At 46.6% G+C, this 72,089-nt stretch overlaps 1 protein-coding gene across 1 annotated transcript; it reads left to right on the top strand.

Annotated features, from left to right (window-relative positions):
* The first annotated feature begins 23,806 nt into the window (after window positions 1-23,806).
* RNF222 (ring finger protein 222) lies at window positions 23,807-57,082 on the top strand. The gene is made up of 2 exons (XM_078650850.1): window positions 23,807-23,901; window positions 55,648-57,082. The coding sequence occupies exon 2, from the start codon at window positions 55,689-55,691 to the stop codon at window positions 56,328-56,330; it is 642 nt and encodes a 213-aa protein (XP_078506976.1). The 5' UTR covers window positions 23,807-23,901; window positions 55,648-55,688; the 3' UTR covers window positions 56,331-57,082.
* Window positions 57,083-72,089: the final 15,007 nt, after the last annotated feature.

Here is a 72,089-nt window from a genome sequence, read left to right as displayed (position 1 = left end):
ATATTTTGCTCAAGTCAATAGGTCTGGGAAATTAATCAATGTACTAAAAATCGCAAAAATATGTAAGCTGATAGTCAAATGGCCGGAATTAAACCATGAAAAGTTATTAGGACAAGACCGTATAAGCAAAATATGCAGCAACAGCCTCCAGCATGAAATCACCGTCTTCATCCGAAAACAGTTCAGCCATCCAATTCAAAAGTGGAAAAGAACATACGTGTTCCTCAAGTATTGGAGCCTCTATTACCATCAGAGGACAACTCGGTGGGTTCTCAAGAAAGCTCAGTTCCAAGAAATCCTGCGCTGCTGCGAATAAGTCCCAGGGACCCATTAGTCCATGCACCGCTGCCAAGGCCATAATCCTTTCGTCAGAACAAACCAACTCGTGAGCAGTGATAGGACTCATCAGCTGATTAAAATCGACGTCAGGAGAAACCGGTCCGCAGAGACACAAATCAATGGCCCAATCAAAATCACAACTCAGGCAGTGAAACACAGGCTGGACACAGGTGAAGTAGGAAAATCGAAACGATAATCCATATGCCGTGCTCAAAATCGCAAGCGGCAGTGTGCCAAAATATTCAAGCATCCGGTTGCGAAACAGCGGCAGCAGGGGCTGGGCGGCTTCTTCCACATGTGGGGCATCCATATTTAAGGAAGCAAAGTACAATTAGGACGCCTGCCGCTAGTGCCAGTAAAACCGGGAATCCACCAAACAGATTCGAAAAAATGGAATGAAAGAAACTAGGGATCACTCCAAATATCTTTTCAAATGAAGTCACAAGGCCGCTGCTAACTGTTGTAACAAAATGTGCTAGCCCAGATGTCGAGGACGCGTTAAAGATAGAATGTATCATTTCACCAAAATGCAACGGTAAATCAGTATTTAATAGGGCCTGTACCTCAGTCCGGGTGTTAGCTATGTGAAGCACGAAAGTTTCCCGAGCCGAACTCAAGGCCACTTCTTTCTGGGACAATAGAGCCCTCAGTCTAGTCATGCCGTTGAACTCTGCCTTCAAGGTTGGTATGCGTGGCCAAATGGAAACCTCCCTATTTTCATGTGTGGGTGGGTACAGGACATTTCTGCAGCAAACGACACGTTCACTTACTGTTACCACATAAGCTACACCTTTAATTAACCCGCAACAATCTTCATTATTTAAAAGTAAATAACTTCCGTTCCCTAGCAAGGTAAAAGTCGGGGAGATTGCAGGAACTGGAGTCCCTTTTAAAACACAGGCCAAGTTTGGCCGGTCCTGGCTACAGGAACCGTGCAATTGTATATGCCTACACATCAGCGAATGATCCGGTGTCTCTGCACACTCCTCCCCATTCAGACAAACTTCCTGGCCGTCTTTCAAACATCTATAAGTTAAAGGAAGGGACCAGACTTCATGGAGAAATGCACTACCTAAGGGCTCATAGCGACCTACGGCAACATATCGCATACAGTTTGTAAATTTATACAGAGCAAAAGGCAAAGTTATTAAACCGTGGATAAGCCACGTTGCATCGTTGGCCTCTGCCACAGAGAAAGGCAAGGACTCCAATTTCTCAATATGTAACATAGAAAATGAAGCATCTCGCATGGAAAGCAAGCGCTGCTTGTCAGTCAAATTAAAGGGGGCAAAGAGAGAGGAAACATTCATGTAGCTCCATGGCACCTTGCCAGATTTAAGCGTTTGCAGGGTCCATGCAAATTGCATGATAGAACGTAATTGATTCTGACCATGGTACAACACAGATACTTCATCATGCACAATATCCACTACAGAAGACACAATGTTATCTAAAGTGTAAATGCGGGAAGAAAGCATGGTAATACTATTGTCTACCACTGCAAGCACTTTCTCTAGATTTGCTTGATCAATAGCCCTAAGTCGTGTTGCTGCCTCAATCTGTGATGTTTTCCAGATTTCATTGTAGACAGCATATATCCATCTTCTCGACCTACCACTAGCCGGGCCTTTTATGAAATCATTTAAATCCACATCATCATTTAGTTTTGCAAGATGTAATTTAACTGCAGATAATTTAGAATGTTTCAGCCACGTTTGACACAATTTACCCACAGAGTAAGTTGTGACAGAATGCTCAGTTTCAAAACGTGAATCCGGTTTAACCTGAGCAAAGCCGTCAGACAAACCCAGAAAACGGCGCTGGCAAGAATCAGCACTCTTGTGCCACACTAGCCAACCTTTAGGGTCTATACTGGATATGTTAAAGGAAGAATTCAGCAATAGGGTCTGTAAGTCCCTAATCGAAAATTGAGTATAATTACTCCAGCCTGAATATTCCTCTAACTCGGGGATCGAAGGAAAATTTAGTTTTTTAGCAGTAGCCAATCCAAAGCATGTCGTTTGTGAAATAGTAGAATTCAAAAACAAAATTTGATTCGGGATGAGACATGCACGGTGCAAAGCCTCAGCGCCTTGTACCTGCCAGTATTTAGAACCCCAAACTGATTTTAGGTCAATTGTTTCCTTCCATAATTCATAACCGCCAACAGCCAGCTGATCAAGAAAGGACTTCGAATACAATAATTTGGTATCGGTAAGTCTAACCTTGGACATAGGCTTCTGTGTCATTTTAAAATAAAAGGACTCGGGATTAGACTGATTGAAGTCAGTAAAATAAGTGTACTTTTTCAAAAATGTACTCGAACTGCCTTGTTTAGGAGCTGGGCAATGCTCCCATTGTGTATAATTTACAGTATTTCTTCTGGATGTTGTTTTATGCAAGAAGTGATTGCCAAAATGTTGAAAGCAAAACAAATCACCATAATTAGCAGATTCTAAATATAAATCTTCAGCATCAAAGGCAGCATAGTATTTCAAATCAGAAAACAAAGACTCTACGGCCTGAACATCCCAATCATCAAAACGTATGTTTTGTTTCACCACATCCCCCATATTAACTCTAAGGACGTTAGGGACATTAACAACCTCCGTAGGGCCATGAATTTGAAATCGAACGGCATCCCACACGATCCCATCAAGGACAGGCCAAGCAGTGATGTTAACAAATGTCAAGTCTCTTCTCAGTCTATGTGCAGAACGCGATGAGGAAAGGGGGGCCAAAGTTCCATTGAGATGGCGAATGCATGTTCTTTCCTCGACATAGTGTCCATTTACCAATCGGAAAAAATAAAATACAAAACCAATTGACATAAAAAGATATATCGAAAAAAGCACCAGAAAATATATGTCCAAGGGGGAATTAAAAAATGTTTTTTAAATAAGGTAGCATAAACTGCAAAACGTGAAGGAGTCTTCGAGGCATTGGAAACAGAGTCAAAGGAAAATCTGGATTCTGTGGCCAAACGTGCTTGCAGGTCAGACATGGACAAGTCAGTGGGGTAAGTATAGTCAATTTCATCATGGACTGTACCGGGCAAAGTACTTAATAAAGGACTGGAAATCGCAGGTAAGTCAATGGCTACTTCAGTTTCATGATTAGAAGCAGTGGGCAAAACTGAATTTCTCACAATGGAAGGACAGGAAACAGCCGGTGTCATGCTAAGAAGAATCGGCCACTCTGTGTATCTTGACATTGTCAATTGAAATAAACCTGTTTTCCTTACGACCAGGAAGCGGTGGTAATACGACTGTTCTTGTGCCCTTCACTCCAAGCACTGGAACCGGAGCCCGATAGGAAGGACCAAATTCTTTCTTGTTATCGATCTTCTCACGAACCAGTTCTCCAACTTGGGGTAGCCAGCCGACTACTGGGATCTGCAACGCAACATCCGACGTGGAGGGCAAATGTTCCTTTGCAAGACTGTCTCTGGTCTTTTGTAGATTCTGTAAAACATTGCAATGTTCATCTGCGTCAAAGGAAGTGGCGCGAACCACACAGTCTAGACCGTCAAGGTCAGGGACGTACATCTTGATGCCAAAGAGCATTTCGTATGGGGTCCGCCCACCCAGAGACCTTCTAGGGAGAATATTAAGCGCACGCTGCACGCCTGAGAGGTGGGTCAGCCAGTTTCTGCCAGTGCCTATAACTCGAGCTGTCAAAGATTGCTTTAAATCACGGTTCATTCGCTCCACTACACTGTTACCCTCAGGTCTGTAGGGAGACGAAAACTTGACTTGGACCCCCAATGAAGTCATGGAATCCTTATACGCCTTAGAGGCGAAAGCCGGACCCTGATCCGAATGGAAGGTACCACAGGCAAAAATCCCTACAAAGACACGCAAATCTCTAATGACAGTCCGTGAATCAGCGCTGCGATGGGGCCATACCCACACAAAGCGTGTGCATGAATCAACTGCTACTAAGATGTACTTATACGCAGTATCAGATGGAAAAGGACCGCAGTGATCTAAATAAACACAACCTAGTGGTTTATTAGAAATGTACAACTGTGTCTGTGGCGGACGCGTGGCAGTTGAAGGTTTAATCTGCTGGCAAATGTCACAAAGAAGGACATAATCACGCGTCTGTTTGTACAGTCCCCGCCACCAGAAGCGTTGTTGTAATTGAGTTACAGTGGCCGAGACGCCCGCATACGCAGACGCCACACCATCATGTGCCGCTGTAATCAAGTCAGCCCTGCGATCCGAGTTGGGAATCAAACGTTCTCCAACATCAGGAATTTTTACAAAAGGAACCTTTTCGGGACTTAAGTGGTATGTGTACTTTGAAGGGAATCCCGTAGGATGTTTACCTCCCTTCTCAGTGGCAGCAACAGCCGCCAAGATGTCACTATCAATCTTACTTTTGGACCGTGTAACTGCTGCAACTAAGTACGTAGACACCGCTGATTTTGCTGCTTCATCAGCAAGCGAGTTATCGACAGCGTGGACTCCCACACGCTGGTGGCCAAGAGTATGAATTACAAAAACGAGCGACAACGTAGCCTTAAGCTCCGCCACTCGATCCCAGATCATCTTATGTTTTATTGTGCTACCCTTGGAATCACGAAAGTCATTCTGAATCCAAAAGAACAAGTTTTCATTGTAAGACTGGACACAGTAGAAAGAATCACTTACAATAAGAGTAGTAACACCAGGATCTGCGTACTCCAACGCTAGTAAGAGAGCACGAAGCTCTGCCAATTGTGCGGTGCAATCTCCCAGTGGCAACGTGTGCACTTCCCTGGAAATGAACTCATCGTTCAACATAGCACCGACCACAATGGCGCAAGCGGAAACGTAGGCGTGTTTAGAGCCATGCGCAACCTGCGCCGAGCCATCAGTGTAAATGATGCAATGGAAGTCCTCCAAAGGTCGCATAGCTAGAGGAGCAGGATGAACAAACTCATACTGCAAGTACTCTTGCGACCGTAATGAGGCGTCAAAAATAAACGTGACATCTGTGGACGTCAAGGACGCAGCCCATTGAATCCACCGAGGGTGTAAAGCTTTTGAATTTGGTACACTGGCTTTCGTGACTGCCTCCAAATGAGGACAGGGTGTTACAACCAACATGCGTTTCACCTGTGACAGAGCGCGTTCCTTAAGAATCGCCATCTGCACAGCTGTTAAAACCTTTTCCACAGTGGGAAACCGCATTTCAGCCGAAGTGTACAAGTGTGACTTGTAAGCAATAGGTACTGTGTCTCCTTCATTAAAAGTGAGGTACGTGAAACCCACTGTCCCAGGAACAATTCTTATCACCAGGTTTGTGTGGTTATCACGAGTCAGTAAGAATTTAGAAGCGAGCAGATCAGCCTGCAAGGACTGCAAGATGGCTGAATGCTCTGGCAGCCAGCATGATTTTGAAAAAGTAGGTTGTATCGGAGCATACAAAGGCTGGATACGCTGGGCATATTCCGGAATGTATGTCCTCCCGAAATTTAAAAAACCCAGTAAAGACTGTAACTTTTTCAGTGTTGTTGGAGCGCGCAACAGAGCGCATTTCTCCAAGAAGTGAGGAGCTAAACCTCTACCTTCATTGTTGAGCTCATAGCCCAGGAACAACACTGTGTACTCAGCAATGTGCGATTTTGCAAAGTTAAATTTGTAACCCATGTCTGCAAAGTTACAAATAATTGAATTTACTCGACATAGATGCATCCAAATTTCGTCGTCTGTGAGATAGATGTCATCCACATACGAGCAAGCATCTGTGTCGATACTCTCCAAAAGGGAGACTATGCGTGCGGTAAAAATACCTGGACTATTCTTATAGCCCATTGGGAGACGCCGGAATTGTTTTTGGACCCCAGCGCACGTAAAAATGGTCCATTGGGAGCTGAAGCTATCCAATCTATGGGCATAGAAACCGTTGGAAATGTCAAGCGTTGTTTTAAAACGCTTACGCACTAGACTATCCACTAGGGCAGAGCCGTGTGTATTCTGTACTGCACAGTTACGGCAATGCGAGTTTAAATGCCGGTAATCCAATACCAAACGATATGATCCGTCAGGCTTGGTCACAGTAAAAAGAGGGTTATTCATCGGTGACACACATGTTTCAATAACTCCCTGATATTCCAATTGTTCAAGGATTTCCGCGACGGAAGATTTTGCTTCACGCCGAAGGGGATATTGAGGTTGAGGCTGCGGCTGAGACCGCAACGGAATTTCGTGGCAAGGAGACAATTTATCCCAACCACATTGGTTACGGTACAGAGCCGGTGCGAGAGCCCGAGCCCACTCTTCTGCAAAATGCTGCGCATGCTCTTTCGAGACAGTGTTCGCGAAACTGGGGAGGATTACCTCCTCTCCTCGCGGCGCCGCGAGCACAAAAGGTGGGGGCCAGTCAGCCTCCGAAAGCAAAATATCATATGTAGACGAAACATTTTCCCAAAACACCCCTTTTACAGTACGCTGTATGTCACCTTCAATTAACAGGACAATTTCATAAAGTCGCTCAGGGGGAGCAAGTCTTATGTCTGCTGTTTCAATTACAACGTAGACATCAGTCGCTGTCACCCTCAGTAGTGGACGCAGCGCCTCTCTGACTATGGTAATCTCCGCCGCGCTGTCCAGCAAGGTCAGAGCCCACGTCAGATTCCGAAGCCGCGTTCTCACTATCTGTGGCATATCGATGCGCTGTTAAGGCTGCGACTTTCTTTTTCGCAAACTGCGGTCTCTTCGGCGTAGAATCCTCCTGCTTTGCTGCGCCGTCAGTCTGGCGGGGCTGGCCACGTCCCTGTTGGCCACCACGTCCCCTACCGCCTCCTCCTCCACCGGTCTTCGGGCCGATGAGTCCTGAAAGGAACGAGGAGAGCGTTGATCAGAAACCTGAAATCGATCGGTGATTTAATCATCGCGCGATCGCGCAAATCATAAACTTTTTCTGTCGGCGCAGGAACTTGTGGTGCAGGATAAGAATCCTGAGTCTGCTTTTGTTGCTTCCCCTGTGTCTGTTTTTTAGGCCAATTTTGTTTTTTGGACTTGGGTTGGACATCCGCCGCAGCAGACTGTCCTTGTGGTTGTTTTTTCTCCTTGACTGGAAAATATTTCAGACCTCTACTTGTGCGGCCAATAGTTTTATATGCAGCCACAACTATCTTCGCTAACTGTCGGGGTTTATCGGCATCGGGCAGAGCAGCCAAAGCATTCGACACCTAAAAGTTCACCGCATCTCCTTTAATATTGGAGAGTATGAGATCGCTAACAATCTCAAAAGAACCACACAGGCGCATACCCAATTTAACCGCTGCCTCCGGTCCGTGATCATCCTGAACACGCTTAACGATCTCAGGCAGTGCGGACATGGACGGGGTGCCGAAACACCTCGTATAAACGGCCGCAAAAGTTTTTCCCCAGCTTTCACAGTTAACGAGCTCAGGAGTTAAATCCTTTGGTAAAGTGATCGTCAACATTCTATGTTTATCAGCAGGAGTAGAATTCGGAACACAGCCTCCAGTTGGTCAAACTTCTCTGCAAGCCAGAAAGGGAAGTCATCGTTATCAACGGGACGCTGACCAAAAACCGAATTTACCATAACCGGATTCAGGCGTAAACCGCCACGGTCCGTTTGAACGGCCGCACCCCCCTGGGGACCTCCCGGGAGATGTAGACCTATGTATTGCACTAATGCACGAATCACAGCAATCGAGACATCGTGTAGTCTACGAATATCCACAAGGGGACAAGCGCCGTGATTCGGGTGCGGGGTGAATCCACCCAAAGCAGGCCAATTTGTACCTGGAATGGAAAGTGGACCTAACCTCGCAGCTGACAAAGAGTGGGGGAGGGCGCCATCAAACCAAACGCGATGCTGCCAATGATCAATAGGTATCTCCAGTGCCCTGTACGGTGTATATTCAGCCGGTACAGGGGAGGATGTGTAGGCGTGGAACAAACCAGAAGTTGCGTCCACTGCCGGAAACGTTACCCATGAGTAAAACAGTTCGAATGGGTACGCCGGATCTGCACACACCACTAAAATCACAGCCATGCCCTCCAACGGGACCTGGTATGTCTGTAGATGGGTGCGCACCGCAATGCGACTATGCTGCGCAATGGCCACAGCCACAGCCATGATTTCACCAGAACTACTGAAAAACAATGTTAACTTCGTAGCACAACTGGGTAGTAATTCAAGGAAACCGTTTAGAAAGATTCAAGCTTGAAAAAGACCTATTACAAAAAACAGGTAGGTTTCACCGACACCACCGTTTTCCGGAAACGACAGTGAAGGGGTTAAGGTTTGAATGATATACTACTCGAGTGCCATGATATAAGACCACCAACGGTTGGGCGCCATGTAGCAGGGTTTCTGTTCTCCCACAGAACTGTGCACAGAGGATTGGAACCTCAGCGAATTAGGGTGACCCAAAACTCACCTTAGTACCCAACAAACCCCTTACCGAGCTAGCTACAGTGTCTCATTGGTCATAACCAACTCCCAATGTTTAGACAAACCAGAACATGAACTTACAAACCTCAGGTTACGTGGAACACATGAGCACTCTTTCGTTATACAATCATTTCAAACCAGAACATGGAGTAAAGAAGAACACGTGAGCATTTGAAATGTTTATTTACTAATGCCGTCTTCTCAGGCGCAGTATCTTAGATAATACAAGTAAACATATTATCAGAAACAAGGTTACAAGCATAGTTACTAGTCCATAGAAAGCGAACGGTGACAACATGTTACCATGCTGTACATTAATAAGGGTTAACAACACTTATTTCTCACCCTCCCTAACTCGCATATTATATTAATAGCTAAGAAGGTCTCTTTGGGTTGAATTAGGGCGGGCCCATACCTCAGGATCCTAGATTGAAGAGATCACATCAGCATACACCAGCTCTCTCTGCATGCGAACAGCATTAAGTGTGTTTTTGTGCCTCAAGTAAAGCAATATATAAAACCCGCCTCAAACTCAAAGTTGGCAGAAGCTGCACTTATGTTATGTCTATGAAGGCGCAAAGATCAGACCTCATAACAATTCTGTATCGTGTTGTTCCTGAAGCTTCAGCACTCTCTGTACAGACATAGTTTATTAAGCAAAGCTGATATCAGAGTAATAACATATTATTCTCATGTAAACCACAACGAACTACTAGGTTGAAAGCTAAATCAACAATTAAGTGTCGTGTGCAGAAGCAGCAAAAGGAAAAATGGCGTTTAAACATTCAATAAGCCTATGCTAACTTAACACATTATAAAGATATACAGTAGCTATATGACAAGACCTGTTTTTTATTTATTTAAAAGTATGAGCCTATAATTCCCGTAATGCTAATTACGATTGGCTGAAAAACCAGGACTGAGTCAAAGTCACCCTTAAAGTATGGAGTCAGCTTACAGCCATGTAAATAGTTTTAAGTCGAGCCTAGGGCAGCGCACATGCACTGCCCTATGGAGGCTTCTTGTGAGCACTCCAAACTTCTCTGAAACTTCTCTGTGTCTGTTTGTCAACTCCCACACAATCTACTGGCCTTTGCGTCTGGCTTTCAATAATGAAAGCACGCAAATGGCCAAAGGCGGGTGCATGTCCCACCTTTTTTGGCAAATGTTCACTCCCACAGCGTCTTGCTTGCGGGAGCAATCAGCCATACGGTGCAAGAATGGATGGCTTTACTCCCCCTGCTCACATTGCTTGAAGGGGGAGGGATGCACAACAGACTTTGTGGGCACAGCGCTTCTTGCCTGCCTCTGCGGACAAAATAGCTCATCTGTGTACATTTCACACCAGAACATCACACACACACACTTGTGCACGGTTACAGCACACTTGTGTTACAACTTGACAACTTCACAACTTGACTTGTGTTCTGATGTACGCGCACAGCTGAAGAAGCAGATTTAGCAATACAGGAACCTCCCTCTCCCTTCGCCCCCAGCAGCATTCATCAGGATGGCGAACTTGCGCATACAACCCCTCCCCTCACCGTGGCCCCAATTCACACCTCCACAGCTGCTCACCATGACAATTTACCGTAATATTTGAAGGGCGAGTTGCATTCATTTAGATGGGTAGGGGGTGCTATCAGGTTACCAGGAGTAGGTTGTCTTGGCTTGTAATGCTTCTCACTTATACGAGAGACATGCTGTGTTTTTTTGTTTTCTTTGCTTGTATGCCACGCACAGGAGCGCTTCCCCTGCGGGCAGGCAATGTGCGGCGGGGGAGGGCGGGGGGCCGGGTCCCTATGGCGATACCGCGGAAGGGGGGGTGGAGGGCAAGTCCTCCCCCCCCCGGAAGGTCCAGGGTGGGGCGGGGCTTTGGGGAGCGGAGCGAGGGGGGGGCGGGGCCCACAGAGGGAGGGGTCGGTCATTGCTGGAGGGTCTTTGGGGGACAAGGCAGGCCAAAGCAGGTGGGAAAGGGGGCAAGGAAGGCACCATCGCGTCGGGGTGGAGGAAAGGGGAGGGACAGGTTGGGGGGCCTTGGCCAACAAGGAGGCCAGGTGGTAGGGGGTGGGGTGGGCTGCGGGGCCACTCATGGGTGGGGGGGGCTGTTGAGGGCGTGTATTTGTCCAGGGAGGGGGTGCAGGGGAGAGGGAGTGGGGAGAGGGGTCTGGGGGACAGAGGGGGCAGGAAGAGTGGGGGAGTGGTCCTCGTTGTTGATTTCAGAAGGGAGTGGGGGGACGGGGAGGGGCTGGATGTGTTCGAGTCCTGGGGGGAGGGGGTTGGGAGGCACAGGAGGGTGGGGGGGTCGGGTCCTTGGTGTCATGGGGGAGGGGAGGTCACGGGGGATTGTGGAGGGGGGTTCGATGCAGCGGGCTGGGGGAGGGGGAGAGGGGTTCCGCTGATGGGGGTGCGGGCTTTGGGGGTTTGGTGTGGAGTGATGGCCAGGAGGATGAGGGGGTGCGGGGGATGGCACCTCGGGTGGCTGGGGGCTTGGGGGCACGAGGGTTGGGGGGAAGCAAAGGGTGGTTGGAGGTCAGGTGGGGTCAGGGACCCAGCACACCAGTCCGGCCTTTTCTTTTGCAGGAGGACAGGCGGCGAGGGGCTCCTGACTTGGCAGGGCTGGGGACGGTCCACTGGCGCCAAGGTGAAGGGAGGGCGGAGCCTCCCGCGGTGAGCCCGGTACAGGAGGGGGAACCCGTCATGGCCGGCACAAGAAGGCCCGAGGCAGGCTCGCCGGCCCCACCACCCACGGGGCACCAGCGGACTGGGAAGCCTCGCCGATGGAGGAGCGACGCGCACATTGTCTTTAATCTTGCTGGCAGTCGGCGCAGCCGACAGGAAAGGGTGTGGAGCGGGTTCTGTGCAGGTGGTTGATGATGAGGACAGTTTGGAGGAAGGGGAGCTGAGGGATGGCGTGGGCGGCGGGGGGGACGAATAATGGTGTCTCTAGTATGTTGCAGATGTCACGGGGCCAGCGGGAGAGGACGGCCCGGACGTCGCATTGGGAGCCAAGGTCGGCGTCCCTGGATCGGCACGGTGGAGAGCGGAAAGTGGATTCCTTTGTGTCAGGTACGAGAACAGGGGCGGCCGCGGCGCGTTTGGTGTCAGTTGTGGTTGTGGAAAGGGAGGTACGTGACTGACAAAAGGGTGGGGCCTGACGTGGGTTGGTGGGGCCGGTGGGGAAGGAACCGGGAGTAGCAGGGAAAGTGAGGGCTCTAAGGAGGAGGAGTAGGAACTCCAGAAGAGGCCGAGGGTGCATCTTACGATCGAGAACTGGTCGGCGGCTTTCTTAAATTTTCGCTAGTGTTTATTGCGAAAATATCCAGAGCGCTCGGTGTCCTTGTTTGAATACATGGACGTCATATGGAAGGCCAAATAACGGGGGGGTGGGCTTCACTTGGGCTCAGGAGGATGAGGAGTTCAGGGAGCGGATGGCATGGGACACGGAGCAAACATGGGGTGAGTTGGACACTGACCTTTGGCAACAAACGATGGGGTTGGCAGGGTCGAGTACGACTATTTTTACTGCGAGAGGGCTGCCTATAATTTATCAGCCCTTCCGAGGGTGATCCACCCAGGCTGGGGTGGGGGCAGGGGCAAAAAACCAGTTCAGCGTTGCAGGTGCCTGTTGGGACTACGACAAAGCTGGGTGCACGCGGGAGCTCTGCCGCTTCCGCCATGAGTGTTCCGGCTGCGGGAAATATGGTCATCCCCTGGTCAGGTGCGGGGATGCGGCAGGCCCATCGAAAGAGGGTCTGCGGGATTCGACAGGTGGTCAGCAGGCGGGACCACAGCATGCGGCGGGGGCAGGCAAAAGTGATAATGGCCCTGGGCCGAGGGGCACATACGCCGGTTACCGTGGACGGCTTGGTGGCGGCTCTGTGCGATTAACCCGACGCGGGGGGGCGCCGAACGTTTGAGGTTGGGATTCACGGAGGGGTTCCGTCTGGGTTATGAGGGGCCCAGGCGGCGGAGATGGGCGGACAACTTGAGGTCCGACAGGGACCACCCGGAGGTGGTGCGGAGCAAGCTTGAGAAGGAGGTGTGCGAGGGCCGCATGGCGGGTCCTTTTGAGGAGTGGCCGTTGGCGGAGCTAATCGTCTCCCAGATGGGGGTCGTGCCAAAGAAGGAGAAAGGGCAGTTTCGACTCATCCAGCACCTGTCCTGGCCCGAAGGGGGCTCTGTACATGATTACAAGGACAAGCGGGAGACCAGGGTGTCTTATTCCTCCGTTGATGAGGCCATGGCCCTGATAGTGGCGGCGGGCGCAACGGCAAGGATGGCAAAGTGCGACATCAAGTCGGCTTTGCGGATGTTTCCAGTCCATCCAGACGATTGGAGCCTACTGGGGATTCAGTTTGACGACCGCTGGTACGTGGACGAAGCATTGTCGATGGGCTGCTCGATGTCATGCGCACTTTTTGAGTGTTTTAGTACGTTCCTACAATGGTTGTTCACGGAACGGACGGGTCACCAAGGTGTCACGCACTACCTGGATGACTTATTTTTGGTCGGCTCTCCCAGTTCCGCGGACTGCCAGGAGGCACTGGACAGGTTCAGGGAGCTCATGGGGGAGTTTGGAGGTGCCGCTGGCACCGGGTAAGACAGTGGGGCCAGGCACAGCGCTGTCATTTTTGGGGATTGAACAGGACTCGGTGGCTATGGAGGCCCGTTTACCAGTGGAGAAAAAGCAGCATATGCTGGAGCTGCTGGAGTGGATGTTGGCACGACCCAAGGATACATTGTTAGAGATGCAAGTGCTGTTGGGCCACCTCAACGGACAGGTCACCAAGGTGTCACGCACTACCTGGATGACTTCTTTTTGGTCGGCTCCCCCGGTTCCGCGGACTGCCAGGAGGCACTGGACAGGTTCAAGGAGCTCATGGGGGAGTTGGGGGTGCCGCTGGCACCGGAGAAGACAGTGGGGCCAGGCACGGCGCTGTCAATTTTTGGGTTTGAACTAGACTCGGTGGCTATGGAGGCCCGTTTTACCAGTGGAGAAAAAGCAGCATATGCTGGAGCATGCTGGAGTGGATGTTGGTACGACCCAAGGTTACAGTGTGGGAGATTCAAGGCTGTCGGGCCACCTCAATTTTGCTTGCAGGGTGGTGCGAGTAGGGAGGACGTTTTGTAGACAGCTGGCCAGGGCATTGGCGGGGCCTCCGCGGCCGCATCACTACGTCCGACTGCCCGCGTGGGGTGCAGGAAGATTTATGGATGTGGCGTATTTTCTTACAGCATTTCAATGGAATCCCCATGCAACGGGGGGAGGCCCTGGTCTGGGAAGTTCAGATCTTCTCGGATGCGGAGTGACGGTTTTGGATTGTACTGGCAGGGAAAGTGGTGCGTGGAGATGTGGCCCCCGGAAGGGGCGGGGGGTGGCAGGAGTATCGCCTTTCTCGAGCTTTACTCTCTGGTGGTGGTGGTTGCACACTGGGGGGAGCTTCTGGCCCATAGGAGAGTAACGTTTCACGTGGACAACATGGCGGTGGTGGAGATGGTCAATTGGCAGTCAGCCAGGGATGCGCAGGTGTTGAAGCTGCTGCGAGTGTTTGTGCTGGGATGCTTGCGCTTTGATATTGCTTTTCGCACAGGTCATGTGCCTGGGGTTGACTAGGAACTAGTGGATGTTTTGTCTCGTTCGCAGTGGGGGAGATTCCGGAGCTTAGACAAGGACGCGGAGCGGGACCCGACCAGCATCCCGCCTCAGACGTGGTACGTAGGCAACACAGGATGTTTGCAGCTGGTTCTAGGGTCCCTGGCGGTGTCGACGAAGGTGACGTACTTGACGGCTTGGGAGGATTTCTTGGCATCCGGGGCGCGGCAGTGGGCCCAGGGAAGGGAGAGGCAGGAGGGCATAGTGCAATTCATCCTGGATTTACTTGGCAAGGGGCTCACGCGGGTCACGGTAACGGGGAAACCTGGATGGCCGTGTGGTGTCAGGTTCACAACTACGGGTGGTTCCGCGCAAGCCGTTGCAGAGGTTGGGGGCAGGTGGGAAGCGCTTTGGCACCCACCCTTTTAAGATTGGCACGGCGTCGGAGGCACATCGGCAAGGGTGGGGGCGAGGGGACATCATGAGTTGGGCAGATGGTCGTCGGCATGTTACCGGCGCTACGTACAGTGCGGCGGAGAACGTTTGAAGTGCGCGTGGGTATGCTGTTTTTGGTATTTACTGTTTGTTTCTTTTTCAGGTTCAGTAGCAGGTCCCCCTGCCAGAGCTATGGTGGTTTGGATTGTTGGGCATTCGTTTGTTAGGAGGGCCGAGGTGCAGGCACGATCCAGTTACTTTGGCGAAAATTTTGGTTAATCCTAATGTGTCTACCATTCGCTGGAAGGGAAAAGGGGGCATATTGTGGCGGGAATTGGTACCCACGCTCAACACCATGGTGGTAGCGGGTAGGTGTCCTGACGTCCTAGTGCTGCATTTGGGGCAAATGATATGGTGAGGGAGACTGGTCTGGTGCTTATGAGGGCCATGAAGAGGGACCTGGGTGAGATCAAGAGAAGGTGGTCAGGGTGTGTGGTATTGTGGACAGAGTTTGTGCTGCGTCGGGTGTGGAGGGGCGCGGTGCATCCTCAGGCAATTGACAAGGCAAGGAGGAAGGTGAATGTGGAGATGGTGAGGTTCTGTAGGCACCTGGGTTTCTCTAGGATCTGGCACAAGGACATAAGTTATGATGCCCCAGAATTGTTTTGGGGTGATCAGGTCCATCTGTCCCAAATGGGCATGGATCTTTACCTGCTGGAGCTTCGAGAGGTGTTGTCGCGGTTGTTAGGAGTTCGCTAGAGAATTAGATGGTGCAGCCCGTTTTTGGGGAGCGGGAATCAGGGGGGGCAGGAAAAGTAGGGAGGCGGTGTATCCACCTATCCTCCCAACTTTTTCTGGGTGGCGGTGTTTGTTTTGGAAGTTGACCAAGTTTGGCTGGAGTTTTGGTAGTTAGCATTATGTTGGGGAGTTGGTATTCAGGAACGGGGAAATGTTAAACAGGTTGGAGGTTTTACATTGGTGCTCATTAGTTACAGTTGCAGGAAGACGGATAGGAGGTTAGGTTTTGGGAGGTAAGAAGGTCAAAGGTTATGGGATAAGATTGTGTATTATGGTGGATTTATGTAATGTATTTGCATTTTATGTATTGTGTTTTGCAGGGTGGGGAATGTTTTTATCATGTGGGGATCATAGGGGCGGGAGGAGGAAAGGCAAGGGGTCAAGTAACTAGATGTTTAGAGAGATTTTAATTTTGTAAGGCGAGGAACCAGTAAATAAAGTTTGTGATGTGCACCTGTTTCAATAAAGTGGCCCTTTACACACACTGGCTTGTCCCCCTTCTCCCTCCCAACTGTGCAGCTAATGCCACTGCTGTGTGAGTTGTTTGGTCACTTGTGCTTAGTGCTGTGCACTTTCCTTTATGTGGGGCAGCGGGCCCCGTTCACATCGCAGTGGCACTCAGTATGTAAAGAACTCACGGTGACAGCATCGTACTTGTGAAAGGTGGTAGTGGGTAATTCAATTTCGGTCGAGACTCCAGAGCAAGGGCAAGTCTGGCTGCCAATCCGGTGCTATGTAATATTTGGTATCCAGGAACACCGGGCCTCTGCTGGTGTCCAGACACGGACCACCTCACTGTACTACAGTGCCTCGACAACCGGGACCGTCAGACCGAGGTGTAGGTGAGTGGCCGCTCAATTGAAGTGGAAGAGCATAGCTGAACACCGCCCCCGGGTTGATGGCTCTGCCAGCAATTAAATTACGGCAAGTGGCAAGTGTCGTGTGTTTCTTTTCTTTCCAACAAAAGGTTCCCACCCTCTCTTTCCTCTCGTTTATTTCTTCCCGTGTGAAATGGATCCAAAAAAGAAAAACACTTTTGCTGGAAACGTCCTCTTTTTCAAACATTTCTCAATTTTAAAGTGCAGCCTCGGGATCGAGAGAAGTAAAACATTCAAAATATGAAAAATAAATAAATAAATAACTTAAGCAAAATAGAGGGAGTCGCAAAGTGGCCACAATGATTTTATTCACACATTAGCGCAACTTTACAGTGTTTGCCAGTGAAGCGCTTTTTTGTGTTCTTGTCTCTCTTTGAACAACATTGTTTTCCCTGGGTGGGAAAGTGCACCATTCCTGGATGTATTGCAATACCTGGTTGATGGGTGGATTGGAAAACAAAATGTGTACCATGGCTCTGTGTTTATGGATGTGGTCTTTTGAAACCATATTGCTTACATTTTGTAAGGATATAAGCAATGAACATTGAAACGGGTCCCTTCTGGGCCCTGTAGTCTTGTCCTTAATGTTTCAGGCAAAGGCACTCACTGATTTTTGCATAATGAGTGTAAAAGCGTTACGGTAACCATATTGTCCCTGCTAACATTTCACATGCTTTACTTCTTGCATTCCCTGTGAGTGTTTGCTTTTTCCAGGATGTTGTTAATTTCTTTTTAGGCAGCATATTGCTTTTGTCTAGGGCGTAATTGGAATTGAGTCACTCAAAGGGGTTTATAGCAGGCACAATTGGGTTGTAGTTGAAGGCAGTGCAAGTCTCTCTCAGTGGGGCAGTATGGTGTTCAGTGGAGGAGAGGATGTGGCACTATGGTCAGAGTTGCTGAATTTGGAACGGGGGAACCAGGTTCAGCCTTCATTGACCAGACCAGTCCACCAGACCCCTCCCCCTGAGGGAGCACATTCCCATGCTAGACCTTAGAAGGCCCCACAAGATCTTAAAAGCCCTGGTGTCTTAGCACCAGCAGGTGGACCCTAGCAGTGGCAAGTGTGGGTTAACCTTGAAGGCTTGTCCACCACAATTCATTCTGAAGTTCACCTCCAGTCTTGCAGTCAGGCCTATGAAGCAGCACACCATAGAGTGACAGTGACTCTTGAGCAGGGTGGCTCTAGGGCAGTGCTACCACACAGGGCGCTGACTTCAAGTGGAGGTGTTGTGCTTGCAAGTATAATATGGTTTTAAAGGCTCTTGCTTCCTCCTGCCTGGCCTCCAGCAATTTTCGGCAACAATTACATGATAACTCCGGTGATTAATGTGCTTAGTACGGAGAGTTGGTGTTTTGTTTAGTGGAAGTTTTGACTCACGGAAAGAAAGCACAGTGTTAATGTGCCTGCTACTAAGAATGTACCATGCAGATCACAAAGTACATATAATGTAAATAGGTCAGTGGGTTACTGCTTTTGTCAAAGAGACCTAATGTTACTTACAGTTAATAGGTGAAAATCCTAACATAGACCAGTGAGTTATTAATGGTATCCAAGAGTTGCAGGCAAACTGCAAGGTATAAATTAGAGCATTATGGTTTTTCCGCAGTCTTTGATTATCCTAATGTTACAAAAAAGGGTTCATTTGGATAGAAATCAATTCTGATTATTAAAGAGAACCCCCAACCAAGGTATTGCTTTTTTAATTCTGCATTTGTGTTTCCTCAGACCAATTACTATTAAACTATTCTGCCTACCAATATGGTTGTCATGTGACTCCTACACCTTGTAGTCCTTTGTCTTTTGTAACATTTCTTATACAGTGATTTACACATGCATGATTGATTGTCTCTGTGTAATGTGTGATGCAAAGTGCTCTGACACCCTACACTGGTATTAATGGCACTGTACATTTTCTGATATTTTATTATTTTGACATTTGTACACATGCTAACAGTCTCTGCAAAGATGTTTCCTTATAAGTACCAGTGGAACATACAACTGCAGCAGTGAAAAAGGTGACCAATCAACCTTTGCACAGGGCCCTTCACTTCACAGCAGTCACATTTTTAGTAACTTTTGATCCGTTTGCGCTACAACACTTTACTAGGTAAAATCCTCAGATTATGTAGCAGATGGTGTAGTAAATGATGTATTATGTGGAAAATATGGCAGAACCATAATTATGTGGAAAACATTTGCAAACTAGGATATGTTGCCATTAATTTTGTAACTGCTGTTGTGAAAAAATGGGGAAGTGCTGATAACAGAAACTCCATGGCTGGGAGACAAATGGCTTGTGCTTCCACTATTAAGCGTATTTGGGATGTTTTGTGATTGGAAACATATTCCACTTTGTGAATGTATCTTAATGTCAATAACTCATATTAAACCGTAAATAAACATGTGTATCCATTGGTTGAATTAAAGAATGCAATAAGCTGTAACTTGTCAGTGAAATGCGAAACAAATACAAAAAATTGGGATATTTTGCTCTTTCTGCCACACCTCTGACTCCGCCCACTGACCTAATCCTCGGGTTATTCCCGCCCTCGGATTCTTCGCCCCCAGTTCTCCTACTTTTTTCCCCCCACGTCGACCACTGACTGAACCACACATACAGCCTGCCCGACCGCATGCTGTATTATTTAAAAATTCACTGACACACCGCACCGGCCAGTGTGGTCAACTCTGGACTCACTGGTCTGCGTCACAAGTCAACCAGCTGCGGAAACTGACAGCTATAATGTAAGACTAATGCATGCATTTCAGTGCGGTGATACGGACCACCACCCTGAAATGCGTTAGACTAACACCTGATGCGTGGTACCTGGCAGGACTGGACCTACTGTTCCCAGCACCACCTCTGGATCCCCGTGACCCTTTCACTTCCCTCATTTTGGTTACTGTGAAAAGCCTCTGTCTGCTTTCTGTGTCCTTGAGGTGCGATAAAATGCAGTGATGTTGTCCCTTTCTCACCTCGGCCCCTGAACGCACACCCCAGAGGCCCATCTGTGGGGTCTCATGCAGCCGCTTGGAGCACCGCCATAATCTACCTAATAGCGCGGCCCTACTCCTTATGTGAAAGGCTGTTTTGAATGAGAGTGGGGCCGGTAATGAGGGCTGATAGAGCCAGAAGAAAGTGACCGATGTCAACAGGGTGTGACTATGAAAGAAGCTGGAGGTGTCATAAAGTGGGGGCTCCACTGCTGAGGCTGGATCAGAGGGAGGGGCAGTCTAGGTGGGACAATTAAAACAAGAGAAAGTGGGGCAGCATACCGGCCTGTAGGGCTGAGGGGTAATCCCTAAGTGCTACGTGGAAATCCACCAAGAAATAGGCATAGTCGCCTAATGAGCACGCTAAAGCTGTGTGGGGCCTTGGAGCACTGAAGCTGAAGCGTCCTGAGGGTGCCCATGCAAGGCATGTATATAAATTACCTGCAGTTTCCTGACAGCGCTGTTCTCCATTTGTGTGTGTTAGTTATTGGCTGTCTGTGCTTTTATTATTAGTTTTAAATCCTTCACTTCTACAAGGTGCCATGAGCATATTCCGTTCTCTCTAAGGGTCTGTCACTAGGAAAGGTGTCAGGCATAAGCAGCGTAAACACAAACCACAACACCACCAGTTGCTGTTTGCTTTTTGCCTGAGCTTCTTGTATTGCCCTGCCTCCCTTCAATGTTTTATTTAGAAATAATATTTCCCATAGCGATTATGATACACTTTTGTTGACTGTATTTATTTGCAAACTTTTTATAGCACTGTGCTGGAAGTTAAAATGCATCCGGGCACTTTTCAGTCCATTTCAGAAATGAAATCCTAGAAATTTGACAAACCATTGGTCTGCGTAGCTTTACAGCCCTCCACTAACTATATCCGCTATTATACAAGCTGTGATTGTCTGTATTTTCAGACCATGCCATTTTTTTTATATTCTATCCTTTTGAGATCACTAGAGCAGTGGGTGTGTTGTTTGGTGCAATAAGTCTCACACAGAGCCACTTACAGATGGAATTTTCCAGCAGCACTAGTGCTGCAGTTTAAGATCTTAGATAGTCTGGTTGCTCAAATAGGTTCAATTTCTGATATTTATATGTCTCCCTCATGTTCATTTCTTGATTTTTACACTGAATTTATGAAAATGTCACACATAGCAATCTGAAACCTTCAATCAATCAATCAATCAATGAACTTGTAAAGCGCACTACTTACCCGTGAGGGTCTCAAGGTGCTGGGGGGGGATGCTGCTACAGCTCGAAGAGCCAGGTCTTGAGGAGCCTTCTGAAGGTGAGCAGGTCTTGGGTCTGTCGCAGATGGAGCGGGAGGATGTTCCAGGTCTTGGCTGCGAGGAAGTAGAAGGATCTGCCACCGGACTTTGGTCGTTGAATGCGCGGGACGGCGGCCAGGGCGAGGCTGGCGGAGTGGAGCTGGCGGCAGGGGTGTAGAAGTTGAGTCTGTTGTTCAGGTAGGCTGGTCCGGTTTTGTGGAGTGCTTTGTGTGCGTGGGTGAGGAGTTTGAAGGTGATCCTCTTGTTGACGGGGAGCCAGTGCAGGTCTCTCAGGTGGGAGGTGATGTGGCTGCGGCGGGGGACGCTGAGGATCAGTCGGGCGGAGGCATTTTGGATGCGTTGTAGTCGTTGCAGGAATTTAATCGAGATTCCTGCGTAGAGTGTGTTGCCGTAGTCCAGCCTGCTGCTGACGAGGGCTTGGGTCATGGTTCTTCTGGTTTCGGGTGGGATCCACTTGTAGATCCTGTGAGGGTGTTGTAGCAGGAGGAGGAGATGGCGTTGACCTGCTTTGACATTGAAAGGGAGGAGTTGAGGATAAATCCTAGGTTGTGTGTGTGGTCTGTGGGTGTGGGAGCTGATCCCAGTGTGGTCGGCACCCAGGAGTCGTCCCACGCAGAGGGGGTGGGGCCGAGGAGGAGTACTTCCATCTTGTCCGAGTTTAGTTTCAGGCGGCTGTTTCTCTTCCATTCGGCGACGGCCTTCATTCCCTCGTGGAGGCTGGTTTTGGCGGTGTGCGGGTCCTTGGTTAGGAAGAGGATGATCTGGGTGTTGTCGGTGTAGGAGATGATGTTCAGGTTGTGCTTGCAGGCCACTTGTGCAGCAATGAACAGTGCCGTGTGCACTCCTGCCTGTGCACTGCGGAAAAAAAGCACAACTGCCATTGGTGAGGTGACCTCTCACTCACGAATGGCAGTGGTGCTTTTTACCCGCACAGACAGAGGTGCTGTGGTGCAGTAGTTGGGTTGAATGTAGTAATGCGTGTGCCTCGCACACACACTAATAAATTCAACCCAAGTTACCATACCAGTCCACCCAGCTACTGCACTGTGCGTGCACAGGGACAGCGTGCCGTGCGGCCGGTGCGTGCTGGCCTGTGTACACTTACTTTCGGCATAACAGCCACTGTCTACCACTACCACTCCTCGTAACCAGGCAGGCACTGTGGCACCTGACCTGCCTTCATTGTAGGCATAATGACTGGATAACCTGGTGCTCTTTAAGGGCATCATCTACTATTTACTATGCTTTAAAAGTTAATACAATTTCATTTGTAATAAAAAATATGCTGTAAAATGCACCATTTTGGTCTGTCTTTTTCCAATATTTTCTAGGGGGCAGAAACCCCCCAAAGCCCCCTAGAAGTGGTCGGGCTCGCTCGCTGCACTCACTCGCGACACGCAGGATGGGGGCTGCTCTGGCAAAATTTGCCAGGGCTGCTTTCAGTCCCCAGTCTGGCCCTGCTTGGACCCAGCCATATGCAAATCAGTCTTGATCCTGCGCCCTATGGGAACAGTCCAGACCGAACTGCCAGGCCAGATCCTCCCTGGACTGGAAACAAGCTTCTGGGACTGGTGGACACAAGGCAAAATACAGCATCTGGAGACGGTCTTTATTATAGCTCTTTTATCCGGCTCTAGTGTCTAAGCGCTGTAACAGCAGGTGTTAAAGATGCTCAATTTAATGTTACTCATTTCGTGTACTCTTTTGGTCAAAAGACTGCAGGGACTGGAATCTCTATCGCAATGGTGTGAATATTTTCCTGCAGTCAGTGCATTAATCTCATGAGGTATGGTTTAATGAGAGCTTTATAGATTGAGACTGTTACTTCAGACTCGCGTGATTCTATGTGCCACTCTGGACAATGCCATAGAATCACATTTTTTATAAACTTGTGGCATGCATGCTATCAGGTTAATAGGTGCACTGCAGGCATTCTTGACATTCTACTAATGTTGGTCTCTACCTAGCCCTAGTCCTCTCCCCGCACCAGCAAACAAAACAAACCTGTTTTCACGCTGCAACACCATTAATACAGCATGCCCCCCTTTTATACAGCCACCCTCTCAATATATCATAATAATGCCACCAAGGTCAATAGTCACACTTGTCACCATTACACCTGCCACGTCCCACCTTGGCACCCATACTCCAGCCATGCTGCCCATTCATCTCCGACGCATCTTAGCTCATTTCACATCGACTTTAAATAAAAAGTGTACGATTATTCGAAAATGTTAAGTGAGTGGGCATGCTAATAGGGGATAACCTTCTGCATGGCTAAACTTATGAGGTCCCAAAGGTGAGACCTATTGGCTATGCCAATGCTTGTTTGACTAGTTTTGAAGCAAGCCCTGACATTGTCATGCAATTCTTAACCAATCTACTTAAAGAATCTAAAAAGTTTTCTAAGAAACCTTTAACTCAATTTCAAACCAGGAGGTCAGCAACAATCAGAGTAGTCATTTAACATCTGTGATAGCCTACATACGTCCAACGAGGTGTATCATTGGTCGTCTTATACACGGGTGTTGCCGCCATATTTTTATAAACTCATGTGACTGCTTTGATTTTATAAGAAGCAAGTGTGCTCCATTAAATACTGCACTACGTTAAACATCCAAGAATTACAGCCCTGCGCATAACACGCTTCTCCTGTTCTGCAAGATTTTTGGGGTGGATGAAGGCACAGTCTTTATTGATGATTAACCTGGCTCTTGACTACTGCAACATCGTCCGACTATGATTCATAGCTTCCAATGGAAGCCTGAAAGAAAAGGGGTGTCGAGAGTTTGTCCTCTGCCCCCTCTTTTGGCAGCTTCTGACGAGGGGTCAGTCTTGCATCCAATAACCCACTATAAACACTGTCCGGCAGGACAGCGCGGAACCCCAAACACTCAAACCGGTTGAACGACATTCACTTTTGGGAGGGTTGCTCTGTTCGCGTCACTCGTCTTATTGTGCAATAGGGCAATGAGGCGCGCGTCTGCCAATCATACGCACGCCCTAATGTTATAAAACCTGTGCCTTCCATGGCCTGGCTGCAGGCGCGTTCACTTCTGACCGGACTCGCGCGCAGCAGGTGCTCCGCGGTTGTGGGATTCAGATAGAGCGATTTATCCACCCATCGCTGCGGCACACTGGAGAGGGCAGGTGAGGCCTGCGGCTAACGCGACAGCTGCTTCATTTATTTTCAATTATAGCGCTCTTGGTATATTTATCTAAGCGCTTAACGAGGAGGGCAATAGTTCTCACCCAATGAAGTTGATACTCATTTGAACGATCTCTGAAGGATGAGAGGCAGAGTGAACCTTAGCCTTGATCAAAGTCTCAAAGTCTCAAACTCAGGGATTAGGATGGTGCTGTGAAGCGCACGAGGCATCACTTTAAGAGAACAGCTGCAGAGATAAGTTCATGATAGACAAAAGAAAGCTAGTCAGTGAGCACGAAAATCTGGATGCTACTTTAACAAGTGAAAACCTCAGAATCCCTAACGCCCAAAACAATGTCAATCTTCTCAATGCCTCGTGTTTGCATACATAGAGGATGTGTGGCATAATTCCAGATGCTGCCAAGGTCTGATGTGTAACACCAACTTGGACAATACTTAACAGGGGGCTTTGGGTGAGCCCACCTCTTGCCATTGGTTGTTCTTCTCATCAGTCTTAAATTGATTGCGTCTATGCAAAGGTCTCTCTCTCTCTCTCTCTCTCTCTCTCTCTCTCTCTCTCTCTCTCTCATCTGTGCTCACTGCCTTTCACCTCCAGCTCCTGCATTGTTTCCCCCAGACAGCGTCTATTTTTGTTTTGTTTTGTGTTTACACCCGAACCCCAAGCCAGCATCTCCATTGTTCCACCCCCACACTCTCCAAACCCACCGCTCGTCGGTGTTGGTAAAACTGCCATTAGACCAGTGCTACCCCCACACGCCCCCCCCCCCCAACATCCTCATTTCCTTTTTACATTGTGTTTTGAATTTTTGGAGGGCCCACCAGCTGCATTTCGCTGATGAGCCACTCCATTGTAAAGAACATTTAACTTTATTGTATTTGTTATATTTTAAATGTACAACTCCAACATACCTGGACGCTTTGTGGAACCGTAAATAAATTGTAAAACAACAAAATGCCCACCGCCTCATAACACACGTGTGTGTTTTGGCCACCGTATCATCATGACACACACACACATCCACGAGGAAGCATGCACATATATGCCTCATAGCTCTTTTTTGGGTAGAGGGGTTTGTGATGCTGTCTTGTAATTGGTCTAATTCATTTTTTTGTATTTGAAGATGCTTAAAAGCATCAGCAAAGAGCACTGGCAAAGCCAAAAGTCATTGAATGGTGGTTTTGCCAATGCTGTTTTGCTCAAGGTGCTCAGTGTCACAGGGTGAACATATGAAGGTGCTGCTCGGGAGGAACCAATGGCAGGAGTATTCCAGTCGCTCCCTTTGGGAGTAGAGTAACTGGATAAATATCGCCGATAGATGATGGTTTTTAGGAGGGCTGAAGGCAGGTGTTGAAGAGCACAGGTGGCATGGGCGACACTCGTGGGAAGGATGCCAGACTGACAAGCGGGGCTTAATTTGATTCTCTATCATAGACTGGAGAAAGACAGGACCAAAGTGAGGGCGGATCCGGCAATCCTACAAGTCTAGGAGGCAAATGGCCAGGATGCTGTGGTCTACAGTGTTATGGCCACACTGAAATCTTGTAGGACCTCCAGGCATGTGTTGTGATGGAGATTTGTGGCAATAGTTGGTTTGACGGGTAAACATATCTTTCTGTAGATAATATGAACTTGGGCCATTCCATGGAGGTGGTCTTGTATTTTGTGAGTGTAAATATATTCTGTTCAAAAGCTTTGGCCCTTTGGGGTGTTTGTCCAAGGGATCTCAAAGACTTTCTGAATCAGCTGAAGTCATCCTTGCTGCTGGTGGCTTTTGGATGGGGCGGTCAGGTCTGAAAATGTTGAGGGACTGGACTACGTCTTCTTCAGAATTGTTGTTTTGAGATTATTTTGCAGTGTTTTTTGCACGAGTTGTGAGTTTATTCTTAAAGGTGACCTAATACTGCATTTGTTTGATTCAGAAGTAGTGGGAGAGGTTAAAATGATTAACATGGAGGTGCCACAGAGCTGTGCAATGCATAGTATTGTTGATAAAATGCTCTTAGTAGATCATTTTCGAGCGATTGTTTCAGATTTCTCACCCGTTGCCCATAAATCAAGCCAAAAGGCCAAATATATACTTGAAGGCGCTTTGCCAATGTGTGCCAACCAGACACATAAATGAAATTGGAGCCTTTAAGCAACTTAATCTATCCAAGGGTATTTCAGGGATATCAAACAGGTTCAAGCTTAATCTGAAGCCTCTAGTTTTTTCAAAGTATTTTTTTTTACTTTAGTTCTTTTCTAAAATCAGTACCAATTATCTAACTTAAAAAATGCTTATAAAGTAGGATCTGTACTCACAGACGTAGTTGGGAGATTGTACATCTATAGAATCGTTTAAATATCGTCATGATGACCTTCAATGTATTTTTGTTAAATTACTTTAGGTGCCCCTGACTCTCAGGTAATGATATTATTTATTGCAAAGGTGGTCCTGGGCGGACGAAGGAGCTAGAGCCACACACTTCTCCAAGCTCAACCTTCCTCAGCAAACTAGAGTCTAACTCACTGCATTGTAGGCGCAATGGAGCGTTTCAAGGCTCAACCAAGAAACAAATGGAAAAGAGAAATGATCACTCCCTCTTCCATGCAGTGCAGCTCTGCGCTACCTCGCTCTCTCTCTTACTTTTTCTTTCTTTCTTTCAATACAGCAAAAAGAGCTTCTGCCGCTGAAGAGGATACCACCTCCCCACCTTCAGGCAGCAAAAAAGGCTCATCCAATGGCGTTGACTAACCTTGAGGGTGTCCCCCTGCAAAGTGCATGGAGGTGTCCACCCACACTCAGGACCCAATCAGGAGCTCACAGGCCCGCCTGTGAACAGTGCCAGAGGGGGCCCACTAGGAGCCCGGGCCTCTTCTCGCACCGTGGGGGCTACAGGGTTATTGTTACACCACTGGGTTCAACCACTAAACAATGACAATCAATAATGGGAGCTCTGAAAAGAAGGACATTTCAGACGACAAAAATAATGTCAGGAGTCAAAAAACATGTTCCGTAAGTAAGACCGTCAGTTTCTGAACTTGGCATATGCTCATTTGCACTGCCCTTATTCTTTCTTGCGCACCCACAAAAGTAATGGTGCTTCTAGACCTCAAAGTTCATAGTGCCGGACCACCACTGTCCTGTAAACTATTTATCGGCAATCCAGCAAGTCATCTATAGGACTGTAAGCCACAGCCATGCCCCTTGACAGTCCTTAGAGGCACTGGAAATTTCTACAGACCACTTGTGTTATCCCAGAAAGTTTCCCACCCACGGCCAGCAGTCTCTACTAGCCCACAACTGCCTCTACCGGCTCCAAGCACCCCCTCCTAGGCCTTAGGGAGGTTACCCAGATATCTATCAAGCTTCTTCTGTAGTTACCTCAGGCCGGCTCCCGCCCACCCCAGCAGGATCTCTTTGCTCTTCTAGCCCCCGTGGGCTCTTTCAGCACCAGCTGTCCCACATTAAAGGCAGAAGGACCTCAGGCTAGCTGGTTGAGCACCCCCTGATAGGCCACACTGTTGTATTACTGGGTATATGTGGGCCTCATGCTGCTTTCTGTCCATCTGAGGGCAGGATAATTCTGTGACTCGGTGTAGACGTTGTGCCTATTTGGAATGTGTGCGGGGGGGATTTAAAATAGTTGCTCTTGTGCTGGGTGGAATGGGGCCCGTGTTTCATTGTTCCTGTGCAATACTGGATGCACAGTTGCGTTATTGTTATTATTAAATATTTATAAAGCGCCTGGCTACCTTAAGGCATCCCCGTGCTGTCAGTGACAAGAAGAGCAGGAAGGCAGGCTGGTTGTGGCAGATATTGTGCCTGTTGGTAGAGGGTCTGTGCTTTTCTTCCATCGTGGAATCCATTGGATTTGACTCTGCACCCCATTGCTCATGCGCTTGTATGCCATGGAATCGTGACGTTTTAAACTCTAAACTCTCACAATCAGACTCTTCATTTTGCAAATACGATGGTGCTATGTATGCTTGCTGTGTCATGCAGGTACGTTAGACACCTGTTGTGTGAGGTTTCCTTTATGTGTGCCCATGACACAATTGCCTCTGAAATGGTGACTTTGTCTTGTGACATTTGTATGCGTGTTTGTCCTCTCTGCTGTTTATTGTTGGAGAGAATGATGTTGTAATTTCATCTCAATCAATCCATCAGTAGATTTGTAGTGGGTGATGGTGCGTCTTGAGCTTTCCATTTGAATATCTTATGACGCATGCAGAGGATGAAGAAGCAGGAGGCGGAGACGGGTTGAACTGAGTCATGGTTAGCTTGTTGTCCAGAATGATGCCTAGGGTCCTAGCGTGGTCAATGGGGGTAGGAGTAGTAAGTTCTGAGGGCCACCAGAATGCGTCCCAAGGGGAGCGTTTGTTTCCCGAAGATCAGTACATCTGCTTGTCCGTGTTGAGCTTCTGGCTGTTGTCCTTCATCCAGCTGGCTACTAATGTCATGCCGGTGTGAAAGTTGGTCTTGGTGTTTTTTCCGGAGAGGAACATGATGAGCTGTATGTTGTCGTCTTTGGATATGAGTACTTGGATTTTCTCCTGTCTTAATACATTGATGTCTCTATAATGTAGGATGCACCACTTTTCAGTTGGTTGTGGCTAGTTAAAAGTCAGAGGCTTTTGGGTGCACATATTAACAATAGTGGGATATGTCGTGTGTTATGCTGTAATCTTAAATTAGACAAAAGGAACATCTTTTGCCTAGCCGCTTCTGTAGTCATGTGGAGTAGAACTTCTGTTTCAGATCTCAGGGCGCCCATGTCAGGACTGAGATGTTCAGCCACTTTCGTAATTTTAGTTCAAGTCTCTTTACACTGTGGTATTCACAGTTTTATTTCCATTATTTATTAGGCTGGGACAGTAACTCTTGCTTTTCTATTCTTGGATTGATAACAAAATTGGGTCTATCTGTCAAACTGAAGGAACATTTTCAAGACAATAGCATATGTGAATGTAAGTTTCATGCAGAATTACCTAGGCGGGGGTTGCTAAGGGACAACCAAAATGTGTGTTACCCATTCAAGTTCTGCAAGGAGTGTTATGCACAAAATATCTAGACAGATCAATAGCAAATTTGACACAAACACAGTGGCCACTTCCTCCACCATGTTTTTATTATTCATTGTACATCCATTCAGCACTTTTTCCGATTGACAAGACAGCAACAAAAAACTCACTTTAAGAACTGAGGGGCATATTTAGAAAAACGGACACATCGGCATCGATGTGTCAGATTTCTTGGCGCCAGCCACAAACGCCCTAACAATGCCATTGATGCGCTGTAGTTACAATACAGTGCTCCAACACGCAAGAATTCACAGACACGTCGTAAATTCGGACCCATCTTTTAGCGCTAAAGTGAGATATTGCTGGAGTTGGTCGTAAGACTGACGAAACTCCAGCAATGTGTCAGAACACAGGGCGAGTGCCATGTTAAAAGGCCTGTGTCAATCTTTATGCTTGGTTTGAGAAGGCGTAGGGATTTTGAGGAAATCAAGTCGTAGAGTTACGCAGGGAAAAGTTGTACATTTCACTACGTCAGTTCTACATGGCTTTTAATGTCGGAATGCCTACCCTGCATACCTTATGCCTGCCGCAGGTATAATGTGACGCAGGTATTTACAAGGTGACGGATTGGGCTCAATACGTCAGTTTGTAAATATGGAGCAGTGTGGAGCAGTGTTTAGCACTGATTGCGCCGCCGCTGTGTCAAACAAAATAACACTGCAGCAGTGCTAGATCCTTGAAAATATGCCACTGAGAGTCAAATCCCAATTCACATGCCAGCAACCCAACCCCCAGAGTACCAGTCAATATGCTGTGAAAAGAAACCTGCTGCTGCCATGAGCCGGGAGATGTGGGGACACTCTACCCAGGGCCCGATTAAGTCCTTTAGAAGCCCTAAGCTCGTAAAAGATTTTGGTTCCTCCATATATATCTAATTCAAAATATAAACAGTATTAAACACAAAATAACATTGTATCTTTCGAAATGAAACAAAACTTACAGTAAGATGGAAAAGAATGTTTATTTTTGTATACTTTCATTTTATTTATATTTGAAAAGTTTTCTCCTACTTTTTCTATTTGCAACATTTGCAGTTTTGCACCATATGGTCCATGGTAAATTCGGCAATGAAAAGTTTGGGTGGTGCCCCCTTTCCCTTGATGCCCTAAGCACGTCATTATTTTGCTTAATGGTTAATCAAACCCTGACCCTACCTCTGGGGAAACATGGGGCATTCCTCCAAAGTGGTAAAATATGACCTTTTGATTAAAAAATATGGTTTCATTTGACCACAGGACTCACAAATTCAGCTTAGGCCTCATAACCTAACATGCAATTGTTTGACTCCCTGCCACACGCACGGCAAAATGGCGTGAGCATAGTTGTCTTTCTCCACCACCTTGTGCTTCCGCAAGCTCTGCCACGGACAATGCTGTCACTTGGGTGCTCATGGGAGCTGAGAGCTAGGTGTCTGGGCCTAGGGCATGGCCATGCCTTATGCCCCGCATGTGCTATGGACATAGTCCGTGGCCCAGGGTGTAGTTAATGTTGGCAAAATTCACCTTTGCTTGTGCAGGAAAGTCTTACTGAACCATAACACCCCAAGCTACTGCTCCTAACCTCACACATGATATCACAGATGACATCCCCAATGACATGACTGATTCCATCCACTTTTCACTGTTTGCCATTTTTACTGATACTCTAAATAAATCTTTGTGAGGACATCGGGTGGCTATCAAAGGTATTGCCGGTTCCAGCACCCATGTAATCTCCAAACTGAAGCTGTTCACTGTCATTAAAATGGTATCCTTTTGATTTTGTGTGATTTCTGTGAGGCCATTTAAGTGTTTTGTTTTTTGGTCTGATAACATAGATAATAACTTTTACTATAAAGGCTCTGGATATTTAGTCAAGAAAACCCAGGAAAAGCATAAGTGGCAAAACAACTTGTGACAGTGGAGAGGCTGGAGGTATACACAAACACTAAGGCACTAGAAGCAACAACGCATCAATGGGAAAATAGGCAGCTGATGAAAACAGAATATGAAATTAATTGCTGGAGAAATATGAGCACATCATCCCCATCCTGATGGAACGCCATAAGCTCCCCTTGCTGGCGAGCACCATTTTCAAAACCAACTGCATCATTTACAAAGCCATTTATCTTGCAGACAGGCTCACCACCTCGAGTGCTTCTTGGCACACCTGCAGTCATGACAAAATTAGACTAAGAAGTGTAAAAATAAAAAACACAAGCAGAAGGCCTTTATATGGATGCTCCTAGGATCTGGAACAACATTCGGGTATCTATTGATACCTCCCCACCACTGTTCCAATTTAGGAACGAGTGGAATTCGCCTCTTTAAAGAAGATTACATCATAATGCATTATTCATCCCAACCCAGCTTCTTCTCGTATTACTCATTGCTTCTCGTTGACCTTGTGCAGCGCACCTCTGCCTTCCGGCAAGGTTCACACGATAGAAACACAATATGCAAATACATGCATGCAATTGACTGCTGGGAGTTGCCTTTTTTCTCCTATTAATATTCAAGATGCATGTTTGATGTAAATGGTGTCCCACACTGAAGTGGCTTAGATTTGTTTTCCCTGGATTTGCTGAAGTTAATGGATGCCGATTGGATAAGGTAAGGATGAACCAGAGAAGATTGAGCCCTCTATGATACCAAGGACTAGAGAAAGGACATTTTTCTGAAATTAGTTCAAGCCGCAGTAAGGCCCCCTTTACTTTTTTTTAACTGGTGTGTTTTACGAGAGAAGGAAGGTAGGTTTTTTGTCCTTTTTAACCGCCCCCTCGAAGGAAGGGACATTATCCAGTGGGACAACAAGTACCAAACTACAAAGTCAGATCTGTCTGAACATTTGGGGGGTCATTATGATGACGGGCACGCTTTGTCCGCCCGTCACCATAGTGGGAAACGGGACCGCCCGCCATAAGGGCAGGGGTCCCGTGGGGGGCATTAGGATGTGCCCGCCACAGTGGCGGGCACATCCTGTAGTTGTAGCATTGTGGCGGGGGGTGCACTCTGCACCGCCCGCCACGATGCTAAAAATGCTTTCTTGCATTTGCATATGCAAAGCGGCAGGCACCGCGCGGTGCCTGCCGTATTGCATATGCAAATGTGGGGGGGTACCATAGGTACCCCCCATGTGCCCCCTGACAGTGGTGTGAACCTGGGGGCCCTGCAGGGGGCCCCCGCAGCAATCCCCGCCTGCCTTTCCGTGGCGGCATTGCCGCCGCGGAAAAGCAGCTCCAGACAGGCACCCTAATATGGATGGCGGTGTCTGATAGACACCGCCACCATATGGTTCCATTACCGCCCCGGCCGCAATGCGACCGGGGCGGAAAAGCGGCGGACGGTGTTTTCGTCCGCCGCGGTCCCCCCGCCATCCTAATATGGCGAGGGGGAATTAGAATGCGGATGTCGGGCGGATTGCCCCCGCCAGGGTGGCGGTGGCTACCGCCACCCTGGCGGGGGCAATCCGCCCGACATCCTAATGGGCCCCTTTGTTCCTGACATATGAAAACGTTTGATCTCTGCCCCCACGGTGCTTAGAAGCCACTGCAAAACACAGAAAACAACGAGAGTAGGAGAGCGGTGCATGTAAATATCATAGTTGATGCACCTATCGTTTATCCGGCAGGACTTAGGGGTTTTATCATTCAAAGGCTGATTAAGAAGTACATTTGAATATGTTAATAGCTACCGATTCAGGGCTTCCACAGCATATATACCAATATTATTAAGATTATGATTCATTCTGCAGGGCATAGTAGACATTCCAAGAACATTTTTCAATTGCTTGTAATTATGTGGGGTAATACTGCCCAGTAAAAAATTGTTAATATGCGATGGAATTTAACTGGGTACCTTTTACCATATTGTTCTGAAATGTGCATGTCTTAATGGAGGGTAACAGTAATATCACTTTTTTCCTGGTTCGAGGTGTGCAATTCAGATCATTGTATTTTTTCAATGCACAAATTCTGCGAAAATTGTGCAGGGAAAAGCCAGCTGGTGCATTAATTGCGACAGGATTGGTTATCATATGCTTGGTGAATATTCCGGTTTGCACACAAATTAGGATTCAACTGAGACTCGGAATGAGGTCATCAAATGGAATATAAGTTTATAGAGTTAGTAAGATGATTGATAGCAGAGTCGGCCTTGCCTGCATGTTTCCCATCTATTTATTTTTATTTATTTAAGAAGCTTATAGAGCATGCAGCTACCCAAAAGGGTCTCCCGCCGCTAGAGGTTAAGCAAGAGACGCAGCCTCATAATCAGGCGACAAAAGGCACAGTCAGGGCAGTGGAAGAGCATGGTTTTTAGGTTCTTACAGAAAGTAAGAAATGAGATACAGTTGCTGAGAGCTGCCGGAAGAGAGTTCCAAAGTTTTAGTCCTAAAAAGGAGAAGGAGCGCCCTTTAATACGGGCTCTACAAAACCTAGGCGTGGTAAACAGTGCGAGTTCAGATGATCTGAACAGTCAGGAAGAGACATATGGAGACACCAGATCTTGGATATAAGAAGTGGTGAGACCGGGTCTAGTTGGAAACATATAACATAAGGCCTTGAATTTAATCCGTTTGTGAACCTTCAGCCAGTGTAATTTGTGGAGCAAGGGAGAGGCGGAAGCATATCTCTGCAACCGGGAAAGGAGGAGGGCGGCCGCGTTCTGGATGATCTGCAAGCGATGAATCAAGGCTTTATCAGCGCCCAGATACAGTATATTCACATAGTCCAATCTGGACGTTACCAAGGCCTGTAGCACTGTTCTCTGGGTACTTAGAGGAATCAGTCAAAGTATTTTCTTGAGTCAATTCAGAATAGAAAAGAAAGAGGCTGTGAGCTTGGAAACCTGAGGCTTCAGGGAGAGATTCTGATCAATGATGAAGCAGAGATTCTTAACCTTATCAAATGGCACGGGTAAAGGTCCCAGTATGACAGTCAGGTGGTTAACTCCCCAAGTTCGGAGTTATTTCCCAGGATCAGGACTTCAGTTTTAATGCCATTGAGTTTAAAGGTATTTCTGTTCACCCAGATGGCAACATTGGACAGGCCTTGCCTGACAGGGGGAGGATCTTTATTTTGAGCATCTGATAGTGAGAAAATAATCTGAGTCATCCGCGTACGAAAATACGGTGAGACAAGACTCTTCAATCACTTCTATCAAGGGGCAGAGTTAAATGATAAAATGCAGAGGGTCATAGAGGTGTTGCTTGCTGATGAGACCTGAAATGTTCGATCTTTCAAAAAAGAAGATAGCCACTTTAAGGCAATGCCAGCAATGCCTAAAGCCTCCAATCTATCCAGAAGAATGGAGTGTGAGACCCTGTCGAAAGCCACACTTAAATCCAAGAGGATAAGAGTGGCTGTCCCACCAGGATCCAGTTCTTGCCTCAGGAGTTCTGTGACTCCAAGTAGGGCGGATTCGGTACTGTGGCCTGCCCAAAAAATCAAACTGGGATGGGTGCAGAGGTCAAGTTATGAGCAGTAACAAAGGAAGAGAGGTGAGTGTTAACATCTTTTCCCAAAATGTTGGCGAAAACAGAGAGAAGCAAAATAGGCCTAAAGTTTGACAGCATTGAGGGTCAAGGTCATTCTTCTTGAGCGGGGGTAGTACCAAGGCATGCTTCCAATTCTGAGGTACCACACCCATGATCAAGGAAGAATTAAGGAGATCCAGAACTACTGTGATGGAAGCCTCATCTAACAATCTAAGTTTGGAAGGTGGGAGGGGATCCAGCAGGGAGCCAGAGTTGATGGTAGCCAGTAAAGTTTGCAGTAATGCAAGATCCAAAAAGGGCCAGGCATCGATTTCCAAGGGCTTGTTTCACTTAACTGAGGGCTGACTGAACACGGGATGTAGGACCACAGGGCCGAGTGGTTACTTTTGTCTTATAAAAAAGCATAGCGCCTAATAGCCATTGAAATATCATGAATTCATCCAAACGAGGATGTAGGCCAGAGCTGAACCTGTGTACTGTTTTCATGAAGTCTAGCCCTTTCTTGGGGTAGACCTAAACATTTCACAGAAGTTATTCAATCAGATTTTGAAAGAAAGTGAGCTTAAACGGATGAATAATAGTTTGAAGGCACAACTGAACTCTTTTTAAGGAGATAACTCACAATAACGTTTCTAAGATCTTCCCGTCCTGATTTACTTATTTGCAAATTAAAAATGTGCTGTGTGTAACCAAGGTCTCGAAATAGAAACAAAACATCAATGTCTAACAAAGGCCCCAAGATCACTAAATACCGAAGGTGTGTGCAAAATAAAATGTGCATATTGTTCAATGTCCAAAAGGTATACATTCTGGAAACCTCAAATGGATTGGCAGAAACGGAAAGGGGTCATGTCATGACCAAATAGGTGAGGAATCACAAGAAACATAATTTTCTATTAAGTGTTCTTTGTATCCCGACGGGATTAGGATTTGTGATCGATAAGATGCCCAGCGCAGCCTGTGCGACTTCTTGTGCTTAGTTTACGGGTGTTAATATCACCAGTCTTGCTGGTGATCATTTGTTCACTCATGGGTGGAAAATGGTTGTGTCGGCTCCATCGGGTTTCAAAACTGCGAACCTTTAGTTCCCCGCAGATCGCTGCAGCCATTGTTTAGCCCAGTGAACTATCTGCTTCTGTGAAGGTAGGAACCACTGTTCTTATGGGGAAGTCATGCTCGCCGAACGGTCTCCTGAGTGGACTCTTGTTGAATGGACAGGAGCAGTATGACCTCCCCCTAAGCCCCAGAGATGTTTCAAGGCAACAGCAAAGTGCCCAGGGGCCCCACATTCCAGGGGCCGCCTGGGAAAGTGAATGTTCTCTCTGCCTCACATATATATGCATATTTGAGTATTTCAATCTTCATCGCATAATTCAGTATCAATCAATAGAATCTTTATTCGGCATTAAGAAACACCATAAAAGTACAGTTTAAAATAACATTAATATATACATATAAACCGATTCAATTATAATACATTGACCCCAAACCCTCCCCCGCGTTTTGCTATTGTCTTTGGGGTCACTCCCTTCAGCGGATCCCTCTTGTCTCTTTTAGTTTGACTGCTAATCTCAAAAAGCTTGTGATGGAGAGTGGGGTCAAGGGGTCTTGTGCCATTTGTAAATGTAGAAGAGCCACCTTGGCATGTTTGAATTTATTTTTCTTCAACAAACTAACTAAAAAACGGAGCCTGGGCAATAAATAAAAGGGGCATAATAATACAAAATGAAGGGTATCCTGCGGAGATCGTTGATCGCAGCTGCAGGGACCCTTTGGCTCAGCTACACTAGTAAAACCTGCCGGTCGGCGAATAAATAATGTAAAAGATTGAGCCTAAAACTTGTGATTAAAAATCTATCCTGAGCGTTGTGAATGAGGGTGAGGTACGGTTCCATTTCATCGCTGGTCCTCACTAAGCTGTAATCTTTGATCGACTGTTTACCCCATTCCTTCTCTTCTCTAGAGAGGATTTTGTGCCTAAAAAACTTCGTCTTCACGCTAGCCTTATCCCGACCTGTAATTCCGGTCGGGTTTGAGAAGAGATCTTTACAGCCAATCTTTTCGAAAGCCGCCTTTAGATACTTCAGCCATGGGATGTTCATTCCCCTGTCCCTCACAAGACAGTCCATGATTATCTGTCTAGTCAGTATTGCCTCTGGATTGTCCCAGATCTTTAGCCATGCTATCAGGGGTCTGACCTGGACCCTGTCCTCTATGAACAAAACCTCACCCAGTTCTTCATGAGCAATATGGGAGGGGACGCCCTGTGGGACTTTGAGGAGCCTTCTCATAAACTTGTTCTCCTCTACCTGCAGTTTGCTGCAATCAGCAAACCCCCAGAGTACCGCCCCATACGCCACTTTCGAGTAACAGATTGAATTATATATTTTCATAATTTCAGTCGAGGACCAGCACCCAAGTCTACAGCTAAAACTCATAATTGCCCCTGTACTGGACACTAACTTATTACAATGCTCCTCAGTTAATAATTTGAAATTTAAATGCCCATCAAATAAAATGCCCAGGTACGAGAAGGACTGCACCTTCTCTAGTTTATGGTCACCTATTCTATAGTTGAAACTTTTCTTTGATTTGGTCCCTGTTTCCATTACATATGACTTGGTCAAGTTGGCAGACAGCCCTAAATTATTCATAAACTCCACAAAACCATCTATCAGCCGCTGTAGTCCCAGTGGAGTGTGTGCCAACAGTACCGCGTCATCTGCATAAAGCAGAACAGGGATTACTCTTCTGCCTACTCTAGGAGAGTCCACATTTAGGCTTACTAGGGCTTGTTCTAGACCATTTATATATAGGGAAAACAGGAGTGAGCCAAGATACACCCCTGTCGCATGCCACTAGTGCAAATAAAGGACTCAGTGCATCCGCCCTCTAAGTTGTATCTGACTTTGGCCGAGGTGTTCCAATGTAGGGCTTTCATAATCTTAATCAGTTCTTGATCTGCCCCAAGAGAAGTCAGTAAAGACCACAGCTTCTCCCCGTTAACGCAGTCGAATGCTGTGGTAAGATCCATAAAGGCTAGTTAGACTGCTTCATTGCTAGCGATAGTATATTTTGGCACAAATAAATATTAATTTAGACATTGGTCTGTTGTGGATCTTTTAGCCCTGAATCCGTACTGGACATCAGTAATAATATGGTGTTCCTCAGCCCAATTCATCAGGCGATTTAAAATAACTCGCCCCAGAACCTTAGCCGTAACATCTATAAGGGAAATTGGGCGATAGCACTGGGGGTTGTCTCTGTTCCCCTTTTTAAAGATGGGCACTATTATGGCCGATGACCACGAACGAGGGTGCCCCGTAGCTATAGCAGCATTAATTACTCTTGTTACAATTGACCCCCATAGATCCACCTGACTTAGGAAGAGGTCCGGGGGGATCCCGTCTGGTCCTGGTGCTTTATTTCTAGTAAGACCCAGGATGCCAGCGGTGAGCTCTTCCAGGGTAAATTCTAGTGTTACATTCCCCACCCCCGTCTCCTCCCCGTTATGCGGTGGCTCACTGTTCCTCTGATTATATAGCCCTCTGAAATGCTCCACCCACTGTTCTGGTAGAACATTAGCTCCTAGCTGCAGGATGTTCCCATCTTGGAAGCACGGATTATTAATAATCTTCCAGAAGGTAGTCATGTCTTTTCTTTCAGCCGCCCCTCTCAGGTCCTCCCAGGTTTGTGTCTGGAGAGCACACTTCCTGCGCTTTACTGCCTGCTTATAGTTTAGCCTGCATTGCATGACCCTGTATTTATCTCTTGGAATAAGTCTTAGGGCGACTCTTAGATTTCTCTGTGCAAGGGAACATGCTTTTTCAAACCATCTGGGGTCGTTTTTAAGCTTCCCTTGCCATGTCGTCTTTAAAAGTCCATCGATTAGACGGCCTATTTCCTCAAATGACTCAACTAAGTGCGGCCCTTCCACTGCTAAGTCTAGGCATTCCTCTAAAACTGTTTCCCTTCTATTACTAGAGACCTATAAAAAATTTCCGCATTAATACGTGACCATTTCAAACGCCTGCCCTGATCGGTGACTTTTTCTAAATTAGACACAGTCCCCCTTTCTGTGACCCTCCTTCTCACTGGGTCTGCTAGAGACAATACTATGGGATTGTGGTCACTAAAACCACTCAGTTCTATTGAAAATCCCAATAACCTCCTTTTAAGCAATTGGGACACTAAAATAAAATCAATGAAAGAGCTACAGCCCCTTCCTTTAAAAGTGGGGGTAGCCAGTTTATTAGGTTCCACCACCAGTAAATCCATTGTGTGTTCGAGCATGTGATTTTTCATCACTCTAGTCAGCTCCTTTCTCTCCATTGTATGCTCGAAGTGTGGCCCCTCCTCTATGTTACATGAAGTCCAAGAGTCTTTGATTGGTAACAGTTTGGGGCACAGGTGACAATTGAAGTCCCCCACTATTAGAGACATAGGTGCCGTTTGCCCCTGCTTCTGCTCTCTCAGCCGGCTTAATCTTTCATCAAGCTCTCTCACTCTATTACCTCCCGAGTTATAGAAATTCTCCAGAATTCTATTAAGGCCCCTACTTTTAAAACTGAGGCATATCATATTTTCTAAGTTCCATTTTAAATCAGTCCACCCCCTTCCAAGCACAAATCCACAAATATTAGGAGACCTCCCCTCGCTCTTCCGGCCGTGGATTTACTTGCGGGGATCCCAAACGATTTGTACCCAGCCAGGTGAAAATTAAAATGGTCTACCTCCCAGGTTTCCTGCATACAAATGATTTTAAATTGGTTAATGTATTCCAACCATTCCTGGTTCTGAAACTTGGCTGACAGGTCTGCTACGTTCCAGGATACTAGTTCTATTGCACTCACTGGTGTACTTGCATAAGAGCAAATGCCTGTAGTTGGCCTGCCAATACCCTGGGGTACCTCAGTTCTATGGGTCTTTATTTTTTCTGGAGTAAACTGATATATATTCAGAATGCCTCCCCTTTCCTGCTCCTCAACCTGTGAACTTAAATTTGGAGAAGCCACAGCTGGCACATTTTCTTGGCCTACCCTCTCTCCCTGTAGTCAATCAACTTCGCTAAGGTGTCTTCCCCAGTGGAGTGGTGCATATCTGTTGTACAGTGGGAGTGCCGGACCTACCCCCTCCCTCATTGATGCTACCTGCTGGTCGTGTATGTTTCCTCCCCCCGATACTACAGGCAGAGGCTCACTCCTCACCCCCATCCCCCTGCTCCTATCCTTCTAAACTGTCAAATCCTGCCATTGTGGCCGTCAGAGTGCTCCAAATTGGGTATATAGTCTGCTGGCATGTAAACATAACTTAGATTTTGTACCTTATTGAAGATCGTGGGTGTGTCCGGGCTTCCCAACAGACATAATCCACCACCTTAGGGTCATTAAAATTGATGACAATACAGTCTCCTTCTATTTTTTTGGCCTGCCTCCTACCCAGCTCACTCTCCTTACAAAGAGAATCTTACACTTTGCATCTCGGGCAGAGGGCTGTTGTTTTTTAACCAATGTATTGCCTTATTTTTTAATTGATCGTACCGTTCGACTTTACCCTCTTCTAATTCAGGAACACCTGTCAAAACAGCCACATAAGGTGTGCAGTCTGGGGTAGGTCTAGCTGGGGGCACAAGTTCCTTACTACCTTCTTGTCCCTGTCCCTGTCATTACTACCGCTTGCCCCATGTGTCTCTGTGGGAACCACCTGTCCACCGCTCATTATCCCTCCCCTTGCATTATCTGGGCCCGTTGGGTGCGCAACCGGCGCCACGGTCGGGAGGGCTATGAGACTAGGGCATGCAACAGACTCCCTTCCTCCCTCCCTCATTGGTTCCTTTGCATGGCCCCAGCCTGCTACTTTATTTTCGATGCCTCCCAAAGTTGACTTTATCATTTCTTCCGTTTTCTCCAGTCTGTTTTCAATTATTGCAAGTCTATTCAATAGTGGCGCCAAAGAAGATGATATAAGGGCCCCTATTTCCTGCCAATATATTTCCTCCGGCAATGGTAAGCCAGTTGCAATTTCCACCGTACTTGTGGCGTTGCTACGGGTACAGTTTCTTGCGAGACTTCGATAGTTGGTGAGTCTGTGTGCTGCTGCTCTCTCTGTGGATTAGGGATCTTGGGCTTCTTTCCTTTTTGCTGTACACCTCCTCGTGTATCTCCTCTTTTTCTTTTGGTGGCGACCCCCTTCGTATGATCCGTAGGTTGAGACGGCTCATTGTGAATTTCAGCCACGCACATGGTCGTGCTCTTCGGAGGCCGAGGCAATATACTGCCTGGCAATGGGGAAGAGTTCGAAGGATCTCCCTCTTCGATAAGAGATATCGGGCTTTGCTGTAAGTTTGCATTTCCAGACTCGGGGCCCATTACAGATACAAGCTGATAATGTCTTTCCGGCAAGCGCACATTCGTGATGTCCCCCAAGGATGATCGCTTTGCAAACACGGGCGCAAGGGACAAACGTCGCTCCGTGATAGCAATCTCATGTGCGAGCACGGATGTGGCCCTGGTAATAAACTGCTTAAGGGTTCCGGCAACATACTCAATTCCCGCCCCTTTCCTCCCTCTGCCCTCACGTGCTGCCATAATAAATGTGTACGGTTCTGACGAGTAAAACAGAAGTAATTTAAGTTAAGTCACGTACTGGTCTTTATGCTCACTTACTAATAGGCAGCTCAAGCGTTGCTACTCCAGGCCTTCGAGGCAGGGCCGGACTGGGGACCGAAATCGGCCCTGGCAAAGTGCTCAGCCGGCCCCCCCTCTCCCCTGGGGGTGCGACCGCACTCTTTGCGAGGGCCGGTTTTCGGCCGATTTTGTTACAGGGCCGTTTTTGCAGCTATGCTGCAAAAAACGGCCCTGTAACAAAAACGGCCCCCTGGGGCCCAAAACCGGCCCCCACCCATGCGGCCGACCGGGGGATTGCCCAGTGCCCGCAACGGCCAGTCCGGGCCTGCTTCGAGGGGAGCCCAACCCGGCCTCCACCAGTCTACAACGGGCTAAAACGGGCCCTCCCTTGGCCCGGGCTTCCCCCTGCGCGTGCCCGCGCGCCTCCCGCGGAGCCTCGAGTTAGTTTGTAGGCGTAGAGGCACAGGGGTGCTGGGTTCCGGGGCTCCTGGTCCTGTTAGTCCCTGCCAGAAAAAGATTGCTGCCAAAAACAAAGTCCCTTATGCGAGCGCCCCCCCGCGAAGCGGGGGCCGCGAGGAGTTTTATCAGCGTGGGCCTAGAGGCACAGGTGTGCTGGGTTCCGGAGCTCCTGGTCCTGGTAGTCCCTGCCAGAAACAGATTGCGGCCAAAAACAAAGTCCCTCCTGCGAGCGGCTGTGCAGTTGTAATTTTATCAATTTTCTCCTCCCTTTTTTTTTTTTTACTGTTTTACACCTTGCAGACTATCTGGACATTCACCACTCTCCACCTCCCCTTTTGTAAGGTTTCAAATTGACATTGTCCGGCTACAGTCTCTACTTAAAGTCCACTTAGCTGTTTAGTAACCCCAATTTGAAAAGACTAGCAGGCTTTCACGAGGCACAAAAATATGGAGCCGCGCACCTCCCACGTTTTGCAGCCTCTTACAGGACGCGTTGTTAACTGCTGGTTTGCTCCTTAGTCCTTAGTCCTCAGCCGTCCGCTTTCAGCATTTGCCTGAAATTGCTTCCCCACAGCGTCTCGCCGCCTTTCGCCACAGCCTTATGCCTCCGTTAGGGCGCTGAATCCGTCTACATTCATCTGCCAAATCAGCCGAATTCATATTAAATGAATACATCAAGTAAAGCGTCCCCCCAGTGGAAGCTCCGCGCAGTGTCATGCAGGGACTCCTTCGCCGGGACGCGACTAGCTCCTGCATCTCCTCAAAGAACAGAATTTAAAGTTGTTCCAAACAGGGGCCCTCTAAATATTTCTTGCCACGGGCCCACAAAATTCTTAAGATGACACAGGCACTCACTTGTGCCCCCCTCCCCCAAATGAACAAATAAATAATTTACAGCTGAATATGTATTTCTTTGCAGGGCTGTAGTGCTTCTAAATAGGCAGTACCAGGAATTTCTTCAGGACCGCAATCCAAGTAACTAGAATTCAGGAATTTCACACAGGGCTGCATTGCTTTGAATGGGACAGTATTAGTAACAGTGTTCTGAAGCACATTTGGCATCTGAATTGAGCTGGGACGTAACATAGAACCCTGCCGCCCTGCAGGCCAGGGGGGTTCCCAACCCTCCAGGGTTTCCTAAACCTTTCAGATGGGCCCCATTCCGCCCAAAGCCAATGCATATTTGTGATATATGGAAGACTTAGGAGCCCCTCCTTACGCCCCTAGAATTGAGGAGCGCTGAAACTACACTTTTCTACAAGGCTGCACTCTTTGAATGGCCATTTTACTCTGGAATTCACGTTACTATCACATTTGTTTACAGCCATTTGTTCTTTGAGTGGAAGAGTAAGAGGTTTTCGCTGCTCATTTGCTGATTCTGGGTGTGCGAATAAAACCTTGCAGATACTGGATGTGCTGTGCCGGTTGAGTAAGTGAAAGCTTGCATTGCATGAATATGATTTTACTACTGCTGCCTGTGCTGCTGAGGGGAGGTGTGCGTGCCTGAGCGTTATTGTATCCTGCATTCACCAACTTCCAGTTCCAAAAAGGATATAATTAGACATTAGATTGTTGGTTGATTGGGGTAAGAGCCCTAGTGATGCCGCAGCCACAGTCTTAGTCAGGTTAAGAAGCAGGCAGACCCTAAATTAACCTGTGCTCCCCCTCTGGTAGCTTGGCACAGAGCAGTCAGGCGTAGCTTAGTAAAAAGTATTTATGCAACACTTCAAACAATAAAACTGTGAAAACATAACACAAAAAGATTCCATACCAGGTTAGAACAAAAGAGCTTAATTTAATAAATAAAACAAGACTGAAACAAAAAATTCCAATATGTAGAACTTGAGATATTGAAGTTTGTAAGCAAAAGTAGGGCCTAGAAGCAAAAAGTGCAATTTGGGATATTGGTCTCGCCAGACTGAGACAAAGTCAAAGTTCACGCGGACCGTGATGGACCGTGGGTCAGCTACAGGGACTCAGTTAGGCCGGCTTAACCAAAGTACCGTAATCCTGGTTGCAAAGCACTTGCATACATCCAAATCGAAGCTGCGTTGCGCAGACGAGGCGATGTGTCAGTTCTGAGAAGCGACAAGGCTGTGGTGTGAGGTCCAGATGCGTCGTCACCAAGATCCTGTTGAAGGGGCTTGCGATGCGAAGGCCGGTGTTCAGGATGCGAGGTGCAGCAGAGGCGATGCATCGTTTCCGATGATCGACGAAGCTGCGATGCAGCGATACTGTGTTGTCGTTGCGTGATGCGAGTAATTTGTGCTGGGTGAGCATCACACAGCGGCAGTTCCGAAGGCAATGCGTCAGTCCCAGATGCAGAAGGCTGTGGTGATATGAGTCTTTTGTAATGGATCCAATCCATGCAACAACGGCAATGCACTGGTTCTATTCAAAGATGTGCCGCTAAGCGAAGGGATGTGTTGTTTCTGTTCAGGGATTCATTGCTCAGCAGAAGATGTGTCGATTCTGCAGGAGATACACCTTCGGCACACTTCCAAGGGCCCAGGACTGGGGTGGCACCACTTGGCAGGGCAGAATCAAAAGATAGCAGAGTCTAGGTGCTGAAGTAGGTTTGTTGGAAGTTTTTTTATGTCCCTGAGACTTTAGACCAGGAGATCAGCCAGCTAGCCCTTGGAGTCACTTTGGGTTCTGAGGACAGGTAATGCAGGTCCAGTCCTTCTCACGCAGCCTGGAGGGCAGCAAGTCAGCACAGCAAAGCAGGTGTCCAACAAAGCAGCAGTCCAATAGAGTGGCAGTCCTCCAACAGCACAGCAGTCCTTCTTCCAGGCAGAGTATTCACATCCACAATTCCAGAAGTGTACTGAAGTGGTAGTGCCTGAAGTCCAGTACTTATACCTAGGGGTGCCTTTGAAATGGAGAAGACTTCAAAGACATGTCTTTGAAGTGCACAGAAGTCCTTCTTTCATTCCCTGGCTCCAGACTCACTTCAGAGGGTATGCAGCCCTTTGTGTGGGGCCAACAGGAGACAACCTATTCAGGTGTAAGCGAGGCTGGGTCCTGCTCCTCCCTCTCATCCTGTTAGGATGGCCCATCATGTCACACCAAATCTCCCATTGTGTGATGCTGTCTAGGGGGAATACCAGAAGCTCAGAAGTCACCCACCCCTGTTATCAGAGGCAGACAGCATGCACCAAATGGCTAAAGAAAGAAAAAGCCAACTTTCTACAAGTAAAGAACGCCTAGCTATATCTATGTGGAAAGGAACTTAAAGGTACTAAAGAACTAGTGTTCTCTGGGGCCCTAATGGGTGGAGATTTCCCTCAGGACAAGAACCCTCACTCACCGTTGGATGACATGCTTCATCTTTTGGGTTCCCTCCTCACACCGTAGTGAGGGCTACGACTCCCCCCGGGGAGGAGCTTAGGTGTTTTCTCTCTGAAGATGAGCGTAAGGAGAAGGTGAGTGAGTGCATAAAAGTGTGGAAAGGTGTGATTTAAAAATGTCTGTCTGAGTCCTCTGAAACCGTGTGGTGTGCACGGAGCGCTGCTGCCTTACCCTGCTGCTGGCGTGGGCCCGCACACTTGCTGTACGTCGTGTCTGCCTCCTGGGTGGGGGTGGGGTCTGCTCCACTGCCATACGTGCCGAGAGGTGAGGTTGTGCTCCACCTGTAGCTGCAGGGGTGGCCCTGGGTCTCAGTGCAGGTGCAGGCTGGCTCTCCCCCTACGTCTCTTCAGGTGTCTCCGCAATGTGGAGAATCTCACTGTCAGACGTGTCAGCATCCGCAGCACCTGTGATGTGGATGAGTGCATGATTAATGATATGATTCAGGCACCTGGGATGTAGCAACATGCATGCAGGCTCGCTATTGCTTGATGTCTGCATTCCCTGACTGGCTTTAGGACTCTGTGTTACCTGACTATTCTGGCTGTGTGTGGCTATCAGGGCACATTTACACACTACAGGTTCCACAATGCATTTGGGCATTTGGGAGGAGTAGGGACTGGAATACTGTGGTTACAAATATGGATTGCACTGAGGGCATGGGCATTGTTAGGGTACGGGGTCGCAGTAGCATGGCTCTTACCTTGAGAATGGTGTGTGGCGCGGGAGGTGTCCAGTTGAGTAACGCCCACGCAAACTTCAGGGTGGATGGTGTCCTCCACTAGGTCCTCCATGGGTGTGTTTTCAGAGACTGTGGGGTGTCCCCCTCTCGTGGCCCTTGTCTCCCCCAGTCTCTCTGCTATCCGCTCCTCGGCACGGCCTTTGAGGTCGTACCACCTCTTTTTTAAGTCATTGATGGACCGGTGCGTGACACCCACCGCGTTCACATTTGCCTTGATGCGCACCCAGATGCGCCTCTTGGTAGCCTCGGGCACCTTCCGGGACAGCTTCCCAAACAGTTGGTCGTGGTCCCTGCTCACTCTTTCTATCAGGTACTCCAGTTATTTTTCGCTAAATTTTATTTTGCGCTGCCTGGGTTTTTCACTTGGTCCTGCAGCTTCCTGGGACATTGTGTTTTGTTTTCAATCCTGTATTGGCACTGTAGGGTGTGTCTCTTGGAGCTCAGTGCTCTGCCTCCTCCTATATCCAGCTCTGGATCCAAATGATGCATGGAGCAGGCTACTTCCTGGTAGTGATGTCATCATTGTGCTCAAGATGCGACTCCATGTTTTTGCGATCTCGCAATCAGCGAGATCGCTATTTGCGAATTAGGAATTGCGGATTCGCAATTAGGGGGTTGGAAACAGCCGACTCTGCGATTTTGTAGGGATTTTTGAAAATTTGCATTTGTCGATTGCGGGCTGTTGCGAATCGCAGATATTTAGCGATTTGGATGATGCATCCCATTCTGCGAATTCTAAATAGCGATTCGTTATTTTTCGCTATTTGGGATTCGCAGAATGGATGCTTGATGCATCTATATGAATGTCACTTAGTCGGCTGCAAAGAAAATATAGGACTAAACTTCCAGACTGTCCATCTGTGAAATTACTGAAACCAAATTACCTACACATAGAAGGTCACAGCATCATCAACCCCAAAAATCAATCTATCTCTGTAGCTGCATGAAGTAGAATAATCACGCGATGAACACAGATGTCTTCTTAAGGTAAGTGTTGTTTTTTTCTTGAGCAAAGGGAAACAGTGTACAACTCCCCCAGCTGACCAGACTGATAACTGACTTCTGGTTGAAAGAACATACTAAGAATGGTCATGGGTTCTAGAAGAGTAATAGGAAAGGACATGATGACGTTGTAGCGTAACGCTGTGAATGACGATAGCGTTCAGAGTTAAACTCGCATAGTGAGAGCGTAGCTAAGCAACGCTTGTCACGCATGAACTCTCACGCATGAGGCAACATCCACTTACAGTTGGGGATGACGTAGGTGCCCAGCTCTTAAGGAAGGGAAACAGGACACGAAAATCACTGGAACTCGACCAAAAGAACCTCAGTGGATGCAGCAAGTCGAGGCCGATGCCGTCGCATGCAGGATCCGATGTTGGGGAAGAGTCGCTGCCCAAGGAATGATCAGAGACCACACCAATGAAGACGCAGGAGTCGCAGTCCGGTCAGCTGCTAAGATCGTCGCCAAACTGAAGTAGAATAATCACGAGATGAACACAGACGTCTTCTTAAGGTAAGTGTGGGTTTATTCTGGAGCGAAGGGAAACAGCGTACAACTCCCCAGCTGACCAGACTGATAACTGACAGATCTGGAAGCAAGCTGGTTGAAAGAACACACTAAGAACTGTCATGGGTTCTAGAAGAGTAATCGGAAAGGACAAAAAGGAAGGGCTAGAACCAGATAGGCACAAATAAGAATAAGCATTTACAACATTGCACACCATCCCGCTGTACAAAACCAACCTTCAGAACCCACCTGCGAAACCCACCTTCATGGACAAGTTCCTTGAACTCACTTTACACTTGCAGTCCCTAGCAAATAAATTTGTTACAGTGCACGTCTTTAACCTATGGACCTATAGAGCAAGAAGCCTGACATGATACCTGCTACTGACCTCCTCACAAAATGCAGGCGCCAGGTTTACCCGGGTGGTATGTTGCCCTGAGTACTCAGCAGGATACATTCTGACCTCATATTAAACTTGAAACCTCAAATGTGGCTCTGCAACTGCAGGTTTGGTGTGACCATTTTTTCCTATGTCAGTTTCTTCAGGTTCCTCTCCTCAGCAGAGGTTTCATCTTGTAAGTCCAGAAGTGATCTAATTTCTTGGGATCAGGATCCCAATATTTATACCCCCAAATCCTTTGTTCTCTGAGGGGAGATCGGCCTGTGCCCAGTCCAAACCAGTTCTGAAGCACTCTGTTTACCAGACTTCTCCTTTCCTTTCACAGTGCAGGGCAGGAACATCAGACGCCCCACAGGAGGTGGAGCCAGCATTGTGGAAGGCAAGTACAGCCCTGGAGCACTTTGTTGACAGTCTTCCTTCTCTTCTTTCAGTGTGCAGGGCAGAGACATCAGACGCACCACAGGGGGTGGGGCCAGCACTGTGGGGGGTGGGCACAGTCCTATTCATGTCCCAGGTGCAACTCCTCCCTCCCATCTAGATGCAGATCTCTCTATTCACCACTGGGCTGACTCATTCTGTCTCCTGGAATCCCCCAGCCCTGTCACTAAAACTCCAGACAAGGAATACACAACCTAGCAGAGGCAGGCTTGAAAGGTTTAGGCAAGCAAATACCTACTTTCTAAAAGTGGTATTTGCAAACACAGGATGTTAAAACCCACTTTACTAAAATATGTATTTTATCTTTCTGAGTCCAGGCATACTAAACTCGAATTTCTACCATGTTCTCTGAGTCAGTTAGGATTATGAAATGTAATAATTCTAACACCCCATTCTGGCCTATGGAGAACAGGTAGCCTTGCAATAGTGAAAAACACAAATGGCTGTAATTCACTATTAGGACATGCCACACACATCAGGGCTTGTCCTACCTTCTACTTACAATGCACCCTGCCCTTGGGCCTGCTATAGGGGTGACTAATATGAAGAAAAGGGAAGGTTTAGGGACTGGCAAGTGGGTGCACTTGCCCAGTCAGCATGACAGTACCAGACTGCACGCAGGCTATGCAATGGCAGACCTTAGACACGTTTTACAAGGCCGCTTCTGTGGGTGGCACAACCAGTGGTGCAAGCCCAATAGCAGCATTTGGATTTACATGCCCCGGGCACACTCAGTGCACTGTACTAGGGTCTGACAAGTAAACCAAATAGTCAATCATGGAATAAACAATTAACACATTCATTTACATTAGGGAGAGCATATGCACTTTAGCACTGATCAGCAGTGGTAAAGTGCCCAGAGTCAGAAAATAGCCAACAACAGGTCAGAAAAATATAGAAGGAAGGCAAAAAGTTCAGGGAGGACCCTGCATAAAGGGCCAAGTCCAACAATATCCCTTTAGCTGTTTTCTAAAATGCAGTAATAGCACAAGAAATGCAAAAACATGATAGAGTTGCATCGTCGCTATTCCCTGAAGAGAACTGGATTAGCTATTTGTCTGCAGTATATAGGGCGGGCTAGGGGGAACCCAGAAACTGAAGTAGCTCTCCCCATCTTATTTAGCTGTCAAGTCCATAATGAATATAATTTTAACAGCTATTTCGATGAGAGGAGCTGGCCCAGATAATCTGCAGACAATAGTAATCAAATCTAATCTAGAGTGGTGGGCAAGATGTGTTTTTAGCTCAGCTTTTAATGCATTTATTATAACAGGCTACTATCCTAGCAGTTGGAGAGGTACTATTATAAGGACACTTTTTAAAGAGACGGACCGGCCAACCATCAAAATTATCGCCGCTTAAGCTTACTTGAGCTAGATGTAAAAAAAAATTGAAGGCAATATTGGTATATTTGAAGGGTTGGATTGCAGATCATGCTTTAGTTGAACAAGGGGGTTTTTAAGAAACACACTCAACCATGGATCATTGCTTCAGCCATTGGCCCAAAAAGTAATTTAGACAAGAAGTGATCTTTTTTGTTATTTTGTGGATTTTTTGGCTGCTTCTGATCTGGTCAATCATGCTAGTATTTGGGGAGTGGTGAGTACAATGAGTATCCCAACTCCCTGTTAATAGTACTGAAAGCATTGCATAGGGAGAACTAGGCAAGGGTTCAGTTAGGCACGAATGGCTCGGTTTTCCATAAAATTATCATTAGCAATGGGATTTGTCAGGGTGCGCCCTCACACCAACATTGTTTGCACTGTTCCTCGCAGACCTGCCAATACTTTTACAATCAGCCCACTCATTTTCCCATCGTATGGGTGGGCAGCATATACCTTGCCCATTTTATGCCGATGATCTGGTTATTGTAGATGTGACTCAGATTGGTTTGCAAAGGAAATTACACACTTTTGATAAATATTGCCAGGAGATGAAACACGCAATCAAGTTAAGAAAAAGAATATTCTGGGATTTCGGAAGGAATGTAAGCAGTTCAATTGAAAATTAGGAGGTGTGTTGGTTGAAGAAGTCCCCATACTATAACTACATAGGGGCAGTGCTTAATTTGTAAAAAACGAAGTGCAGGTGCTGAAAATGTTGCCAAGGAGGCCACAGCTCACTTCTTCCTCCGGTGAGCCCCACTTTCAACACTCTCTATCTTCTAACATTGATCTGTTGTCTATCCCCTAAGTCTTTGCCCTAAGAGTCTATCCTCTCATCTCTCTAATTGTTTTCTATCATCTTTGTCACACCTGGTCTGTTACCTTATTCCCTGTATTTCTGATTTGCCCTCTATTCATTCTAGCCCTGCCCTCTTTCCTCTTCACTTTTATCCATGCTCTGCTCTCTCTCTCCTTGATCTTGGCTCTTTACTATCACTCTTCTAGCAGTGATTAGCTGTGTTTCCGTTTTATCATTTGTCTGCTTTTTTTCCTGTGTCCTGTCCTCTACATCCTTTCATTCTATCTTCTCTCTTCTTAATGCTCTCTTCCTCATATCATTCTCTTTGTATCTGATTTGCTCTCCATTTCTTCTACTTAGCTCCGTCTTATCTCTCTCCTCTCTTGTTGTTTCTTTCTCCTCTTTACTCCTGCTTTCTCTCTCATCTATAACACTGCTGCTGCCTGTGACCCCTGTCGTCAGCCTGTACATGTCCCTGCTATTTTGAACTCTGCGTTTTCCTGCTGTCTTTCCTAAAGAAGAGGAAGATGACATGTGTTTTACTTTCTTACCTACACCGAGTGCAAAAACAAAATGTACACCAATTGAAAATGCTTTTTTTTGCATATATTAATCAGTGCAGTATAACTGGGTTATTTGCAGAACAGGTAGCTGCTCGAGCACAGCAGGTGATGTCACTGCTAGTGCTGCCTGTAATTAGTAGGTCCAGGGATGGCGACGGCATTGGCATCCACTGCTCAGCTTGCTGTGACCCTGTCTGCTACAGCACAGGCATTGTCCCCAGCCTTAATGCTGCCAATGCCGGTAAGCATGGCTGTGGTGGCTACTGGACTCACGCACGCTCAGCAATTACCATGCTGGGGTGGAGCGCACAGATTCTGCAGGTGACGCCATGGTGCACAAAAGTTGTGTTCGGCCACAGCCGAATCAAGAACGTTGAGGATAGCAGCAATGCAGGGCTGCAGGGTATGCTACTCTGGCTACACAGCAAGTGGAAAGTCCACACTTACTTTCGTTTATTCTTCCTCAAGAGCCCTCACTCTCAAGTTCCAAATGCGCTCTCGCAGCTTCCTTGCCTCAACTCCATCATGAGCAAGCTCCCAGCTACAATTATCCAATGGGAGGCTTAGGCTCAGGGAGTGGCAGGGTGCAGCAGACTCAGGGAATAGAATGCAAGACATAGTTTGTCGATGACTTCTTGGATTTGTGATCGGCATGATGACATCATCACTAACATGGTGATACACAATCATGCCTGCCTGGACAGGCCTATGCTGACCTGTCTAGGAACATTTACCAGCCAGTCACCATGCAATGTATGTTATTCTTTTTATTTTGAATTTGACCAATTAATATTGAGACCACCACCTGCAGGGTCAGAAATTGTAGCCCCGGCCCTGTGAACGAAGTGCCGATGCTGAGCACCTGAAAGCACCTGTTCAAATTAATCACTTTATTAATATATTATTACAGTAGAAGATGGATATCGAAGCAGTGAAAACCAGGGCATTAGCCACGGTAGGTGGGCTGAAGAAATGTAAAAGAGATTTTGGAGGAACCTCATTCGAACTTGTCATTATGGCTTTTAAGGCAATGGTACCCCCTCAATTGCTTTATGAAGAAGAGATTCTTGGACCAGGACGTGGGCACAATTAGGAGAAATTGGAAAGAGCGTGACTTAAAAAAACTGTAAGATGTCCTCTTAAACTCCATGATCCAGGCTATTAAAAAGGAAATTAAGGTGAATACCTGGAATATTACTGCTTCAACCCTCTGCTTACGTCTTGGCATAAACTAATTATAGCAAGTAATACAAAAGTATCCGCTCTATGTGCCAAAGAAATATGTGCTAGTGATTTAAGTTAGGCGAGGTGAGTAAGAGATCACATGGTAAGGCTGGCGGGCTGGTTCAAAATACAGAGTTATACAATTGAGGACCCTCTGACGCTATCAAAAAGGGATTTAAGGGATAGTGGCGGATTGGGATCCAGGGTCAGAGAACTATCTATGGACTAAGAGATCTATTGGTTTTTAAAGAGATTTTTGTCTCTCTAATCGCCCTTTCCAAAAGGAGACAGGTAGAGCTTTACAAAACTCCTTAAAAATAAACTAAGTACGTATGTGTCTGCGCCTATATGTGTGCAATTGTGTTTTAATGCTGGAACATATTGTTGAAGTTGCAATAGTTAAATAATCTTTAATAGAAGTATGTGGCAGGTGCAATGCTGTGTAGACAAGTATGTGGGTGTATGAGTGTCTAGCTTGAGAGTTTGTGTAAGCTCCATTGCGCACAATAACACTACAAGTGTGAAACACGCTAACTTATAAGTGTAAAGAGACTTCTGATTCGGTGCCCATTTAGTCTTGACCACTTGGATACAACGAATGGGTGGTGGCCGCACACGGTTATAAGTATAGCAGCCAGTGCAGGACACATGTGCCGGTAACTGTTGCCTAAGCGAACTGTTGTTGAATAAGCATATCCTTGTCCAGATGTGATTGACAATCTTGCCATATTCTGTCTTTTTATTGTATACGAGAGACGGATGTTGAATGATATGTTTCTCCTGTGGCAACTGCCAATTTCCTACATTTCTTTTTTATTTTTTTCTCCTTCTTGTAATCTCATATACGAAATGCAATAAAAATACTCAAACAAAAAAATAAGTATAGCAGCCAGTTCCGCTGGGATGCCGAAGGGTAGCTATGCACTATTTAAGTGCTGAATAGAATAGAATAGTTCCATTAATATTTCAGCTCTGCTGGTAGTCATTTAGGGGCCTTGGCATCAGACCCTGGCCTCTTCTTAGAAGTCCATGGCTTGCTGCACATCATTGCACATTTCTATCTTCTGGTTACAACATTTTACAGGCTGTATGGGCTATGGATGATAAATTAACTAAAAAAAGTGGTCTATGGCATGTAAAGGTGGACGTTTATTTCAAAGAAAGGGAAGTACACAAAACTTCTGTAACAGCAAAACAAGGACGTACAGATTCATGGTTGTTTGTTATAAGCAGAGGTTCACGTACTATCTCTGTTTACTGAAGTACAAAGCAATATCACGGTATGAGGTTGAACGCAGTTTAAAATTGTTACAAGCAGCACGGAAGCATGAGGGTATACTCTACTCCGGACTTATGTTTCAGGAAGTGAACTCGAGTTAACTGGCTTGTCGTCCTAAGAACATATCGTCAAATAATCTCCCCACCCTTTAGCATGTAGGTCAAGTGATAATACTTGTAAACACGACCTCTGTTCGCTCATAGGTTCCTGCCCAATAAAAAAAACCCTCAGTGCATTTATAAGGGAAGGCTGAACTGCCAAACTCGCTGTTCATGGCCTTTCACAACCACTCCCTCCGATGCCAAACATACCAAAGTAATGTGACACCGCCTCCGTCAAAAATCATCTGAGGTCACTTCCTGTCACATAAATGTGACCTCTAATGTTTTTGGACGTCAGTTCTGCTACCAATATCGTTTTGGTGAAGCTTCTCACTTTCTCACTGTGATATTAGACCTACTCAGAAGGGAAAGGGGGAAATTAAGCCTGAGTGGCGTTTCGGCTTCTCAGGTCTCTGCTGAGACTACTATTAAGTGCCAGCACCCTCCTTGCACGAAGAATCCAACACAACAATTTATTTATTTATTTATTTATATAATTTTTATTGCGCAAACAAATACCCTGAGGTGTCTCGGCGCATGTGTGAACTAGCAGGACCGAATAATAGAGTTCATTGATCAAACAACCACGTCTTTAAGAGCCTCCGGAAGCTCATCAAGTTGGGGGCATTTTTGATATTTAGTGGCAGACAGTTCCAAAGTTTTGGTGCAGCCACTAAAAAGCGCCTGTCTCCCCAAGTTGCCGTTCTGGTACGAGGTACAGGTAGGAGGCAGGTATTGGCAGATCTCAGCAGTCTTTTGGGAGTGTACAGCTGAAATGCCTCAGTCAGAAACTTAGGTCCGCTGCCGTGCACTGCCTTATAGGCAATGCAGAGGGCCTTGAATTTAATTCGGCTTTCCACTCTAAGCCAATGAAGCTGGCGAATGGCGAGAGTGGTAGGCTGGCGGCGAGAAATGTTTAAGAGAGTTCTAGCAGCCGCGTTCTGTATGGACTGTAGCTTTGACAGCACAAGTTTCTGGGTGTTAAGAAAGAGGGCATTTCCATAATCAATTTTGGAAAATACCAAAGTGGTGACTAGGGTCTTCCCCGCTGAAGTGGGGAGGTAGGGCAGCAGTTTCTTAATCTTCTTTAAAATAAAAAAAGCAGAAGAGACAACCTTGTTGACATGAAGGTTGAAGGTCAACTTGCCGTCGAAGACGACTCCCAAATTCCTCGCCTTTACCACTGGGATAGGTGGAGAGCCGAGCTGATTAGGCCACCATATGGAAGACCATTCTGGGGAGAGATTGCCAAAGGTCATAACCTCGGTTTTATCCGAGTTGAGCCTTAGGCAATTGGCGGACATCCACATACTGACGGCAAGCATGGCCTCCTGAAAGTTGGCTGCCACGGCAGTGCCATTCTTATGGATCGCTAGCACCAGTTGGGTGTCATCGGCGTAAGATGTTAAACGCACCCCGTGGGCCTTTATTACCCTCGCTAAGTCCGCTATGTAGATGTTAAATAGCGTGGGACTTAGCGAGGAGCCTTGTGGTACTCCACATGGTAATGCAGAGACGGGGGAATAGAAGTTACCCAACTTAACAGTCTGGGTGCGGTCGGCCAGGAAGGATGAAATAAGATCTCTGGCCAGACCGTCTATCCCCAGAGCTGTGACACGGTCGACCAAAATAGCATGGTCGACCGTGTCAAATGCTGCGGACAGATCCAGAAGAATTAGGATGGCCGCACCTCCCTGGTCCATGATGGATCTAATTTCATCTGAGGCTTTAATTAGAGCCGTCTCCGTCCCGTGTCCCTTCCTAAAGCCAAACTGCGTTTCGTCTAAGAGTTGGTGAGTGTCGACGAAATCTGAGAGCTGTATATTCATCAGAGCTTCGCAAATTTTGGCAGGAAAGGGGAGACAGGCGATAGGTCATGACATGATATCAACGCATCTATACAAGCCATGTTGACTTTTTAAATGATTATTTGTTTTCCTACTACCTCATGGCAACATATGACATTTTATTTCACTCTATTAATATAGGAATTCTTGTCAAAGGTTTTTCTCCGAACAGCCCATCATATGTTCCGCGTCTCCCTTCTACCTGTCATTATATACAAACTTCTCTCTTTTCTACTGTGTACAAATGCTATATTTTGGTTAAAGAAAACAGCATACAGAGCACACACATCTCAGTATACTTTGCGCCCTTCTTCTATGGGCATAAATGTTGTGGTTTACAGTAATAAGCACTTGGATTCTTAAAGAAATGTCTGTATCTAAAATAAAATTATTTATTTTTATGAGAACCACATAGCGTATACTTCTTGTTGCATCTCCACTTATTATTCCAATTTTTCATTTTCAGTGAGGCGGCGACTGAAAAATTGACCAGGCCGTTTCACAACAATGTCAGATGAGGAGAGCAGTAAGGATAGCTCCTCCGAGTGCCCGGTTTGCTATGAGCGCCTCCACAGTATGTCCACAGCGGAGAGGAGGCTGAGCTGTGGTCACACTTTCTGCCATGATTGCTTGGTGAAGTATCTGGTGACGGCCAAGCAAGAAGGACCCATCAAGAAGAACATTGTCTGCCCCCTCTGTAGATATGTCACATTTCTGAACAAGAAAGGCATATGCTGGCACCCCAAGCCCGAAGAGAAAGCACAAACTCTGGAGGTGCCACTGTCGCCGTCTTGTTTGAGGCATCCAGCGGGAGTGGGATCTACAAACACATTGGTAGTTCCTAACACTGAGGTCATAGCCATTGAGAATGACATCCAGCACGACTTTGCAAGGTACCTAGCAATCTGTCCGACGGAATCGCGAACTGCATCCACCAACAACTTGGCCACATCCCAGATCTTCGTCATCAGTGAATTTGGCCAGCCAATGGACAATGAAGAGGGTGAAAGGCCAACCCCAGCAAGCCCACGCACAGGACTCAACTGCTGTCGTTCTCCATCATTGATACTGCTGTTATTGATGATCCTGGTGGTCGCCATTTTGGCAGCTGTACTTCCATGGATTCTCATCTCCAAAAAGAACACGTGAATGATTAAGACCTTAACCTGCACAATGATAAACTGCAATTTGTGGTATTCATCAAGTGGCTGTGCTGTGCATTTCAATGTCCAAAGTATTGATGGATTTTTTAAATCTGCAAAGGAATTTGTACCAAATGAAAACTATGATTATGGCTCAATGGAAGGGTCATAGTTTCATTCATTTGTTCGCATATGGTAATATCCAGTAATAGAGACAACAATGTTCATGTTTGTTTCCACCTTGGCACATTTATGGTCTACTGGTAAACTATATTACAATGACAGCAGGCAAAAAAAAGCAGGTAGTAAAACTAACCTACTTAGGGTCTTTTAGAGACAGAGTTTGATGTAGTACTCCGTCCCCCAAAAGGGTAGATACAGGTGCTCTGTATAGATTGAGGCAAACCACCCTGTTTCAGTCGGCGGATTCCTTGCTGGCTCTGCTGCTGGAAACCATAGACATACAGCCCTACAAACATCGGGCCTCGGTATAAGTACCTCAGACCATCTGTCTTTTTAGGGTGAACGTTCAGATATACTTTTTTCATCTTCAGGACTGGCAGGAAAAGACTGACAGTCCTCAAGAAAGAAAATAAATCACCCCTATACCCTAAGGGAAACTCCCAGGGCCATTAAGTTTTGTTTTTGCTACATTAATATTTGCAGAGCATACCGTAGTTGATGGTGCATGATCTGCGATATTATGGTATACAGAAGCTATTGTAATTTGTACCTAATTTAAGCCTAGCAGAATGTATTCCATAAATCTTTAGCAACAAGGCAGGTGGTGACTTAAAGGCTAACCCATAGATTCATCAAGCATCCATTTTGCGATTCCTTATTAGCGAAAAATAAGGATTCGCTAATAAGGAATAGCAAAAGGCTATGCATGAAGAACTCGCTTAAAAAATAGCGATTTCTTAAAATTCCTTAATTGCGACTCACAATTAAGGAATACCTCCCTATTCATTCCTATGGGCCTAAAGGCCCATAGGAATGAATGGGTAGACAGTCTCAATTTGCGATTCTCAATTAGAGAATCGCAAATTGAGATTGCAATTTCAAGCGGGCCAGGGTGCACATCTTGCACACACACATGCCCTAAGGGCATGTTTGTGTGTAAAATGGAACTTTGAAAAATGCATTTCGCATTAAGTTTTTGCAAATTACCATGAAGTTCAACTTCATGGTAAATTTCTCCCCCTATTAGCGAAATCCCTAATTTTTTAACTTTAATGCATTGCACTTAAGGAATCCCAATTTGAGATTCCTTAAATGCAATAGCAATTTAAGTAATCGCAATTTTGCGATTTCTTAAATTGCGATTTTTGCATTTGGGATGATGCATCCCAAATGCAAAAATACCGGTCGCAAAGGGGCAGATTCTGAGAATCTGCCTCTTTGCGAGCGGTGTTTAGCTTGATGCATCTATGCCTATGTGTATTAATACCAGCAGAAGTATTTACATGGATTACTGTTTATCCCAGAGAGTATTTGCAGCAATGGTACGGCTCCACCTTTTTGGTTCGATTCTTAATTGTTTGCAGTCTATACAAATACATTCCAATATGTATTGTTCAAACTATCAGCAAATTTCGCTGTGAGATACATTTAAAAAGACGAAATCATTAAAAATCTACTGTGATGCTTTCATATATTGGTACATCTTTCTTGACTTTTGATGGCATGTATAAATCGGATGGGTCCGCTGACCGTATGTGTACTATAAAGAATGAATTACCAATTAGATAAATAAAAGTGAATGTCTGCGAATGCTTGTAGTCAGCTTTGTTGATTTTTGCCACATTGTTTAACAAAATTACTCCATTTAAACTCTTTGATGAAGGAGCAAGTTTGAGTTTGCCTACCTGGCTTTCTCAGTAGTATTACTCTGTTATATTATTACAAGTTGACTAATTTCAGTGTTAGACTATGGTGTGTTCTAGCACCCATTATTTAATCCCTTTAGGGATCGTAAAAGAGCCGTTTAGCTCAAACTCTTTTCCTTCAAAGTATAGTGCAATTTATTGTCTAGTCCTATTGATAGAAAGCATACACTTTCTTTTACAATACGAATCCTCATTTGTGAAATCCAAAATAAGATAAAGCCAACTAAATCTATCACGAAAATTGGTTAGTTAAAAAACCTCACCCTGCATCAAAAAGCCAAAATTAAAGGTTTAATGTACCATAGTTTTTTTCAGGAAGTTTTCAAAATATAAGTTACTTATTCAGAATTCCAAGAGGCTTTACTTTGCATTTTAATTTTGAGAATTACCTGAACCAAATAACAATACCAGGGAACAGAAAGTCATTATCAAGGAAAACAGCTTACCTAGATTTCATAGATGTAAGATTTTAGGACTAAAAGCTTTTGTAGGTAAAGTTAATGTGTTAGAAAATGCTAAATTATTAGTTCCAAGGCATTGTTTACTATTTATTCAATATGTTTTCGAATTAAAAATGTTTGTGCAAATATATTTTAATTGCATTTATTTTATGGTATGTAACTTCTGTTTCTTTCAATTAAAGTAATATTTTATATTACAATGTTTTCTTCATGCTGATGGACATACGTTAGATTTTCTGTTAGCTTTCACCATTGGCTAATCAAGAGTAGCTGAGGCCAAGTTCCAAGGGCCCTGATGGGTTTGGTAATTAGTTCTTAAAACATAGGGGCTGATGTATCAGAGGACTTTCCTTATTCTGTGCCCATGGAAAAATGTGTAAGTACCTATGGGTCAAAATGTTTCCTGAATGAGTCCTCCTGAAGTAGTGAACGGCACACAGGAAAGAGGATTGCGCTTGAGGATTAACAAATCTACATACATGTTTGGCCAGACAAAGTTTCAATTCAGGCAAATGTATGGTTCTGTGTTAAATCTCCTTGCGGCAACCTTCAAGAAACTTGAGGGCATATGTACAAGGATTGGCGATAACTATTGATAACCTCAGTTAGCAGCAGTTTTTGTATCGCCATGTAGCCCGGAAAGCTATTGCCGTGTTAGCGGCATATTCACAACACGGCACTAACTGGTGATAGTTTCCCTTACTGGGTAAACATTTACGGCATTAAGAATAGCGGCACAGCAATAAAAATATTGACGCTAACGTGAAAAAAGTGGCAATGGGCCAATTAGCGGCCAGAAACTGCACGCTAATTAGCGTGAGACCACTTTTTCACATTAGGCGGGAAAAACCACTGTAAAACGCCTGCTATGTAGCCCAAACGCACAAAAAAACAGGGAAATATACAAAAGAACCATGGAGAAAGCTGGAACCAGTACCAAAGCCAACAACAACCCCCCAAACACCCAGGAGAACCAGCCAGAGACCCAAGGGAAGGGCAAGGAGAACAGGAAGAGGAAAACCAGGTCCTGATTGCAGAGGTGACAGAAAAACAGCAACAGCTTTTTGTCACCTCCGCAGTGCCATTGGCAACAAAAAATGCAATATGGCAGTCCATCGCAGCCAAGGTGAATGCAGTCGGAGAGGCGAGGAGGACAATGGATGCCTGCAAGAAGCGCTGGCATGATGCTAAGTGCAAGACCAAGGCGAAACTTGCAGCCAATCTCAAAGCAGCAATGAAGACTGGAGGTGGGAGTCCAGCATTACAGGAGGAGCTGGATGCGTTGGAAGTCCGCTGTCATCAGCGAGGAGACAGTGGTTGGAGTTCCGGGACAGGATACTGCTGAACCTGACCAGACACATCAGCAACAGGGTGAGTAACAACCATGGCCTGAGGGGCCGGGGGTGGATGGCCCCAATGGCACTCATGCCCAATTAAATATCACTCAGTGCATACCCACAATGACTGTGGATCATGTCCTGTATACCCTTGTCCCTGGTGGCATAGACACATATCACCCTACTCAACCAATACATTGCAAGACACATATTGGTAGGCACACAGACTTGGAAATGTGCAGAGAAAAGTAACCTCAATATAGTCCAAGATCAACATCAGACCACAAAATAAGGGCAACATGAAATAGCAAAAGAGCCCATTAACTGGAGATGTGGCAGGGTGTCAAAATGGCCCCCTTGCCTCAACACCATGCATTTGCATGTGCCCGTGTGTCTGAGGCGAGTGCAAGAATGTGCATGTGCATCAAGCGGGACCTTACTGCACATAGACAATCTTGCACACAAATCAGACACATGGGCACAATATTGCACGTGTGCTGACATTGGTGGTGGCATGTCTACTCATGCACATGATCAGACACATTCACAGTGCATCCTCATTTTGGCGTCAGATAGATGCAGCCTTGTGCAGATGAATTGTATATGTGTGGTGATGAGGCAAGGGGGCAATTCTGACATCCTACTGCATCTCCAGTCAATGTGCCCCCTTGTCACTGCATGCGATGCAGTCCTGTGTACACCAAGTGAGAAAGCATCTTGTTGTCATGCGTGCGCAAAGACGGTCGCACGAGAATAAGGAAAACTACTAAAATGGCGGCTTGTTTTACTCTGTGCATGAGTGGGACGTAGTTCAAGTGAGTCAAAACCGGGCCTCCCGCAAGCGGCGGCGCTTCGCGTTCTTGCGTTGGAAGGCGTGCTGTCCTACCTGATGTTCTTCCGGGTTTCTGCGTTCCTTGCGTCTTTCCGGCTGGTGTTGGTGTGTCGTCCTGTTAACTCGTGGCAGCTTCTCCCAGTGTGTCTGCTGGGCCCCTTCTCGTCCTGGGGTTTCTTTGCGCTTGTCTGACCTGCATTTAAAAGAGAAGAGGCTTTCCTGGATTCTCGCGCTTGTCGGTCCTGCATTTAAAAAAGAAGAACAAATCTAATTCAGAGCTGATTCTGAGTTACACAGTAACAGCACTCTAGTGCTGCTATATTCTTTCTGCTATTTATTTACCATGCATAACTTACCTAATCCTGAGCTTCTGCGCTGTGGGACCCGCTCTTTTCTTAATTTCTTGGAGCCTAAAGGAAAAAGCAAAGCAAAAATGGAGTACCTGAATTTAAGAAATATTTCTTTTACTTCATTTAAGTTCTGTTGACATTTACATGGGAATGTTTACTGCGTGCTACACTAGAGAATATGTATACCCACACCCAGGCTTATATACATATATCAGCTTATTCTCAAAAGGATCATTGTATTTATCATATTTCATTATTTGTTTCCTAGCACCAGAGATGATTCCAAACATTGCATATGTTACCACTCAATATACAGAAGAAGGGAAACCTTAAGGTAGTGAATTAAGAAAGACTCATCTATATATATATATATATATATATATATATATATATATATATATATATATATATATATATATATATATATATATCGAACACACCGCCACTCCTCTCATGCTCTGGATCTACTCCAGCCAGGAAGGAAACCAACGGACACGGACCAAGTATAGTGCTCCAAATTTTTATTTGCGGTGCAGGTTCAGTCTCATGACGTTTCGGCTCGCAAGAGCCTTGTTCACATGACAATGTTTTGATGTGAGATACACCACTATATACTGCCAGTGATTGGATAATGATCGTCACATGAGAGGGTAGTGTTAAGGCATAGTAGACATAGAAGACATACTGGCAGGTCATAGTTAGTCGAATACAGACATATATCCATGGAATATCGGTAAAATACCAAAATATTGCCCAAACCAAAACCAAATTTTATGTGGACCAGATGTAATCTAGAAATACATATCAATTCATCAAATTAATGCATACAATAGGACCAATGTTGTCTAATATCAGTGAAATACCAAAATTGTATCACAGTACTTACAGTAAGCTGTTGTTCAGTAAAGTGCAAATGCATGTTGTTTCTCTATGTGCAAAGACTAGACTAGTGCAAATTCAATGTGCAACAAATCGCAATGGTGCAAAACTGGCAAGGTACAATCATTATACCAAATGTGCAAAATACCGCAAAATAGTGCAAAAATTGCTGCTGCCAACAGAAGGGTGACTATATAATCTGATAGTCACTCCGGCTGTAATACTGTATATACAATACACAATAAATATCACAATCAACTAAATAACTGCATATATTATAAGATATGGTAAAAGCAATTGCAGTATCAAATGTCTGGTCCTATACAATTAAAATGATGAAAAAATAGTAGATAAATTCATAAAAACTTTCTCCGTCCACAGGTCTTTTCTTCTCTAATGTCACTATGTTAAAAAATAATAATCACCGTGAATGAAGTGCATAGTAGGCTGGATTTGTAAGACTGTCAGGGAATAAGGACCCGTCAAGTCCTCTCAAATCCAGCCTAACCCATCTGTTAAAATCTTTCATAATCAAAATAGCAGCAGAAACAGATTCATATCAGATCCAAAGTCAAAACAATACAGATTACGTACTACATTTACGTCACCCAGCCGGGGAAAATCTGTACATGTACAAGCTTGTCTTAACTGACACATCAATAGTATACTCGTGTATTGGTCATTAAGGTAAGCATGTATAGAGGTCTTCTGTCACATTTAATCCCCCAGGACTCTTGGTGTTAAGCAAAAGGATATATTTAGTCTCAAGCCTCCTCAACTTGCTCTCTCTATCTCCACCCCTTCTACTGGCTAGTACTGAATCAATCACCCAGTACTTTAGCAAGGTGTTGTTGCTCTGGTGGGCCTCCCTGAAATTTCGAGCCACTGGGTATGTGTTATCACCATTGGTGATCGCACGTAAGTGCTGTAAAATGCGCTTATGTACAGCATGTTTCGTGCTACCCACATACCTCAGTAGACAGGGGCATTGTAGAACATAGACCGCAAATTCGGTCTTGCAGGTCAAAACCTGCGTGATGGGATGAGGATGGTCAGTGAAACCGTCCATGAAGATTTTTGTATTTTCCCTATGGACGCACGCCTTACAGGTCTTACAACGATAAAATCCTTTATTTTGTTGCCACCAAGACGTCTTGTTGAAAGGTTCTGGACTGGTATCAACTATTTTATCACGTAGTGAAGGAGCCTTGCTGAAAGTAAGGGAAACTTTCTTGGGTAGGGAAGACCCAATTATAGAGTCACGGGTCACTAGAGGCCAATGTCTGTTCATAATTTTGTATATTTCATTATGTTGCCTACTGAACCCCGTTATGATGCGGAAATTGCTCTTTTCCGCATCCATACTGCTCTTAGTCTCCACAGCTCCCACTGATGGTTGATCTAAAGTCTTAACCAGGAGGTCCTCCCTACTTCGCATCATAGATTTTTCCATGGCTTTGCGAACCGTCTGTTCAGAGTATCCTCTTTCCAAGAAACGCATCATGCTCTCTTTTTGAGCCAGTTTGAGATCTAAAGGGTTACTGCACACTCGGCGTAGACGAGGCATCTCCCGCTAGGGGATGCTGGATATTAAATGTGCCTGGTGTGCACTGGCAGCATGAAGAATGCTATTTCCTGCAGTCGATTTGCGATAAATTCTACTTTCAAGGTGACCATTGTGAATATATACTTCAGTGTCCAGGAAGGTGATAGATACCTGGCTAAGGGTTGCTGTAAAATTGAGGTTGAGATTGTTGTTATTAATACTCTCAATAAAGCTTAAAGCCTCCTCCTTGCTACCCCTCCAAATGATCATCAAATCATCAATGAACCGGTACCATGCAATCAGATTGTTACTAATGATACTTTGGTAGTTTTGCCTGAGGACCAGCTCCTCCCAAGCCCCCATGTGCAGACACGCAAAGCTCGGGGAGAAGCTGGCCCCCATAGCTACCCCCTGAAGTTGGCGATACAATTGATGATTGAACAGGAATAGATTGCTTGCAAGGCAAAATCGGAGCATACTCAACAACATTCTATTATGTTCTTCGAACTCAGGGCCTCTTCTTGATAGATAATGTTCCACAGCTGCAAGACCATCAGAATGCGAGATGCTAGTATACAGTGCTGTTACGTCTAAGGCAATTAGCCAATCTCCCGCAACCCATTCAATGTCCATGATCTTGGTTAAAAAATCCCTGGTGTCTTTTAGGTAGGAATCTAGATTTCGCACATACCCCTGCAAAAAATAATCAATATATACAGAGGTGTGCTCCAAGAGACTGCCCCTAGCAGAAATTATCGGTCTGCCCGGTGGATGTAGGGGGTCTTTATGCACCTTGGGGAGAAAGTACAAAATAGGCGTGATCGGGTGATCGGTTTTTAGATATTTGTATTCTGCCTCGCTAATAAGTTTGGATGCCTTCCATTTGGCCAATTTCTGATGGTAGCCTGTTTTAACTGAAGTCAATACCTGAAGTTGAATACGCTCGTAGCATGTCCGGTCATTAAGTTGAGCGTAGGCTTCTTGATCATAGTTGGTCCTAGACATAAGGACCACATTGCCCCATTTGTCACTTCCTCTCACAATGATTTCCTTGTCCTTAGATAGTCGTTTTGTTAGGGCTTCATATTGCTGAGCACGGCCATTGTATTGCCACTTTTTCTTAGTGGTTTCACCATGTAGTTGTTTTAAGTCCCCCACCACACTCTTGTGGAAGACATCAATGTTGTCCCTTGGTAAAATTGGTACAAATACAGAAGGTGGCCTGAATTGGGTTTCTATCGAAATTCTATTGCCTCTTTCATCAAACGTTTTACCATCATCATTCAAAGTGCTTTCATAGCCAACCCCTTCTGTTTCCCAGAGTTCAGTAATAATTTTTGTCCCTTGAGTGGCATTGGTTTTGTCACTATCCGTATTCATTGTCTGAAAAGGATGAGTTTTAGCTCTATCTTTCAAGGCGTAGAATTTTCGTAGTTTGAGTTTGCGTACTGCCTTGTATACGTCACATCGTGTGGCTATATAGTTAAAGTTACATGGGGAGGCATAGGTTAATCCTAGTTTGAGGATTTCTTCTTCTTTTAGTGTTAACTTCAATGATGTGAGGTTGACGATGGTGCGGCTACTGTCCCCCACTATTCCTGTGCAGCGGCAGCTCCCTGCCCCCGTCCTCGTCCTCTTCTTTTCCTCTGGTAACCTCCTCTTTGCCGCCCTGCTTCTTTTGCGCCTCCGGTAATTTGCCCATTTGCGGCTTGACCTGGTTGCGCCCGCGGCCTCAGTGATTTTAATCTCTCCTGGCATAAAAAGCAATTTCTTGGCCAGGAGAGGGTTTGGGTCCTCCTTCCGCTTGTACTTGCTTGCGGCGGTCCGTATCAGATCCAGTTTCAATGTCTGAGCTAAGGATGGAATTGGAGGAGTTTGTAGAGTCAGATTGAGCCTGTTTCTGGCGAGGGGTCTTGGTATTAGGTGGCGGCGGTTTGGCTGCTCCTTTGCGGAGAGAGTCATATTTGCGTGAAAACGTAAATATCTGGCCCAACACATAGTCATTCCGGTCTCTTGCAAATTTATAAGCTTTTCTTTCTGTAATCTTGGCTTCTTCCTTCTTGAGGCACTCATTCATAGCTTTGGATAGACGTGTCCGTTCCTCCTCATCTCCCATGCTTTCCAGTTCTTCCTGGATATTAGCTATCTCGGTCAACAACAAGGAGGGACATCGGGGGGACAATATTTATAGGGGTCCAGTGTGCGGTCCCAACAATCTATATAACAAATAGTTGCACGCAGTTCCCCTGGGAATGGTGGTTGCGTAGTGCAGGGTGTTGTCTTCCTCTCTTCCTAGGGTGCAACAGGGAAGGGTATCCCTTGTCGGAACTAGGGATGCCTCACACAACAGGCTGGTTTAACGGCTGTTGTCATGTCACCAGCTAGTCGTATCGTGTCATCATCGGCTCCCTGCTCCAACGTCAAGCCGGCGCTGCAATGCCTGACGGGTAGCACGGGGTGCTACACTCTTGTGGAGATCTTTTGTTCCTTGCCGGTGGATGTAAGGGTGTGAGGGCCCTAGTGAGTGAAGTTGTGAGCGTGGGTGAGGTGAGTTAAAAAAGGTTGGTGTGGTCTACTGCTTTGTCTTTAATCGTGTAGTTCACACCTTCATAAAAAGTGAGGGGCAATGGGACTGCAGTAGTTACGAGAAGTCAGTCCCGTTCAACCCTCAGTCGTGAATAGGTCGACATGTTTCATGCCCTATTGGCAATTCTTCAGGACCAAAACAGTGCTCATAAACTTAGTGAGATGCCCCGCATCAGGCTGAGGCATCTAAAGGATACAACCTGTGTGGTTGCCGGATCCGGCCAGAGAGGGGTTCCTGCATCAAGAGGATGCCCCTTTATGGCGGTCGTCAGTGCCCCAAGGCTGCTCCCGTGGGGTCTGCGGAAATGGGGTAGTTATCTCAGCAGAGCGGGCGGGTGACATCTACACCTAGACCCACGTCCCAGCGCGGAGAGTCGCCAAAAAGCAGCCGTCTATCTCGCTCAGTAACTTGGCCCTAACGATGTCGGCATACTTAATCAGGATTTGGACCTGGCGTCGTGATGCGTCCAAATTGCATTCAGCCCATTCCCTCATAAGCTCTGGATTAGGGTCCTCGTATGCTGGGGCTGTCAATATGCGGAGACCTCGTGGTATGCGATTTACCTCTATATAGCTTTGTAGAGATTTAGATTCCCACCATTTTGACTGTTCCAGGCGGGATTTCTTTTCAAGCGTTTTGAATAAATCCTTCATTGCACTGTTGCTGCTGCCACTAGCATCATTATTAATCCTCCCTCTGATGTCAACTGGGAGGGGGGTGCTGTCGGAGAACATCGTGGCTGCCAATGTCTCCCGATCCCGAACATTGTCACTAGACATCCCTGCAATACCTCCAACAATAAGACGGCGTATCCACTGACTTGGATAAAATATCCTGTAGTATAATCAGCCATGCACTAAAGCTTCTCTCCCACCAAACCAAACAGCGCGCTTACTTGATCTCGTCTGGGAATTGCCGGAACACCAATCGTCCGGTCCGCAAAGCAGCGGAATGATTCGACCACAACTTCAGATTAGCAGCGTCAACATGTAACTCTCTCGGTTGGTGGGGGCCAGGCGCCTTACTCCTTCCGGAGTTACCACATCCAGAACAAAGTTCAGGAAACTGTTTCCGGTTCAGGCGTCGTCCAAGTCCAAGAAGGGTCCCGTATAAAAGCTGGTCCGGAAACAACACGGCTGAAATATCGAACACACCGCCACTCCTCTCACGCTCTGGATCTGCTCCAGCCAGGAAGGAAACCAACGGACACGGACCAAGTATAGTGCTCCAAATTTTTATTTGAGGCGCAGGTTCAGTCTCATGATGTTTCGGCTCGCAAGAGCCTTGTTCACATGACAATGTTTTGATGTGAGATACACCATTATATACTGCCAGTGATTGGATAATGATCGTCACATGAGAGGGTAGTGTTAAGGCATAGTAGACATAGAAGACATACTGGGAGGTCATAGTTAGTCGAATACAGACATGTATATATATATATATACTAGCAGCCCGTCCCGACCTTGTCCGGGTGCAACAGGCTTCCCCGACCCCCGCCCGCCCCGACATTGTGCAGCAGCCCGGGCCCCCGCCTGGCTCGTCCCCCGCCTGCCCCGCCCCCCGTCTGCCCCGACCCCCGCCTGCCCCGACCCCGCCTGCCCCGACATGGGTCCCCTTACCTGAGCCGCCGCTCCTCCCGCCTGTCCGCTGCTCGCACCGCCGCTGACCTGTCCGCTGCTCCTCACATCACCGCTCCTCCCCCGTGCCATGTCCGCCGCTCCTCGTCGCGCTCCTGGACGCCGCTCCTCCCCACGCTCCTGACGTGAGCACGCATGTCGCGGCTGGCACTACTTCGGAGGGACTACTTTTTTTTTTTACTGTACATTTTTTTAATCACGTTTTTTTATTTATTTATATAGCCTATAACCATCTACACACCCTTACGATTCCAAACGGTTTATCGGGTGTGTGGATTTGCGCTGTGGTTCCCGAGTTTACCCGCCTCAAAGGCTGAAAGTTCTTCCTTTATTATAGTAGTATAGATATATATATATATATATATATATATATATATATACACATACATATTACCTACTGGCGGTCGCCAGTAGGTATATATAGTTAGGATTTTTTCTCTATGGGATTTTTGAAAATTCTATGTCTAATAACTTTGGCGTTTGTGGACGGAATTGGCTGAAATTTTCAGGAAAATGGCACATTTTGTTTCTGAGCAGCCCTTGAAAATTTGGGGGGGGGTTCGTCAAGGGGGGGCCGAGAAAAAAGGGGGGTCCCAAAACGTGTTTTTAACATTGAGTTTTCCATAGGGCGGTTGGCCTCACTTTTAGCCCGAACGGCTGAATGGATTTGCACGAAACTTGGCAAAATTGTAGGGACTGGTAGCCCGATGTGCCTTTGCTAGGTCTCAATATATGTGCTCCAGTGGATTTTGAGAAATTAACGTTCAAAAAAAGATATATATCTGTAACAGCGGACCGGGCAGCTCTCCGGTTCGCGGACTTTTCACGGTACGGAGCTTTGTGAAGCGAAGCTGATTGGTTCTCCGGCGTCTGTGAACATTCCAAACAATCCGTAGCGGCCGCCATCTTGTCTCTCGGTAGGATCGAGAGACAAGAGGAGGCCAAAGCGAAGGGGCAAATGACCATAAGGGGGCATAGTAGATCCTCGCTGACCCCCTAGGTTTGATGTGGAGGTTTTAAAAGGGTCCCGCGGGGCAAAAAAAAAAAATAATAATAATAATAATCGAACGGCTGAATGGATTTGCACGAAACTTGGTAAAGTATTAGGGACTGGTAGCCCGATGTGCCTTTGCTAGGTCTCAATATATGTGCTCCAGTGGATTTTGAGAAATTAACGTTCAAAAAAAGATATATATCTGTAACAGCGCTCCGCTTCGCGTAACGGAGGTTTGCGAAGCTGATTGGTTCTCCGGCGTCTGTAAACATTGCAAACAGTCCGTAGCGGCCGCCATCTTGTCTCTCGGTAGGATCGAGAGACAAGAGGAGGCCAAAGCGAAGGGGCAAATGACCATAAGGGGGCATAGTAGATCCTCCTTGACCTCTTAGGTTTGATGTGGAGGTTTTAAAAGGGCCCCGCGGGGCAAAAAAAATAATAATAATAATAATCGAACGGCTGAATGGATTTGCACGAAACTTGGCAAAATTGTAGGGACTGGTAGCTCGATGTGCCTTTGCTAGGTCTCAATATATGTGCTTCAGTGGATTTTGAGAAATTAACGTTCAAAAACAAGATATATATCTGTAACAGCGCTCCGCTTCGCGGAGATAAAATTATATCTGTATTACCTAGCTGTTGCTAACACCAGTTAGCGACGGCTAGTAGGAGATAGCGACCATCTTGGGCCCCACTTTGCATGTGAGTGATATTTATCACTAATGACATGCAAAGTGGGCATGCCAAGATGTTAGCGACTGGAAACAGTCGCTAACATCGCTATCTCCTATTATCAACTTTTGGAAATATTCGCGATAAGCGCGAATATCTCCAAAAGCTAGCACCTGCCCTGAGCAGTTCTTAGCCATGTTATCCAATGGGAGGTGGATAACATGGCTAAGAGCATTAGCTCGGTAATGCATGAATATCGCTGAGTTTTCAGCGATATTAATGCATTGCGGTCGTTTTTTATCGTATTTGCGATAAACCTTGATAATAGCAAGGTTTATCTGCGATAATTTCTGACGATGCTTAGCGGTAAAAAAATCGTTGCTAAGCATCGTTAGGGATAAATATCGCTTAACTTTGGTAATATGCCCCAACGTCTGTTAACGTTCGATTCGAAGGAAATCAGGAAGTGTTGAAAAACATTGTCAGCGCCATCTTGTCTTTTTTCAAATGCCACACTTTTGTCGTGCACGGCAGTCATTTTAGATGCCTTGACCAGACCCACTCTGTGCACGCTGTCGATCCTTAGCATGGCTCCCCACCCTCGCAAGCATCTCCCCCAGGCAGTGGTCACCCCCGCTCTCTGTCTTATGCATGGGTAATAAACCTCCCCCCATCTGCGCTGCTCTTCCCTGAGAATCACACCCTGTGCCCGCCCGACACCTCCCTTTCGCCCTATTCACTACCGCACCCTCTGACACTCCTTTTCCTCTGTGTCCGATTGTCCAGGCCGGTCCTAGGGTATCAGCTAGCCCTGCAGATGTAGTTTATGGCCCCAGCTGTAAAGAATCACCCCTCTTCAAAGGAGTTATAGTAGATCAAGGCCCACACTCGATGAGATCCGTCACAGCAGACGCGTTCCTATTATCTGAAAACCATCCTGTATTGTGATTGGGGAGGGGACCGAGCCTGAAGCGGAAGATTCCAGGGATGACTCTTTGTACATCAAAGTTTTTACAATTATGTGTCACATTAAAAATATATAGCACTCCGACAAAGTAGTAAGATTATAAAACTTTAATAACTTATAAATATATACAAGAAAACAAAAACAGTAATAACATATAAACATTTTTAGGGAAAAACAACGAAGTAGCGGTCGGCTGTGCGAATAGTCCCAACGCAGCACAACGTCCAGATTTCTGGCGTGGGGCGTCGCGGGGGGTGGGTCATCAGTAGCAAACTGTTGTGCGAATAGTTCCAAGGCAGCAGAACGATGGCACCAAGGTGATGTCCAGTAAGTTGCCGCACTGGTTTTGGTATCCTACAATGCTGCTCCGAATAACGGCGTGGGGCGCCCCGGGGGAGGCGGCGTGAATGGGCCTCTCCAGGTGGAGTCTCATCTGTTGTAGTGGGGCGCCCCTTTACCGTTTCAGTTGCCATTCCGTCCGTTTTTGGTCCACTGTGTCAAAAGCCGCAATTCAGCTGAGTTGCGCCCACTCTTGCGGTGCAGCGATAGGCGGCTGTCACAGGACTCTCAAAATGGCGGCAGGCTGTTTCCTTTTTGGGCCTGGTCCACTGAAATGGCCCTGGGACACCTTGGAAATCGGACGCTTGTCTGCTAGGTCTTGGACCCCATTCTCGAAAGCTTCCCCTCCGCCTTGAGGATTCATCAAAAGTTTTGGGGGCCCCCGACTCCTGTAGGCTTCTGGTGGGGAGCGGCTGCCATGATTGCTCGCGGAATGACCACGACGGAGCTACGAGATGGTGGTGCTCTCATGCTGACGCCAGCTTCAGTCTGAAACATCCAGAAACAAGGTGGGGCTTTCATCGTTTGGGAAAAAAAAAAAGTTTTCATCCAATAAAAAGTGTTGTTTTTAGGTCATATGATCAAGCCTTCCATCATTAGGAAACCAAAAGTAAAATGAACCAATGAAAAGTTTTATAAACAAGTCACATGACCTGTTATGCGGCATAGGGTATAAAATGCGGAGAAAATACGTTGGCACGTGAGGCGGCGTCAGTAGCGGACCGATGTGCGAATAGGCCGAAGGCAACACAACGCGCCAAGATCCGGATGGCACCGAGGTGGTGTCCAGCAAGTTGCAGCACTGGTGTGGCCATCCTACAATGCTGAAAGTCGGCGTGGGGCGCCCCGTTGGCCTGTGAGTTTGCGTCAGTAGCGGACCGATGTGCGAATAGGCCGAAGGCAGCACAACGCGCCAAGATCCGGATGGCACCGAGGTGGTGTCTAGTAAGTTGCCGCACTGGTGTGGCCATCCTACAATGTTGAAAGTCGGCGTGGGGCGCCCCGTTGGCCTGTGAGATGGCGTCAGTAGCGGACCGATGTGCGAATGGGGCCAAAGGCAGCGCAACAATATTTTCGGAATAGAAGACACCACAAGCGCTGAGATGCCAAGATCCGGATGGCACCGAGGTGGTGTGTAGCAAGTTGTGGCACTGGTGTGGCCATCCTACAATGGTAAAAGTCGGCGTGGGGCGCCCTGTTGGCCTGTGAGATGGTGTCAGTAGCGGACTGATGTGCGAATGGGGCCAAAGGCAGCGCAACAATATTTTCTGAC

This window comes from Lissotriton helveticus, chromosome 7 (genome assembly GCF_964261635.1).
Source record: "Lissotriton helveticus chromosome 7, aLisHel1.1, whole genome shotgun sequence".
Taxonomy (NCBI): domain Eukaryota; kingdom Metazoa; phylum Chordata; class Amphibia; order Caudata; family Salamandridae; genus Lissotriton; species Lissotriton helveticus.
This window is presented reverse-complemented; position numbering and strand designations above follow the sequence as displayed.

Bases quoted from the DNA above. Each gene is read 5' to 3' on its own strand.
- RNF222 (XM_078650850.1), top strand. From the start codon at position 55,689: ATGTCAGATGAGGAGAGCAGTAAGGATAGCTCCTCCGAGTGCCCGGTT.